The sequence below is a fragment of the Hypomesus nipponensis genome, chromosome 19, assembly GCF_054491055.1.
Source record: "Hypomesus nipponensis isolate SF chromosome 19, ASM5449105v1, whole genome shotgun sequence".
Classification (NCBI taxonomy): Eukaryota; Metazoa; Chordata; class Actinopteri; order Osmeriformes; family Osmeridae; genus Hypomesus; species Hypomesus nipponensis.
The window spans coordinates 6,837,221-6,909,309 of NC_140379.1; the positions used below are offsets into that span (position 1 = coordinate 6,837,221).

The window sequence follows — 72,089 nt, forward strand, 5'->3', positions numbered from 1 at the left end:
ATACAGAAACATCCGTTGTAAAATATCACCCAAAAAATGGACCTCCTGAGTTTGCAACTGACGCAAGCAGACCCCACAATTTCCCCAGAAATTGTACCCTTTCTAGTTCAACTTTACTAAAACTTTAAGCTTGAGTCTCCTCTACAACCGTGGCAAGTAAATACAAGGTTTCTACCATCGTACTGTAATTAAACTGTGGGAATTAAATACTACACTGAACCAAATAATCTCTACGAAGCGTCATTTTAAATTGGTTGTAACTGCAAAACGCTCTATGAAACCACAATCCACAGATAGTGTGCTGTGTACTGTCACTGTTATTTATGTTAGCATCCTGTCACTTGCGTTTGGAAGTGTTGTGTGACTGTCTCATTTATTTGGTGGCGGCGTCCTCGGATCTAAGGCCAGGGTACTGTCAGGTTGGGGCTGTGACAGGAAGTTGAGGTAAATGATAGCACGGTGGATTAGGATTGAAATTAACTACTTGCTACAAATCAAAGATGTGTCACTCAAGCGGGGACATGCTTCAGTTAATTTATCACCATGGAGATGAGGCTTTCTCTCCACCAGACTCATCTATATCAGTAAATGACACATTTATATTCAGTAGAATATGAGCTTACATTTTGTTTTACACCCGTGTTGACATTTAATTCAAAAGACAACGGCCAACAGGCCAACAGTATTCTCAAATCTGGTTTAATGTGTTTGAACATTCAGCTATTGTAAGGATGAGCCATGAGTTCATTGAGATAATGGCTGGAGGAAACACTTTTTGAATTGGTTTGTGCATAATGTTATAAACTATAAAATGAGGTTCAAAGCCGAAGGAAAAATAAAAACAGGATCCTCCTTTAAGGTGTGGGGCCATGAAGAACAAATGCAGATGTTTTTAAGAGTCGATTTTAACCGAGTTCATCACATCACATATCTTATCAATATGCACTGCCTGTGCATCTTCAATTTAATTTATGTCTGAGAAGGACAATATTTAAAAGTGGTAAGGTGTTCACATATTTTTCTCAAGCAAGCTCCATATTAGCCCATGGCATTCCTGTAAGTGTTTGTGTCCATTGGCCAGTATGCACATCTCCCAGCAGCACCACACAGCACCAGAAACAACCCTGCAGCTGTTCTTCTACGTGAGGGGTGAGTGTTAACTGCTGCGGTGGTACATAAATATTTATGAGATTCTTCCAAACTCATGATATAAACATCAGTATATGGCCAATGACAGCCATTAGAGTGGTCACATTGAATCAAACAGAATAACCTGCCTTTGATGTCATGGAGTTGTCAGCATTATCTCTGCCATTAGTGGACACATATGAGGAGCAAAGGACTTTTGAAATCAACTCTGCCTCCATCGCCCCAGCCTTAGATTTATTTTTTGAAGGGTGCAAAGCACCTTTTATGTGTGCTGTGGAGATGAGAGAAGACTGCACTGATGTGACCTGAGAAAACCTCAGGATAAAGGGAGGCCAGATTAGGAAGGACACTGAGACTTCTTTGATGGGGCAGTGCTAACCGATTTTGAAAGGAAATGGTTGGAAGATGCTTCCTACCGTAAACGTTCTGTAAACGGAAATGTCAAATCATAATGTGCTGGTATTGGGCTTAAAGAATGTTTCAGTATTACAGAACATGCAGTTCAGTAAACCCCCCACCCCCAAAAAAGTAGGTATGATAGTAGCCTGTGATGACACCTCAGTGATAATGTTAATTTTGAGTTCTTTGACAGGAGGGACAAAATTCTCATTCTGAGCACTGGTGAGTACAGGAACAAAGAAATGCGCCATGGCAGATTGTGGCGGAATAATTGATTTCATTTAGCAAATGGCAAGCTGAAACTATCCATCAAAAGATGATGTGGGAAGAAATCTCATTATACTTTAGCATTTTGGAAACCATGCTCTTTTCTGCTTTGGGAGACATTTCCTCTTCTCGTTTCCCTTTCCCTCTGCAGTAGACCCCTTACTGAATAAAAGATAATGGATGAGTTTTTACAAAAACCATAAAATATACTTTACATTAGCTTTTAGTAGACTGTTCAGTCATGGCAAAACACATCACCACAAGACGTCTAATGGATCAGCTTTGGGTCCAGACAGTCCTTTCATTTGATTAAACATGTGACCATGGCACAACAACAACATGAATGTTTCCCTTTTGAACTACGGTTTATCTATCTATCTAAGACTCTATCTAAGAGTACATTGTAGTGACTCAGGTTTAAATATAGAGATAGTTCGGAGGAGAAATCAAACAATCATTTAAACATTAATTTCCAACATAGATTTGTGAAAGCCTTGTGAAATGTAGAATCGTTCCAATAAAATAAAAAACACTAAAGCATATAATGTAATTACTTCCTGAGTTTCACAGAATGTCAATCACAGTCATATCTCGGAATTGCTTAGTAGGATATTGAAATATCCTCTTCCAGTGCGAGGAACTGAAGGCATGCACTAATTACTATGAATGATGAGCACTAAGATGACTAATGCTGCTAAGGACAGGTTTTAATTGAGAATAATGTAACAAAGTATCCTGCAGATTTATATGAGTGCAGAAGAGATTCCTCATTGGGCTGCTCAGGCCCAGAAGAGAAGATTCATTTTGACTCAATGGCACTCAAATAATTGTATTCAAGCAAAGCCAGCACTGAGTTAGACCACAAAGGGTGATTTTCTATTTTCTCAAGGACAAATGTCATTACTTTCAATGGTGTACAATCAAATCTTGAAAATGTAGATTTACTTAGGATGTAGTTTGTCGGTATATTTAACCATCTCTGTCTACTATACAAAAGTTACTTAACTAAATTATTTTAATACTAGCCAAACCAAGTAGGTTCTAAGAATAAGTACTTCCTGCATTTTCTTATTGTTTATATAGGTTGGTGCCAGCAAAATGTACAGTGTGAATATTTACATTTACTCATTTCGCACTCTTATCCAGAGCGACTTACAGTAAGTACAGGGACATTCCCCCAAGGCAAGTGTCTTGTCCAAGGACACAACGTCATATTGCGCAGCCAGGAATCGAACCAATAACCTTCTGATGAATAGCCCAACTCCCTAACCACTCGGCCATATTGCTAAAAATCTTTCTTTAAAATTTGGTTTAAGATAAATAATGGTTTTACAAATAGTTAACATGTTTACATGCACATTTTATAATGTAGATATGTTTTCAAGGACGAGGACAATGGAACACAAACATGGCTAATAATACAGCACCCAGTGATATTGAGGACTAGTGGGGGACTGCCTTTAATCTTTAATCTCCCTCATCATTACTGAACAGTATAATGGAGGAAATGGCCCTCAAAGGCACAACATAAAACGTAAACATGCACAGCACATAGAGCAAGAGAAGAGGGAGAGAGTGCTTGTGAATGAGGGATTGTGCAGGATACTAGCTGTACCAGAACATGGTCCTTGGGATCCATTTAAAGTCCATTTAAATCATCAGCTTCAGGAGGCAATGAACACTGGAGAAGAAATGTACCAGTCTGTATTAAGGAGGGAATTTGTGTCATACTGAATCACAACCTCACAACCAATCAGATAAGTGAAAAACAACCACCCCTTCTGCAGACCACTGGACGTGGCCTGGGCTTCACCTACGCCTCATCACAGCCGAGATAGCATAGAACATCTGCCCTCAGATGAAAAATAAAAGACAATTTGGTGAAAATGTACAAAAGACATCTGATTTTATTAGAAGATGTTATTATATTATTTGTATTTTCCTGTGATGGAGTCACCCAGAAGGCTAGGATAAGGATTAGTAATACATTTCCACATTAGGATGTCTCTTTAGGGTTAGGGCTGCATTATCCCCTCATGTTTACTACTCAGCGACTAGCTGCAGGCCACTCTTTATCTGTGAGTGACTGACTTGTATTTGTGTGTTAGTATTTTGTATCTATGAACTAACTGAGTGATCACCAACACTGGACAGTCAGCCTCGAATGGGCAAGGCTAGTTCAAGAGCATTTATCGCTATGCCTATTTTGCCTCCGGTGTGCAGCAAACACATTTGGGTGTAAGATGGGAACATTTATTTTTTGGTGTCTGATTGATGCCTTACTTGTCCTGGCTTTCGTGTTCCTTGTAAGATATCTTAGTGTAAAATGCATTATTAACACCAGCAAATTTTTTAGCTTATCCTATTTATTTATTTTTTACCCCGTAAAGTCAGTCTGGTGTGTGGTATGGTGCAGGCACACAAAACATTGTCTTCTTAACTACAGAGTTAATCAAACTACTGTATTTCTACTGCTACTCTTCTGTAGCAGTGAAAACATAAAGGGCAAGGACAAGTGTCTATCTCACATCAAGGTGACTTTGTAATGTTCAAGCTGTGGATTCGGAGCTACTGTTAAGAGATAATAGACTTGACACAACTTTGATACAACTGCACTATATACCAATACATGGTGTCCTTGAGTAGAGATAAAGGCTACAGTCCACCATCAAATATTTGTTTGAATTTCTCCCTGATGAAAAATAACTGACAGCATTCAAAATGCAGTGTGTTTTCTTCACAGAAAGCCACAACCAGGTTTTGATGTTGTCGAAGTCCTTTTATGTTCAAAACACATCATGTAATACATAGTTTCCTAAGTTCTCTCCAACAGATACTGCATTTCTAGCTGATGCAGCTGCATCATGCATATTTTCTTCATGAGTGAATAAGATCATAATCATAATAGGTGTGAGTGTGACAAGTACCTGAGGTTGCATCCTAATGTGTCTTAGCATGACATGGTTGAGATAAGAATAATGAACATTTGCTATCACTACTGCAGGACCGGCAGAGGGAGTTCAGATACTAATATCCGTCAGCAGTTATTTGCGAGGGCAGTGTACAATGGAGGAATCACATACTTAATATGAGGGGAGCATAAATAAAGATTATTAGGTTAATTAATTATTTTGCATTTATTACTCTTTTGTACCCCGATATAATTACTCTGCGCTGATTTAATTGAATTTGAACGAGAGCCAACAGAAGATAATTTGTTTTCAGGTTACCAAATGGTTCCAGTGTTGCCAGGCAGAGAGGAAATGACACATGGTAGCAAGGCATAATTCATCTGGCTGGGACACTGACACCCAACCAACAAAAAGGAAATTAATTCAGCTCCCCAGCTGCACAGGCAAACAACATTAAACACGGAAATAAATAACAACACTAACCCAAAGACCCAAAACAAAGCCGTGTTGTATTCAAAAACCAACACATCCAATAACCGAGCCAGTGAATTAGAAATCGAGCATGGGGTGTCTTATCTGATATATAGTGTGTGAGACTGTGTGGGTTTATATGTGTGTCTGTGCGTAAGAGAGTGAGGGAGATTAAATGTGATGTACTGCATATATGTGGGTGTATCTCTGCATGTGTAAAGCTTTGTGGGGCACGTAAGCAGCCTTATCATGCAAGGAACATAGCCTAAAAGAACAAGAATGGGTCAACAAATCTATAAATGCTAAATGTATTTCTTGGCTAACTTACATGGGGTATTCATTATGTCTACCTTCTTTAGGCAATAGTCAGGGGGGCAAAAGCTGGATAATCTCCAGGAAGGCATACCATGAGATCCTGAAGAATACCTCTTTGATTGCGTCCTTATCATATAGGCCCTAAAGTACACTATACATGCAAATCACTTACCAACTACATCACATTGAGTTGAAATCACAAAGGAGTTTGACACACTGTGTTTCATTAATGACCTGAGAGAGTGATGAATGACAGAGTCCTAGACTTGAGTGGAACATGTGAATGCATGGGGTTATGTGTGTTTGCCAGCATATCTGTAGAAGTGCATTAGTGCATTTGTGTTTTTTGGTATATAGTGTGATATTGGCTGTGAGGTATTGGAAAAGGTGTCAGGCATCTCTTTGTTGTTGCTAATGTACAATACAAGTATTATATAGTGGTCAAAGCAAGCAAAGAGCTACATGTGTAGGCAGGTGGATGAAGTAAGTCAAATAAGCCTTGGATCCACATGGTGCCAAATGGTGTAATTGACAGTCAAGGCTGTCATTATCTAGAGTATATATGTGGCCATATTCTAGTAGTCTACAACACCTTTAACTTACGCTCTGAAATGAATTATAATACCATTAGGTTTCAGGAAATATCACAGTACTGAAACTGCTCTCACCAAAATAATTAGCGACCTCAGACTCAACTCTGATGCAGATAAAGTCTCTATCCTTATCCTGCTAGATCTCAGTGCAGCATTTGATACCATTGATCACAACATCCAAATCAATAGGCTGGAAAATCTTATTGGGTTCACGGATAGTGTATTGAACTGGATAAAATCATATATCATAGAAAGGAAGTTTTATGTTAGTTTAGGAGACCATAGGTCCATGAAAAACATGAGAACGGCTACGGGGTTGCTCAAGGAAGCTGCTTAGGTCCATTACTTTTTTCTCTTTATATGTTGCCACTTGGCGACATAATCTACTACTACTATGTGGCCCCAAATCCAAAAGAGAGATGCTTACTAAGAATCTAGGAGGCTTAACCCCCTGTCTTAAACCAGAGGTGACGAGTCTCTATGTAATCCTGGACTCAGATTTGAATTTCAACTCTAACATAAATAAAGTGACCAAACAGCTTTCTTTCACCTGAGGAATATAGCAAAGGTACGACCATTCATAAACCAAAATGATGCAGAGAAGTTAATTCATGCTTTTATATCCAGCCGGCTGGACTACTGTAACGCACTTTTCACTGGTCTTCCCAAGAAAACCACTGAAAGACTACAGCTCATTCAAAATTCTGCAGCTACAATATTAACCAAAACTAAAAGGAGAGAACACATTAGTCCTGTCCTAGCTACTTTACACAGGCTCCCTGTTACCTTCAGAATTTACTTAAGGACCTTTTCCTCACATACAGAGCTCTACACGGACAAGGACCTAGCTACATTGCTAACTCCCTTATAAACTACACACCAGCTAGAACACTGCGATCATCAAATGCAGGCCTATTAGAGGTCACCAGACGCAGTCATAAGAAGATTGCTGATTCGGCCTTTGCTAATTATGCCCCAAAACTATGGAACAAATTACCCATAAATATTAGGGAAGCAAACATGCAAGACATTTTTAAAATACCTTTTTACCAAAGCATATAAGTAATTTTATCTCGGAAGGGTTTTAGTAGTTTAATTAGTTATATTATTGTTGCTATTTTAATTATTACTTTTATCACTTGTATTATTGTCTTTATTGTTTTTATTGATTTTATGCAGAGCATCTTGAGCTACAATTCTTGTATGAAATGTGCTATATAAATAAAGTGTTACTTACTTACTTACATCAATCTAGTTACAATTAAATGCATATCAATTGCTGAAACACTGTGAGGACACTTGTAATATGAAAAAATGCTCCAGATTAATTATTGGTTTTGTTTAGCACTACATGTTTTTACTTATGGCGTTGCATAACTTGCATGGTCCTATACCACTAAACTGAGGGTTATTGTGTTGGCTTAGTATTGGTAACTCAAGTTTATATTAGTAATCAAGTACACTTGATTAAAAATACAGTTAATTTCAAGTATCCACTTTTCTAAATGGTGGTTATTTATGTTTATTATCAGTTGATAGTCGGTGCATTTCATATGGTGTCATCTGTAATTTAGCTTCTAAAAATGTAACACGCATATTATGTCATAATTAAATTACCACTGTAAGTCTGACAAGTACGGAGCCTTAATGCATTTTAGAAAGTTATTAACTGTTATCACAGAAGCAGATGCTGGGCAAAGTGGGGAGTGGCGTGTGGTGTGTGGGGAGTGGCCCCAGTTTGTTCACACATTTGGCTTGTTCATCATTATAACGAATAGAGCCAAAGGCTGATGGAGGTTGTGTAGCCTAGTACAGCAAATCCACTAATTATACATCATCGATCGGATGCAACAGTATTTCCGTTTTTGTCTGAGTAACCACTACAGCAACGGGTAGAATAATGCTACTGAAACAGTTAGGCTACCAATAGAATCTTGGTTTATGCGATGAATAATAAACTTTTCCAACTAGGCTAGACTTTGAAAACTTGAAGAACAACATAACTTCTGAAAGAAACGAAAGAGCAAGAGTACGCACCGATGCTTGCATGGGCAGTGCCCTTACTGCGCGTTGGACTTGTTAAATGGCTATTAGGCATCTGCTAAATATTTTTTGTTATTTCAACACCATCTGAACGGCGAAAGGTAAATCGTGGAGTCTGTCGCTGCCGGTCGCGTGGCTTCTTTGTGTACAGCAGCTGCTTCTAAATGCATGGGCAAACACCGCGGCTTGGCGCAGATATAATACGCCTTGAGGAAACGCTTGGACACTGGCCAATCTTTATTGGAGTTTCTAAGCTCTGAAGAGGTTATTCAACAAATAGATGAGGAATACCAAAACTTCGTAGTTTACCCCCTGCCCAATCTTATGTCCACTTCTAGCTGAAGTCCCGACAGAGCTTCCCGTTTCGCCGCCTTTCTCTGTGCGCGTGGATTGTAAAAACGTAGAAACAAATTGAACCTTGTTCTCTGTACAAGTGCGCGGTTTCTCGACACATCATGGATGTAAGGTTTTATCCATCTGCCGGAGGAAATCCTATTCCAGGAGATCCACCAAACCTGGATTTTGCCCACTGTCTGGGCTACTACAACTTCAATAAGGTAAGATCATACTCGGTGTTATGTAGCATAGTTTTTGGACAGTATTGTGGCATGCCAGTTTTCATCATAACCGATGTGATTCACTGTTCCACTGCGTAGTGCCCTGGTCAGCACTTGATCCTTGATCCTCCAAAATATGAATTGTCTACGAAACTGTAAATCTACAGTGTGTATTTATACCAGTTACACGATGTTTACGCTGGTGTTAATGCTACGCTCTGCATTTTCACTCAAACTTATTGTCTCTTGGTGCATGCGAGGAGCCTAAACAGAATGGTGAAGGTTTTAGACTTAATTACGCACGTGTTTAGGGCTAAGTTTTATCTTATAAGAAAAGAGGCTCGCACACTTTTCATTTTTATGTACATTGTATTGCATATCATTACAACTTTGGTCGCTGTGGAAAGATCCATGACCAGATAAATCTAAGCAGACTCATTTCAATCATACTAGCGTATGCTATTTTGAAAAGCTTTAACCATTAATTTGTTTTAGCGTTGGTCCTTAATGGGAATGTGCCATTCTTGTGACTCAAGTTCTTGGGTAGATGTATAGACATTGTGTTCAACTGCAGTTGTTTTTTTTCCATCCAACCCATGCATCTCTATGATAGAAGCTTGAAACCGACTGAACACACTTGCATGCCCAATCTATCAGACTTCGTTTCTTAGATAGACAACAATACTAACTGTTCCTGACAAATGTATTTGGCTGTTTATCAAAAAAAAAAACTGTGTTGTTGTAACCCAACACAATAGGTTGGGCTTTATTGAGGTGGTTGTTCACACCAGCTGTGTGGTGCTAAAGCACTGTAAGTGGAGACATTTCTTTTTTTCATATAAAGAGACACACCTTGCTCATCCTTTTAAAAGAGACTTAAAGATTGCATTGGGTTGTGACATGCAGGTAGATCACCAGACAACTCTCCATATCTCATAACACCATGGATTTGATGCTACAGAACACTTATCATCTTAGTCCTTATCACCATCAGGGGACATGCAAACTCTGACTGGAACATTGTGTCAGATTCTAAATGGTTTGCATTGTTTGGACAAATGTTTGGCTATCTAATTTCCCCATTAACACAAATATTTATACAACTCCATCCAAAGTATGTATTAGTAATAGCATGGCTTCCTAGTATTGCCTGTAGCTTCATTGAGTAATGTTACAGTAATGTTAGCATGTTATTCCTATAGCAGGTACAACCTGTTATTGTGCATGCAAACTTTTAGAACCAACATTAAATTGCCAATAAGGGACATAATGGTGTAGGCCAAAACACCAATACAGTATAAATTAAACTGAAATAGATGTCTGTCCACTTGCTATGCATCTCATTAAGTAGCACATATCTCATGCCAATTTTGACTTCTGTGTGTAGAACACAAACACCGTAATTATGTGACTTAACTCATTTCAAGGTAGCACAACACAGCAGTTAATCATTCAGATGATGTGTCATGTTTGCGAGTCACAGTGAAATGAAGTATTACACATGCCATCCATTTACAAGCCTCCACATCAACTTCTTACACCACAGTGCTTCAACCATGCCTTCGACAGTCAATAGATACTCAATTTGATTCATAAACAGCTATACCCTCTCAAAATGTTGGCGAAGGACTTAATTCAATTTTAATGACAACACAGAAGAGAAGGGCCCAAAGGCATTTTCAAACATCAGAGATTCTTTTAAATCTACAGAAAACCCAAACGAGAGGCACAAACTTAATTAGGTGCTGCAGTCATGACTAATGAAGCTGCCTGTTATTTGGCAGTAGGATGAAGGAGAAACAGCAGTGGTGAGGAGGTCCACGCAATAACTTCCCACCACTGAATATGTTAATATAATGTACATTACAAGGAAAATGAGCTGCTGTAATCTAGTGGAATTGAACTCTGGGGCCTTGATGAAAAATATCATTAAGGCTGATTTAAAGCACTCTTGCTCATGCTGCCTTGGTTATTATTCCTGCATCTCAATATTTAATAGCATGGATTGTGTTCAGGTGTATGACAGGCTTGTCGCAGCAGGGTGTGTCTCTGTTAAAGTGCTTTGATTCAAGTTTGAACACAAGGTAACAGTGTTTAGGGGCAAACCCACAGGAACTATTTTTGTAATTGATTAGTTGGTCCTTCATAAATAGTGTGCAGTCGTACATTACATTACATTTTTCTGGGGTAATGGCTTGGGATTTTTACTGGGTCTTTGGTTTATACCAAAGCACATGTGGTTGTAGTCAGTGAAATTTACAAGAAAATGGTCTCACTCCAAAAGGCTTAAAATAAACACATGCCTACATATTTTTTATCTTTGGTTGCAGAAGTACATTTGTTTTTTTCTTCTATTTGAAACCTTTCAGAAGTGGGACACTTTGAATTATGTGGCCTTTAACTAGGCAAAGTCGGCATAAAACGTCACAACCAACAGATTTTTTGGCTTGTTTTGAACTGGTTTCAGCATGTCTCAAAGTCAAACTTGATTGACTGAAAGGCCTTCATGAGGCCCTTGTTACTTGCACATTTATGGCCAGGTGCTCCACTTTTCTGGAGTAGAATAATGTTTAAGTTATAATACACATTTCATCTAACGTTTCATTAGCTTTTCTGGCAGAGATAATTAGCTGCAGATGTTAACAGAACAGGCTATCACCTACTGACACCACAGTTCTGTTTGCAAAGTTATTCATAACACTGCAATACACTTAACACTACACTTACACACACACATACAATTCATAACACATAGTCACTCGTATGTTTAGTCTGTTGACTATAGAGAAAATGTCAATCAAATTTAGTTGAGAAGATTTGCTGAGGACATTTTTGTTTCTGAAAGGTTTTCTTGCAATACCTGAATGAAGGGCTGAATCTTTCTGTTTCCTTGGTGGTAGGTGTCATTGTGCCAAAATATAATTTAGTTTGGTTAAAAAAAGAAGAGAAAAACTGTGAACTGAACAGGAAGTGGGATACCTCAGAGACAGAGATTAGAGATCTACATAAAAAAAAACAAGTTCCTCTGACTTTTAAAGGGTTGGAGGACCACTTGCGATTGCACGGTGGCTTGCACTGTTGCTTCAAAAAAGTCCTGGGCTTGACTCTCGCTTGGGGCACTGTTCAGTGCCCAGGTGGGCTTTCTCCTGGGCAGTTCTGTGTGGAGTTTGCATGTTCTCCTCTTGCTCACAAGAGTTTACTCTGTAAAAGAAGGCCAATAAAAACATGCAGAACAGATCACTCTCCTATCCAGGCACGAGGTGAGCACTTGGACTTTGCTCACGGTTGCGGCTGATCACTGCTTCTGGTTACCCTCAAAGGAAGGATAAGAGGATGTGAAAATGCAGAGGAAAAAACTCGGAGGTAGACACTTCTACACCCGTTTCTGTGTGTTCCCAGTGTTGCAGCTTCCTGAAGGGAAGCTGCCCCAACTATGATACATTTGTAAGAAAGTCTGCAGCTGCACATATCAGGGCACTTTATTTTGCTCGTAAATGTGGTACAGGTGAAACAAAAGCCTGACTCGATGGCTTGGATCCAATTGTCTCATCCATCTGTATGGAAAACAAAGCAGAAAGGAAATTGGTAGGCTACAGAGATGCTAAATTACAGTGCCTTCACACCAGCAAACCCTCAGGGCAATATCTCCCTATTGTCCTCTGGTCACATTCCCCCCCCTCTTTGTTTCCTCCTCTGTTGAGTGGGAGTGAAAGGGTTAAGACACTCCTCAAACACAGGGCCGTGTGCATCTTGCCAGTGTACACAGCTGGTGCCATTTCATCAAACTGAGTCTAAACATATCCAAACACAACTTTAAAATGGGTCTACCTTGAGAAGCTGCCCACTTTGTCACGTCTAAAAGTTGATTGATGTTACTACAAGGACATGTTAGAGGCTTTTCTGTACAGGAAGTGAATGCCCGATGTGTTCCTGAGCATTTAATTGCACCTTGTCAAAGGCCCTTTTCAACAGATTTATTAAACAGCAAATTTTCCTGAATTGATTTGCTAAATTTTTTGTTTTCCTGAAGTACTACTGTATATAGAATCTCTTGCCTAATAATGACTTATCTGTCTACATTTGAATTATTCTGCTGATTCTGGTGATTCCCCATGTAGGACTACATAAAACAGATGTATTCACATACTTTGACTTCCTGCATGCTTCATAAAGCTTCCTGTGTTCCCCCAGAACTATGCATACCGAACAAGGCAAATAATTGTTGCCATGAAAGCTGTGCCAGTCTGGAATGATACCATTTCTGTAGCAGGATTTAGATAATAGTATGGGTGTACCCACCAATCATGCTTGTAGATGGCAAGTGACTGTTGCATAGAGTGCATTATATAAAAAAGAGTAAAGTATAACATTAGCTGATAATGTTCTCTTCTTTCTATAGAATATGTTGATCAAGATCATTACTTTTATCCCTGTTGGCATATACACATATGCCTAAAAGGTAGTCAGAGTCCTATTTACTTTGTGTCTATGTGCACTTGTTCATTTCATACTGAAGCAAGTCAACAACGCGAGGTCTTGTCTATTCACTAAACACACTGGGATAGTCTTCATGAGGTGGAGTTGAGAAGCTGCTGAATATGTAAATCTCAGGCTGACACAGACCATTACCCTGATCAGCGCTCATGACGACCATCTTTAATCCCAACACCAGCGCTCGTAAATCCACTCCATTACATCTCCTTAAACATCAGCTAGCATGCTTCATTTAAAACTCACGCTCAGAAAACATCCCACTTCCTCTGGACAGCTCTGAGGCCTTTGACAGCCGCAAAAGCACAACACTTAAGTAAAATGGGAAAGAGGTTTCATGTTTTTGTGTCAGATTACCTGCATTTATTGTGAGACACAAATTCCTGGTACACTGTTGTTATTTGGCACGAGGACACATGAAAAGAAGGGTGTTCCTTAAAAGGCCACATGTCACAGTCATTACCATGACTTCTACCCACATCTCAGAGTTGATTGAATGTGTATGAGTTTTAGTTTTAAGTTAGCAACTGTCCTCTGTTCCTCTAATCAATGAACAGTTTGTTTGTGTTAATGATGTGTTGAACCTCAAAGTGGCTGTGTTTTTTCCTCTCTTGATGAGTTCAATGACGTAAATACTTTTCCTAATTGCTGATCATTGCGGCCAAGATGGAGATTATGGATTTTATTCCACATTATAATCAACAGAAAATTGCCCCTTACATTTTTGTCTCTCCAATCACACATTTTAAAAATAGTAATTATTCTACTCAATTCCACACCACACTTTCTGCTATTACTCAAGTTTTAATTATTCTTGCAAGAGGAAATGTGTTTTTACAGTGTACTGTATCCTACTGATCCACATACTGTCTAATTAACTGACCAACTAAAGGCATATGTATATAGCTAAACTAATATGTCAAAGTAGCCCAATGTTTCTCAAATAAAGATTGTGCACCCATAAACCAGACTTTGGAGTATCTGCAAGATTTTTCCACCGTGATAAAACATTTCAATCTAGCTTTGTCTCTCAACATCTCTAAAAGCACCAACCTCACTGACTTATTAAAGACTTAAATTCCCTGTGGCCTAGAAACTGCTTTTACTGTGAATTTGGATGTTTGCTAAGGGACCAGTCAATCATTTGTGGTTGGTTGATTCAATACATGCGTCATATAAATGATTAGCCTAGACTTTCATTTTTGTAGACACACATTTTAAGTGTTGTTTTGTTGAGGTCATATTTTATATATCTTTTGTTGAATTCTTGTTAATGGTTTAAGAGACTGAATCGAAACTCTCAAGTGACAAAAACTTTAATCTAACCCCTATCCACACAAAAGTTGAGGAAATACATTACTATATTTTCCAGAACAAGATATGCATGGTTCTTCACTCAATACATAAATAAAGCCCTGTCAAGAAATCCATGAGGACTTAGTTGTTTTCAAAGATTATTTTCTTGTGAACCTTTTCTGTGACCCTTTTACAAAGAGTGCTTGTCTTTTAATCTCATTGAGGTATTATTCACTCACTGTAGTGACATTCATTCGCAGGGTAGTGCATTGTTGCAAGGGTGAAATCTTCCCTCATTAGTGCACTGTAGAGACCGAGAGGCATCTCTGATATTACATGTTGGGCAAAATAAATCACACAGAGGTGATTAATCTATCCATTGTTCAGCTGCCACTGGCTACACCATGCATTCCTATAATGCTATAAGCGACCAGGTTGTCCTTAAGAGAGTGACAATGGCAGCAGATATGCAATGGTATGCAAATGTTCCTCCAACACACCGAGCAAAGAGCCTATATAATAAGGGTAAGTACAACTACTATTTGAATGTTCAAATAAAAAAGGGAGAGGGTGAATATTTAAATCAACTGCTACTCTCCAACAAAGTTTTTTGCAAAAGAAGGCTTTGACTTGGGTGTTTGCAGGTTGTTTGTGTACTCGAGGCATGTTGTTTAATGTTTATGTCCAGCCATTATTTTGAGTTTCCAGACAGATGGGCTAAGTGTTGGAGATCGGGGAACCATGTGTTCCCAGTGTTGGTCTTCCAGGGTCATACACATTGATTGTAGACTGCCCCCTCCCCCAACATTATATATGTCGCAACATTGTAATGTTACCATCTCGGCTAATCCAATTTTAGTATAGCATTAATACTGTCACATTTACAGTCATCTTCAAGTCATAAATAAAACTTTAATAGTCCCCTCAAAAGCTCATATAAATTGGAAAAGTGCCATCACACTTCGCCAGATTTTAATTGGATCTTTTATAGACATGCATTAGACTGATAAGAATATTCTATTGCACCAAGTCCTTTGTTTTTCCTGGAAATGTAATTTGCCATAATTCATGTTCAAATTAAATGGTTTCAAGATTTACATAGGCACTGTTATGTCCTTTGTAAACTGAAAAACTCATAGAAATTGTCATCTTATTATATTCATCTGTAATACCCACTTTTGGGAAATATTCCATATTTTCATGCTCCCCATTTTTTAGAGCTACTATCTTATGTTAAATGCATAGTTTCATATGAAGGATACATTTTGTACCACTTTCTGCATAGGAGAATCACAATTATCGTCATGTACTTATGTCTTTGCTAGTCGCAAGGGGGCTGGTATCAAAACCAGGCAGTTTATGGCGATGCAAATTAGTATATGTATTTTTGATTATTATAATAGTGTTTGACTGTTTAACCCAGAGCAATTAATCATTAGAATGTCATGTGAATTAAGACTCAGTGCACAGAGAAAGAATAAGAGAGAGAGAGATACTTTTGTTCTTTAGTACATTGATCTCTGTCTTACAGATACAGTAATTGTTGCTACAAGACTCTATGACTAGAATATGTATTTTTACATGTAGTAAGATACATACAAAGTCAGACAACTTGTGTTTGACTTTTGTGTCAGACATAGTTGCCTGTATTCTATCCATTTGCTAAATGAGGAAGCATGCTGTCAAAGATTTGTAAAAATACTGTAAAGTTGGAGCAAGAGATTTTTCAAAGCTAACAAACATGTGGTTCCTCTCATGGCTGGTCCAGCTCTATTATTTATTTCACGTGCATGTTAAAAGTGAAAAGTTGTTTCTTTGTACAGTCTTTCCAAAAAATGTACATAGGTTGCCTCATTGCTGATGCGATTTTTAGTGGCCACAGAAGTATCCTAAACAAATGAATTCCTCCCTTTTCCTCCGGCCATAATTGAAAGGTGCATGTACAATGTTCTAATAAAGACCCAATTAGGGACACAGTGCAGCTGGCCTCCATCTGGGCCCTGAAAGCAGTATTGATGTGGAGGGTGGAAACTTTGTGAACTAGCTGTTATTGTACTCCTTAGTCTCTCTCTTCATCGGTAAACCATTCAGGTGGGGCTTAGAGGTTGAATTCCGCCTACAATTGTTCTTCAGATGATTTGCCTTGGTTTAAGTCTAGTGATAGAAAGATAGTCTTTTTTTTATAAGGGCGGGTTGTTCATGAACCTCAGGCTATCTATTGGTAGACAAACCCTGTGGTATGACCTCATGTTCTCATGTGCCGCCATTGCTGTGCCCTGTGAACTCTCACAAGTGGCCGCAGTGTGGGATGGCAGAGGTGGCAGAGACGAGGCAGAGGAGAGAGAACCCACTGCATTTACAGACCATCCTTCCTGAGACGGCTATTCACAAGTCTTTAATACACACATTCCTAAGAAGAAAAACAATCTTGTTTATCTGACAATAGACAATAACGCTCGAGTCTGCTCCTCTGAGGCCTTTACTCAACGGTGTATCTCTTCAGACACCTGCTGCACCGGTGTGAGGAGCTCTCTTTCCTTGACAATGCACAGGACCCTTTTTACCTTTCAAACTGATAAAACAGAAGAGAAGCAGAGTGATTACACTGTATCAGAGATATTACAGGCAGTTGATTAAAGCGTTAGCAAGGAGTTAGCCAAGGTTAACCGTCCATAATGAAACACTGTGAAAATAATGATACGCTGCATGGTTTTATGAAGGCTGGTAGCTGCTCGGCAGAGCTGTTGTGACCTTCAGTAGTTACGCAAGCTAATCGTAGTGAACCCCCTTGCACCCCTGTAGATACATGACTCCATTACATGTGATGAGCATCTAAGAGAACCGTAGTCTACCAGCTCTCCCTCTGAAACTGTTTCAGGGACATCCTACCATGGGGTTTGACATACAAACCTACTGTGTACTCACCTATATTCAAAGACCTTATTCAACAGGGTATTTTAAGAAATGTATTTATCTTGTTATGGTGGCTCTCATCTTTTCCTCTGTTGAAGGTTAAATACTTTAAAGGTAGTTGCTTAGTGTTTCCACGGGTCATTGCTTGTTATCATAAGCAGCAGCATATCTGTTAGCTTTAGTAGCTTGGATCATGTTCTTGCTGTTGCTATATCCAGACGGGAATCTCTGGACCTTGACATTTCACACATGGACTGGGGGCTATCCATGGTCACTTTATGATAACTTAGTAAGCAATACTTACTTCACTGACCATGGAAATCCTAATATTAGTTTATCACCCCATGAAGTATTTGCAACAGTTTCTATGTGGCTGTGATATCTTAGGAATAGAAATAGATCAAGATAAGCACAAATTAGCTAATAAGCTAACACTAGAGGCACATCAACTGATTAATCTCTTTCTATTAGAGATTGTCTACTTCTTGTAAACATGAAACACTTATATTTGTGTAATTATCTGCCTGTTTATGATGGAACAGTGAACACGTCAAAAAATGGTGTTCTATTGTCAAAACCTTTTAGTTCTGTAACCAATATACATGGATGTCCATGTTGCAATGGTGCACAAATTGTAAATTCCCTTATATCTTTGGCTCTAGCATTTTTAACAACAAATAGCCACTCATATTTTCCACATGCTGTTTTAATTTGTTTACTCAAACCGATAAATAGGTCTATGACTCTCCATCGTAAGAGTGGGCTGTGCTAATGTCTCTCCGGGCTAAACAGAGGTCTGAGAGAAGCATGATATTTAGGCTAATTCACAAGTGTGAATGCCTCACATTAGAGGGATCCAGTTGGACAGCCACGAGGTTGAGTGCTAATTAGTGTTTTAAAAGCCAATCGGTTCCGTACAATTACTGCTACTGCATTCGGAAATGGCATTTATTTAATCTGGTATCAAAGTTTACCACGCGATGAAGTGTCATAACTGGCAAATTGTTTTTACTGTTTAATTGTAAGAGGGTGGAGACTTTGGAATTATAGGATGGCCCTACATTCCACCACTGTGGTAGGGTATTGACATTTTCCCTGGAATATATTGGCAACAGGAACTAATTAACAAATAAGAATAATTGCTCCATTTGTGTATTTATCACTGGAGTCCTCACAACAGGCAAGCCTCAAGCAGGAACAACAAAGTAGTACATAAATCAAAGTGGTTTTCTTTGCCAAGGCAGACCCCCTGGGAGGTACCTTGGTGCTTAATTAAAATCCAGAAGGATCATGTTTTAAGTGTAGGTGAGAAAGTCCTGAATAACAATGACAAATCATGAGCATTAGTTGTGTATTTTGGAACACAGAAACCATATTCTTTCTCTTAAAATGATTAAAAAATATTCTGAAATAATTGTTTGTCAATGCAGTACAGCGTAACACTATAGTTCAGCCTTCTTCTTTTACTATTTGGCTCAGTTTTCACAAATAAAAGATTGAGTAGATTTATCTCATAATTACCCATATGGATTGCAGTGAACACTGCCTTTGTTAGACTTTCTATCATTACTTATATCATTACTCGGTTCAACGTTTGTTGTTATCCTTTTATTGTATTATAATCTCTCAACATTATTTACCAAGTGTGTGTGTGTGTGGGGGGGGGTCTTATATTGTCTTATAAATATTTGAACCATTGTATTGCACTGTAGATAGAGGGTTTTAGAGGGACAGACAGGCAGTCAGATCAACATGCTGTACAGTTTGTATGATAGGATGTCAGAGCTCACTGGCTGCCCCTCAGGCTATTGTTGTTCCTGATCTTTTGAGTTCCTGGATCTGACAACTCTGCGCAGACCAGACCAACCAGCACTTATGGGTCTGTGGGCAATAGGAGTAACAAATTATGAGAGACAAACCATATGGATTTTCCAAATGGATAGCAAAGATTTAATCAGGTGGTTTTATTCTGATGTGCATTACCTCTTTCTCATGACTCATAAAAGGATGAATTTAGTTCATGGTAAACCTGTCCCAAATGAAATCCTCTCATTTACATACTTTAGCTCTGCAGAGATGTCCTCAAGCTATCGTCCCATTGGCTAATAAGTCACAGTGAATCATGATGGAGAATATGCAGACTGTGCAGATTGGAATAAAGACATCATGATTGTTTCACAGTGTAATAGTAATCTTCACCAATTCATGAGCCTTTATTTGGGGCAAGAGTGAGTGGCACTGACTCCTGATTAGAAGAAGCCAAATATAATGGCTGCCACTCAATGTGCCCAGCTAATTGGGTCGATGTCTTTAACTGAGATGAATAGAGAGATTCATTATTCCTACGCGTCTGTTAAATTTGCCTCTCTGTGCGCAGGTAAAGTGCCTGATGACACGATGACAGACATTGTCTATCACTGTCTTCTCCCAACTAAAAGACAGTGGCATTCTTATTTTACTCACCTGTCCCGCACAATTGTGTTACATTTACATTTAGTCATTTAGGCTAAATGTATCCAGACTCTCATCCAGAGCGACTTACATTAAGTACAGGGACATTCCCCTGAGGCAAGTCGGGTGAAGTGCCTTGCCCAAGGACCCAACGTAATTGGCACGGCTGGGAATCGAACCGGAAACCTTCTGATTACTAGCCCGACTTCCTAACCACTCAGCCATCTGACTCCCCTTTTGAATGGCACTTTGCGGCGGTGTGTTGGCATGAGCCTCCGCCACCTCCAAACGAAGGCTGCTATGAGGATGGCGTAGATGAGATCTAGACTGCCGCGTGAAATAGCGGCAGCCGCTCCCAGCAGACTGTGTACTTACAGAGATGAGAAGAAGCGGGTCAAACACCAGCCTAATGAAGACGAATGGAGACCAATGATGGTCTGTGTGGAAGAGAAGGCGCCTGGGTTGGAGAACCTGCGGCACACACATTTATTTTGGGGCAGAAACTCACATTGTGCCTCCTATTTGCCCTAAAATAGAGGTCAAGGCACAAACACACCATGTCACTGACCCCCTTTTTTAGCCTCCTGGACTAGAAATGGTAGAAAAGTGGTCTCTGTGAGTGGTGGTCAATGGAGGAAATCGACGGAATCCTTACTTATAGACACTTAGCAGCAAAGAATGTTACCCTAGAAGTGGTGTTGGACAAATAAAATCTGCAGCTGTATCGCTTAAAAGTGTTCTTTTAAATTGTGTGTAACCTTTTCTGAAGTCGTTTTCATAGCCTACTGTACACCCTTGGTGGATTAACTGTAGCTAATGCCAAAATAGCACTATACATTAATAAGCTATTCATCACTGAAATGTATATCCACATGGTCTCACACACCTAACAAATCATCAGTTGGATCATGATTTTGCAATGGTATATGACATTTAACTTCAGCCCAGTTGAAAGAGGGGGAAAAAACTAGATGACATTACCATAACTCTGCAGTCCCCCATTCCAGATGCTGGTTTGTGGTAGTAAAGTACGTACATGACTGACTTTATTACTTATATGATTGGCTTGTACATTACTCGTAAAAGCAAACGCTTAGCTTGATATTGTCCTTGGGGAAATTCATACTTTTTAGGGGACATGGCTGCATTTGATTGGTCACACACTGTTTAAATGTCAGCTTCACAAAAGCTTATTTCTGGAGAGAGTTTCTTTTCTCCTCTTTTGAATGCTTTGCTAGCTAAGCTTAGCTTTTACCCTCCTGTTAAAATGAAATCCTTGAAAAACATGGCGTGTTTCAGTGACTCTGTGGACTGTCATTCCAGGTGCCTTTGATCACTGTGCTGTCTTTTTACTCTGAGGAATAGAATACTTTTACTTTGTGTCGAAACAGATCTGTAGTTTCTCTTTGTTACTAGCCTGTCAAAAATGTCACTGCTATGATATAAAATGAATGGTGAAGATTCATATTTGTAATAATGCCACACTGGTATCATAATCGTACCCTTCTTTTCAAATCGTAAACGTTAAAATGAAATTTTGGGTGTAAATACTGTTAAAAACACGAGCAAAGCATTTCGCTTTGACAGACCCTTTCACTTAAAAAAAAAAAAAAAAAACACAAGAAAACAATATCTTCAATAGAACAGACATCAGGTTAGTTATTAAGATTTAACTTGTCCTGTTGCCAAGAGATGTCCTGTCTGTCAAATGGATGAATGTTATATGCCAGACCGTGTATGCTTGGAACAGTTAATTTGTCTTTAATTTGTTGGTAATAGATCAACAGCTGTCTTTTGTATCTGCAGTTGTCTTTTTTTGCTGCTGCCCTGTCATTATAAAATATTAAAAAAGAAAAAAGGCTTCAGTGACAGACATGTGCTGTTGAGCACCAGCCCTCAATTAACAGACACACACTGTATCAAGTATTGGAAATTAGACAGGTGTGTTGAAAACACAAAAGAAAACATCCTTACGCTGTACAATTTTGGTCATTTCAGCTCATTTGCTTCAATCTTAATCTCCGCTGACCTGTTGATCGTCAGTTTCCAGACACATTTCTGGAGAGGAGCCCAACAGTATTTGCAGCAGGACCTCTGTCAGTAGCGCCAAGCAACACAGCCACAAATTGGAATGTGGTACAGCTCTGGGAAGGGAGCCAAGATTTAAATTAGACAATAACCTCTGCTCTCCTATACTGCCTCTCGTCTCCTGCTGCAGGCATGGCCATTTGTTTAATACAGTCAGCCCTGTAGTGTATAATAGACTGATGTATGAGTCACCGCTCAGCAGTTTGTGTTTCTCAGATTTATAGAGATTGAACAACTGGTCGGTTTGTACTTACTGTAGGCTTATCGAAAGAATAAATGGAAACGACAGAACCAGAATGGGCTAGATACACCCACGCCAGTTTACAGCTGTATCCTTACCAAAACATGCATAGAAAAGAAAGTCTTAGGTATTAGAACCCATTCCTCGCCTAAAGCAGTTTGATTTGTGTGTAAGGAGAGAAGCATAAAGACCAGTTGTAGACTCCAAAAGTACAGAAACATTGTTTTTCTATTACTAAGTCTACCAAAATTTCACGTTAGAACTATTGTCCCCATACTGCAATCCAGAAGACTTGTTAAGATTGCATGGGGAGCCTAATTCATTCATGTTGTTGAACTTAAATTCAATGTTTTTTTTCTTAATGTCATTAAAACATTACAGTATAACACGGAGCCCCTTAAACATTACATTTACATTCATTCATTTAGCAGACACTTTTATCCAAAGCGACTTCCAAGAGAGAGCTTTACAAAGTGCATAGGTCACTGATAATAACAACAAGATATCCCCAAAGCATTGCGGGTAGCCAAAACAAAAGCACACATTGTGAACAACCAAAAAATAAGTGCCAAAGGGAAGAACCATAAGAGCATGTAGTTAAGCAAGTTACAATTAAACAACATGAATCTCTAAGTGCAAGTGTACCTGTAGAAAAGCAAGTAACAGTAAAATAAAAATAAAACTAACTAAAAAGGAATATGTCGCAGCGAATACAACAGTTTAAATCAGTTACCACTAACCAACAAGAGCAACAAGTCTCTAAGCAAGAGTCATTGTGATCCTTGAGGAAACTAGCATTGGGTTCAGCAAACCATTCCTAAGTACCGTTGTACTCCCGGAACAAGTGCGTCTTGTGCCTTCTCTTGAAGGTGACGAGACAGTCTGTGTCTCTGATGGAAGTGGGGAGTTGATTCCACCACTGGGGGGGCCAGACAGGAGAAGAGCTTGTTTTGGGACCGGGCGGTTGTCTGAAGAAGACTGTAGGTGGCGGGTGGAGGTGTAGGGCTGCAGGAGAGACTTGATGTCGTCGGGTGCAGTCCCGTTCACTGCTCGGAAGGTCAGTACCAGGGTATTGAATCTGATGGTGCTGATTTGCTGATTAGTTACATTAGTTTACCCCCCAGGACCTTGTTTTAGCTGTTTACACTACCAATGCCAGTTCTAATGAGTGCAGTAGCCAGTAATGGTGTCCAGGGAATGGAGATGCGTGTATACTGCCAGAACAATAACAAACTTCATTCTGACTAAATAATTCTCAGTAACTCACAAAAGAGTTCCAGGTCCCTGAGCTCATAGCCACCTGTTAAACCAAGTACAGTGGCTGTGCCATCCGGATTACCACTATCAAAACAAAAGGCCTTTTAAGAGGTAAAAAGCTTTCCTGAATTGTCCTTAAACACAGCACAGGTAATGAGCCTTTAAACTCACAGAAGGCTACAGCTCTTGTAGAGCATGTAGAGTAGAGCAAAGTAGCCTGAGTTTTAAATCTATACCTCTGATAGCATCTTCAGCTGGAGTTACTTCAAAGCCGGACAGAGTAAACAGCCTCAAGACATGGCTTAAAGGCAAATGCAAGACAACACCACCAAACTAGTCCTTTTTTCACGCCGTTTCTCAAAAAGTGCAAATTTATAGGCAGCAGCCGTTGTGGGAAAGCAGCACCATGTTTCTGGGGCCCTCTCCATTGCCTAAGCCCTTTTGTGGGCTATGGGCCAATGGCTCTGCACCCCGCTAGATCAAAGATGAAACTCACATTTAGCTTGTGCTTTCTTTTAAGATTTGCTCAGGAGAGTGCAGACCAGACTGAGCTAGAGAGAGGGGGGAAAGGTTGGAAGGTTATCTTCTTAGTATTTAAATGAGCTAGATGTGAATTTATTACTAATCTCATGCACTACTAGCACTGCCCCACTACTATTTCTTTGGTTGTAGTTTTGCCACTAAAAAACAGGTTTGAGGCTGTGGACTGATTCCAGTGCTGTCAGGTGAAAGTCTGAACATTGCAAACATGTCAACATTGAACAAGCGGGACCCACAAAAGAAATGTGAAAAGAAGGAATACATATTTTCTGAACTGTAAAAATGAAAAGAAACTTGTTTTTTTTATTGCAGTCTATGTTAAGCTTTCTGTAAAGCAAAAATAAGCAATGTTCCCTAACATGCACATACATGCTGAATCTGAGTCCCTATTGAGCGTCAATTTCCAAGTAGGAGCATCTCTAATTTCCTGATCTCCCATTTCAGAGAGAGAGGGGGAGGGTGGGGTGGGGGGGAGAGAGAGTCTTATTTTTTTCATGGTATGAGTCAATATTCACCAAATTGTGTACCCTGCCTTTCAGTGGGCACCAGCACCTGGGATCCCACATTTAATTCACCCAGATCAGACACCAAACACTGGTTGTGAACCAGAGGAAACAGGTGGTCTTTTATGGTGGTGTTTGATATCCCTGCAAGGAGTTAAACTTGTCCTCCGGGTCCAGATTTATTAAAGCAAACAGGCCTGAGGAGACAAAGACCAGGGCTGGGCACAGTGCTGTAAAAGAGGAGACAATCAGGACACAGACTGAATGAAACTGTCATCAGCCAGATCCAGGCATCTGATAAGACCCAGCCCTGCTCTCAGGCCTGTCCCACCATACAGTTCTAATCTGCCCAGGCCTTTCCTCAATTCTCGCTCTGAGAGACAGAGCCGGAAGGACAGAGAGACACTGGGAGAGAACTACCCTTTAAATGATACCATTGGTGTTTTTTCCAAGAGCGGTCCTTATGTGCCAAACAGCCTGTGCTGTGCGAGCAGAGTAATGGTTTTATCTTTAAACTGAATTACCAATCGATTGGGCCTGCAGATCAGAAACCAGCATGGGAGCTGACTGCGTGAACCCAGTGTGCTGTGGAGTCGCTTTACAAATTGACTACAGAACACACAGGGGGAATATATAGACATACTGCATATCTGTCAGGTGTGTATATGTCAGGATGCACTGCATGCGTGGAGACGTGCTGCGAGCGTGAATGGCTCCTGCGATCACACCAGTGGCAGCTGCAGTGTTTACGCTGAATTGGGTTGTAAATGAGTATGCATTTAGTGAGGAGGACCAGGGGAATCAGAAGATAACCTTCCCAGAGGTTTCTGTTTACCCTGCACTACGACTGGCCCAGAAGGGTGGGAGCAGGGCGGGGAGGAAAGGGTGCCACTTGTGCTGGGTCTCCTCCCCTTTTTGTAAAATGAAAGGGTCTTAAACGGGCATTCTTCCAAACCCAAGACCAAGAAAAATTTATCAAAAGATATAATACCAAAGCAAATTACCTTTTGGTATCTCTGGGCAACCACCGTTTTTCTTCTTCTTTTAATTTTTTAAATTTTGTTCATAAATAACAGTAGTGTTCATGCTCTCTTTTCTAGATATGAGAACATATTAGCACAAGCATCATGTTCCAGAGAACAGAGACAAGGCTGTGATTACTGAGCTCAAGCTGAACTGTTAAATCGCTTGTCAGCAGCTGATATGTTTCTGGCAAGCGTCTGCTCATGATTGAATTAGTTGCTGGGTTTCTGCAGGGAGGAGGAACATGGCCAAGTTGCTTACCTGCTGTCAGGCAAGCAGACTGATAATGTGGTTCTGACCGTTATTGTAAATCTAAGTGCCTTTTTCTCTGTAATAAAAAAAAAAAAAACATATGCCCAAACGTACTGTATTTTCATTCCACTCCATTAGAGCATTTCGCTAGATTTATTAATAATACTTGATCCAATTTTATTCCAATGTGGAAAACTTCAATGATTTCCTCAAAATGATGTAGAGTGCACATAGGTTTTGCTCTCCAGTTGGTGGACCCACACAGAGCATTCAATCTCCAAATGGACACTATATCTTACTGGCAGTTTGCTACACTATCAGATGCTCTTCAGGCGTGTACTTTGTGGATCAAACTTGTCCAGTCCATGTTTACTTATAGGATATGTGTGGTTTCCCCATCTTATTTGGGTTAGATAGGGTCATGTTGGTGTAATATTGCATGTGCCCCGGGGTTGGAATAATTTTGTTTGGTGTAATAGCTGCCAAACAGCTTATTTCCCACTGGACACAGTTTCATAAGAATATTCTTGGTCTAAGGTTATACATATTGTGTTGAAATATTTCCCTTTCAAATGACATTGCCTACATTCGTGCCAAATATATTGAAGAGGTTGCAGAGCTCATTGCTGTTTAGTTTCAGTGTTGAGATTCTCCAAATGTGTCTATGAATGGTGGAAGCTAAGATGCATTTAGTAAATTAGGTTGTAATATGTCCCCAGGCAAATCCTGGAAGTACTGAATTATCAAATATATCAGAAAACGAGAGACAGAAAAAGAGACAGTTATAGGAAAAAAATCTGAAACAGAGGAGAGTTACTAAAATGAATTGATTGCACTCCACTATCTCCAAGAGAAGAGGGAATTCATATTTGTCTCAGCATGAGTCAACTACAGGAAGCATACTTTTCAATCTCCCTGTGATCGTTGAAATAGTACAGTCTTTTCACTGTGGGATCAGGCGCTATGTAAGCTCTTAATTCTCCGTTCTGAAACATTTATTGAAGAAATGTGCTGGTAGTGCACAAGTGGGAATGAAAACACTGCCTGGCCAGTGTTTCCTCTGTCGTTTAGCCGTGTCTGGCTCTCACCACAGCTCGTATTACACAGCTTCTTTGGCCATGGGTTCACCCTGTTAATAAAAGCCTCCTATCCCACGGCTGTTTTAAAAGAGCTCTGCTCTCGATGCTCGTTCCCCTCTGCCAGAGCCCTCCAGGAGAAAGAGAGAGAGGGGAGAAAGAGAGCGGAGAAGAGAGATATCACTTGTTTTCGGGAACATGCTGGGCTTCAGTGTGCTGGGCCGTCTAAAGGCTTTGTCACAGCCGGGCTGCTGCTGCTGTGTTCCTATAGATTTTTTCCAGTCAGTTCCTTGGTTAAGTAAAGAACACCCTCTGATAACATTTCAGTAACATCCTACCCTGTCATGATCAAGTGATACGACTCCGCTGATTGGCCCATCTCCCACCACCAGTGGCAAAAGACTACGCTGCCAAAAAGCTTTCCGTGAGCGTAGCATTGTTTGCCCTAACAAGCCTGTTACTGCACTCATCCAGCTCCTCTCATCATTTTAATTACAGAGCGTTCATTGTCTGCTCTGACCCATTTCAGTGCCTTCCCAGCCGTCAGCTGCACGGTCCCTCCAATCACATCTAATTTCATCTGGCATTTGACTCAATCGGCCAGGCCCGTGAACATGAACATTAAAACGCGTTTGGCCAAAATGAATCGAGAATAACAATAACAAGATCCTCTGTCTGTTCTGCCTGGCTTCTCCGCCGAGGCCTGGGCCAATGCCCTGCCGCTACAGAGCTCTTAATGGTCAAGATTGATACCGGTGGCTGGGGACATTTCCTGGGTTGTTAGTTAGGGGGTTCTCCGAGGAGAATTGGACCTGTTCTCAGAGGAGCCTGGAAACCAACCTCGAGGAAACGGAGCCCAGAGAATTTCACTGCGCTAATTAATGCTTGGCCTTTCCTGATTGCACCATCGCTGGTGAGGGGGTTTGATTTTAACATTAAATTATCCCCCTGGGTCTTTATTTGTATCACATTTTGATCATTCTTTGGTTCATTCTTTGATATGTGCATTATTAAAGGTAAAGGTGTGTGATGGATAGAGAGGTGGTGCAAGGCAGGTTATTGCTTCGGAAATGAATGACACCAATGAAAAACACCAAACATTAGAAATAGATGCCTTCACTCCTCCAGCTTGACATATGCACACTCTTTGTTGTTTCCATACAATGACAATGTGCAAATCAGTCAGTAACTTCATGAACCAATGTTTGTTCACATTCTGGAACATGTTACTCACATCTAGGATAACACAAGGGGTGGGGTGGGACAAAGACAAGACTGCAAGAAACCCTATCTCTCTCCACAACGGCACAATGTTCCCTGTGTTTGAATAGGAGAAGGATATCTCAGAGACTTCAATTTGTAATCTAAAGAAGAAGAAGAAGAAGGGGGGGGCAGGGTAACACTCCACAGATAAGCCTTCTGTGAGGTTAATTACTAGCCGAGTGTTTCTGAGAATATCTGACGTACCCTGGCTATGTCAGGTCTCCAAGTTACTGGGGCTGGGAAGGGAGGACCTTTAATTGTCAGATGTTTTTCAGTAAACTTTATCTATTCGTCTGTGCATGTGCAAGAGTGTGTTTGTTCTGCAGTGCCCAGCTAAGATGCAGTTTAGAAGGGCAGCACCAGGTGAGAGGTCTGGCAATGGACTAGAGTGCTGCTCAAACCACCTGCTTTGCCAACTGCTAGCGGGCCTTGTGGCTTCCTTTCTCGTTGGTGCGTTACGCTGTTAACATAGCCGCTGATTCTCCCTTCTCTCTCCAGGGCACAGACTAATTAATGGATACCATTCGCAGTTGATTAGACGCAGTTCTTGCGGTAATTACATTCGCATACTAACCACTCAGAAGAAAAGGAGGGACAGAGAAGAAAAAAAAACAAAGGAGCAGAAAATAAATGAACGCACTTCTCATTTCGCTCTGATCTTAATTTGTTTCCACTATTGCTTGGCATTCACTAAGATAAGAACCACCCCCCCCCCCCTTCTACTTCTGTTTGAGTTCTGAATTCATCATGTTTTGAAATAATGACTTTGTAATAAATACACAAAAGGAGATTACTCCACTGCTTTGTTGAACCAGGAAAATGTCTTGGGGGTTTTCGTATGAAGACTCAAAACACGGTGCTTTGCTCTTTCTGCCTCCCTGTGTAGGCTGGGCTGCTCTCTCACAGAGAGGTGCATTGTGCTCCAGGGCCCAGCTGCTAGGCCATCATTCTTCATCCTCTGTCCCATTGTTCCTATCTGTCAGCACGCTTGTGTCTCAGAATAAAGGAAGTGGCAGCCATTTTGCCAGGGAGGAGGCTGTGTGTGGGTTTAGAGGAGTCGGTTGTGAAAGCACCATGCTATTTCTTACCCAATGCGCCACTGTATTTAATAGCTCATCTACACTTAACCCCCACTTATGAGCCCGACCAAACCCAAACCTACAATAATCTAGTCCTACTCGCCACCGTCTTGTGATTGTTCCTGAGCAGCTTCAGCCCCCACTACCACCACCAACACCGTCATGGGTTACTTCAAGTTAATAACCTGCCACTGCATCTCGATACTTTGCTTTGTGATGCAAACCCATCCTTAATTGCCATCTCATAAGGTCTGAATAGCCAGGCCGCGCAATCTAATTATCCTGTACTGAATTGGCCAGGCCTCTCCCGGGATGGGCGTTGTTCCAACAAATAATAAAGCAATAGTTGTCAGGATGCAAGGAGAGTGAGGGGTTAACTCACAATGTAAACACGTGACACCAAGTGATACACCCACAAATGGATGGACACCCATTCTGAAAGGGAGATGTCTCATGTTTCATCAGTTGATGTAATGTTGATATAAGGTCAGGTTGATAATGATCAGCTCTCTTCTTCTCTTGCAGTTCCAGAACAACAACAACTACATGAATATGGCGGAGGCGAACGGTGCCCTGCTTGCAGCTGGTGATGTAAGTATGCCATATCACTGTTACTTAATACAAGCTCAGTATTTAAGAGAAAATCAGGGGTGGCAGATTTTCAGATGATATTATGGTAGTCTGAAATCTGTTTGGTTCTATACATTGTTAATAAAATGTTAATCTGTCTCCGACTGCATACTTGATAGGCTACTGTGCACGCATGATACAATGTTGGAAACACCCATCGAGGCCTGAACGTAATATACATCTATACAAACATAATTTTGCAGAGATGCAAAAGATCAGCCAAGTTCAACATAAAAACTTCATTTAGAGCCACAGTGTGGATTGCGAAACCTCTGTGATGTGACTGCCCTCACAGCACTCAGCCAAGGTGTCTTTCCAAAAAGACACCTGTTTTCATTCTCTTTCAAAGAGGCCATGAAGGAGCCAGATGAGATGCTAGCGCTGTCACCCACCTTACCATTCTTTTACCTGACAGTTGACGACGTTACAACATGCCATCTGGCATCATTTTACAATAGAAGTGTCTGCGTTATATGTATAAAGTGTATATTTCATGATAGGCACGTGCAGGTGGGGAACAGTTAGGCTTTGTGACTTTCCCAGAGCTTTCACTCAGAGCTTTGGCTGGATTAAGACTCAACACTGTGCTAAATATATCAGTGTACTTCACTTCAACCCTGTCATTAGACACAAACCTCCAAAAATACTTGTTAGCCTTTGTAGTTTAACCAAGCCATTCCTAATCAAACTAAAACAGTAATCTCCCTTGAGATTTTTAACCCTATCAAATAATCATCTTACAGCAGGGAAAATTAGGGCCTTTTTTGAAATGGTATAAAAGCATCTTAACTTGAGTAGTTAGCAGGAAACAGCAGTTCCCTGTATCGTTAGCTCCATAGCAATCCTCCTGCTCCATTCAGGTGCAGGGCTGTTACGAGCATGGTCCTTTGACCTCAAATCCACTGAATGACCAGAGTACAAAGCAAGAGACTTAAAGGGAGAAGTTTAATTTCCCCCCACATTTGCTCCGACTGGGTGCATCCTGCACATCTACAGAGTGGTGAGGCTCAGCGTGGCGAGGCCACGCCAGCACAATCTGTTCACAGAGCATTTACAGAGTGTTCAGAAAGCGTTCATCTCCAGCTGTGAGGGCCCGCTGGGTCAGGATGGGGGCTGGTCTGGTCTGGTAAGGACTTGATACAACAGCCCGACTCATTTGCATTTTATCAAATGGAACAACTGTTTCCAGTGTTATAGCGCAGATGGCATTGTACTTTAGCCTACATTTTGTCTTCACTCTTCCATTTTCAGAGAGAGAGAGAAAGGGTGTGTAACCGCAGAGCACAGATTCTTTTATTTTCCAATGAAAACATGATTGGAGTGGATGCCGTATCGTTTTTTTGTAACCTAAGCTGAAGTAAAATTAAAGTGACTCTCCACTTTCTGTTGTGTAATTTCACACTGAACTGAGTTTTCTCTCCACTGTTGCACCATATTAATCTACTTAATGTGTCAGCATTGGGCTTTGGGTGCAGTGGAAGAGAAGGCTTCTGCACCAATGCCAACCAAAATGGATCTTGCTTTGTGATGAACAACTAACTTTGAAAGCAGCTACATTAATGCAGCGTCATTTAAACAGACATTGTTTTCAACTGGAACCAAAGGGCAACTAAAAAAAACTGCCAGATCTTCCTAAACTCGGTACTATTTGGCTCAGTAGGATTAGGACTCAGCATATGCTTCAATTCAGAATACAACATGCTAGAAAGGGAAAAGAAACCAGGAAATATCTAATGCACTAGATAAAGTAATATTGGCTGGCTTTGGATTGAGGTTGGTGTATTATTACCACTTACATGAAGAGATAAGATGACCTTGGTGTTCTTGTTAAAGCATACAGTACCTCCAGACTGAGAGCTAGACTACTCGCCTAAGGGAACATGATACTATGCATAGGGGGTTTAGTTTCACACAGAGGGATCCATTCTCCCTTTCAATCAAATTAGAGAGGTGTAATGAACTATAAATATGTAGAAATAGATTTAAGATGGTCCAAATTTGAAACACGTTGATTGTGGGCCTCAGTGATGTCATTTGAGTAGCTGGGCTTTTCTGGCCCATCAGATATTGGAAACAGGAGCCGTTGTTCTGGTGTATCGATCCTGGTGCCTATTATATGCAGTAATTCTATGGTGCTGCCTTTAACAAGTCTTGGTTATTGCATCAGCGAATTGGATTACAACATGTATTGAAAGGCTGAAGATATTGCCTCAAAGCTTTACTATGACCCTGTTTGGTGTTAGGAGAGACTCTCCAGTACTGGCACCAAGAAAAGTGGGATGGGGTCCCTGAATCTGGAAATCTCTCATTATTCATGTGGATTTTCACATTTCACAATTGTCTTTGGGAGTTAATGGTACTTGCCACCATGCTTGCACTGTAATGCAGGAGTAGGGTACATGGCACATGGTGTCGGGGAGATTCCCTGCACATCTGCTGGGGCATGAGATCTGGACTCTCTCTTACAAGGCCTGTTCTGCCCCCCCACCACTGTACCATTGGACCCTGAGCTTGCCAACAGAGCGTCCCGTCACATACACACTTACACATACATGCTCTGACACCCAGAGCCAGCATCTGGCTTGGCACCAGCCTCTGCTGAGCTTTCAGAACAATTTAAATGGATAATCAGGCGCTGATGTGAAGAAAGTGGATTGTGCATCTCTTAATCTGAGATCAGAGCCCCCCTAAGCTGCTCCCAGTGCAGAATTAGGCAGGCTTTATGTGAAGTGACACCAGGCAGTGTGCGAGGCTGTAACACACTCTCTCTCTCTGGGTTCCACCAGGCTCTCCTTAGTCTGGCACCTCCTCCCAGAGGAGCTGGCCATCAGTGACAGCTGACACCTTCCATACTCCGGGACGAGACATGTCTCCACGTCTCCATTTGCAACTGTTCTTGTGCAGATGTTAATTTGGATCATCATTAACTGCAGCAGATGAGGCACGGGCATGGTGTTTGGGAGTGATCCCGCTCCATTTGTTCTCTCCCTCTCTTCCCCTCTCTCTGTCTTTCTTTCTTTATCTCTCTCTTTCTCCCCCCTTCCTTTTCTCTCCTTCACTTTTGTGCTGTTTAGCAGAAACCAAATCCTTCCATTGCTGCCCTTGAAGGGCATGTCTGTGTTTATCTTAAAGGTCGCAGTCACATTTGCTCTGTTTTACTATAAAAATGGAATTCACCTCAGCTCACCTTCAACCATGGTTGTCTCAGAGCTCTCGGTTGGCACTGTAATTCAGGCCACAGTACACTAGCCCATAGGGCAAGACTGTCCATATATAGTCCTGTACGCTGCCCTGATTTCACTTACACATTTTAATGCCTGAGGGAATTTGCTTGCATTGCTAATTGTATCCATATGAGAGACACCAATGGAAACCATGGATTGCCTCTTTCCTTGACCATAATGGAGAGGACTGTAAAAGTAGCCAAACAAACACATTTTTACTGCACGTCAATCTTCCCTAATGACTGGTTCAGGTTTTGATTGTCTGAGATGATCTTCTTCCCCTGATCACTTCCATATGTCAGCCTGGACACTCCAGCGTTGAGTCATGACTGTCCATTTTATTTATGTTAAACAATTTTTTGTTTTGATTAGTTTGGACTCTCCACTGTTATTAGGCATGGAAGTGAAGAATGTTCCAGAAAGGGGTTTGGTTCCTTTGGGCTCAGGGACGAGATGGAAGCAGGGTACAATGGTTGTTTCTAGTTAGTTTGTCTGCCTCTCACAGATAGAGTTGAAGCAAAAGCTGAGGTTTAGATGATTTGGCTCCTTCAGAGAAACATACCGATTCAACAGTTGTGAAACATGCAAATTAAAACCAAAACACGAATATATGGACAAAAAATTAAGGGAACTAACTAAAAAAATAGAAAGATAACTCTATTAACCATCTCTTCCACTGGAATTCTCCAACGCTTGTTAAGACAGCTGCCCTGAGTAGGCAATGATTTAGTTTCAAGTGTCTGTGTGCTAAGGCAAGCGAGGGGAACATTAATATACTCTAATCAAGGGCTATGTTGGCATATTCCCCCCACTGCTTTCCTTTTGTATTATTCCACTGCCAGGCTGGAGAGAGGGAGAATGAGATTGACATATGTGCTCTCCCCAAACCTATCCTGGCAACATGTGAATCAGCAATGATAAAACACTGACCCAAGGCATAGAGAGACGGGTTTGAACTCAACTTAAAGCTTTGATATGGAAGAGAGGGAGCAGTTGAATCCCAACATGCCTGTGACCAAACTTATCTGGATGTTGCTGAAATTTGGTCATTGTTGGTGCGTGAATACATTGGCCTTTCGAAGACTGATGGCTTATAGAATGTGCAGATGAAGACAAGCCCGGAGTAGGTGAGCAGTCCCATCTCCAAGAAGCCAAATAAGCAAATTAAGTGTGACCAAAAGCTTGAATTCAGAAGGGAGAAGGATTAGGCTGTTTGATGAGCAGATTTAAGGGTGCAAGCACGGGGAACAAAGAGAAACACTTCTGGCAAAGTGCAATAATCTCTGAAAATGTTCTTTAAACCCATCTCTGTGTGACGTGTGTTTTCTCCGCACTTTCTCCGCCCAACATCTTCCAACACTACCCCCCCCCCCCCCCCCCCCTAAGATTAAGAGCTTTTTTCATGTTGCTCCTCTCTCATGATTGCTGCTTGATATTTTCGGATTTGACATTGTCTCCATTCTGCACGTTCCCCCCCCCCTCCCTCAGCTCAGAGTGGACTTGAATAGCTTTTAGGAAATGTTATATCTCAGTCTGTTAATAGGCAAGTGTATCACCACTCCAATTTAACGCAAATTTCTTTCCTTTAATCGTTGGAACACAAGTTTTTGTGTGCAATGGAGAGTACCACCACACCTTGATGGATAGTTTAAACCATCGCTTTGATCCTAAGAGTCTATGTAGTATGTATTGTCATTAACAACATGGAACTCCTCTTTTTTCTCCAGACATTTCACACCCCCAGCCTGGGCGATGAGGAGTTTGAAATCCCTCCCATCACCCCCCCTCCAGAGACGGAGTCTGGCTTGGGCTTATCAGAAGTGGACACACCCTTCCCAGGAGTCCCAAACCCTCCACCCCACCACAGGGGTCCCTTCACCCCCCAGTTCCCCCCTCAGAGTCTGGAGCTGCCCTCCATCACCATCTCACGGAACATGATGGATCAAGAGGGTCTGGCTGGCAACAATGGCCTTCCAGTGGTGAGTACGAGAAACTATCCCTATGCTGGAACTTCGACTCCATGACACTTATGAAAGTATGAGTAGGCAAACCTACATGAGCCATCTCACTGAGCCTTAACCTTCACTGTGTAAATCACTCACCTCCTGCAGTTGCTGCACCTGCCACAGCATCTGGTCTTGTTTACAAAGTAAGAAAGAAAGTACAACATTGCAGTAACGAGGGTCAAACATTGTGTGTTCAACATGACTAGTCTTTTTACTGTGGTATATTGGTGCGCCCTAATACTACACTTTTTTTTATGATGTAAGTTCCAGAAAGACCGACAGCAAATTCTGATGCATTGTGCTGTCAACTAGCTGTCACATAGGAATTCCATGCCTTTAGTTCTCTGCGCCTGAATGAACCCAACTACAATGCCTTGTTGCAGTTTAGATTCAGGTTTTTTACTCTATGTGTTGTGTTGAATAACCAAGGGCTTCTAGAATTAACCTTCCAGAGCTAGTAATTAGCCAAGAAGTCAATGAATGGATTTCAAGCTTAACCCTCCTGCCCATTGATGTGAACGCAAAAATGTTGAATAGTGGTCCCAAGCAATCACATATTTTATACTGATAATGTTATGTGGTAAAGATTGCAAGATTCTTGATAGAAAAAGGCGTTTTCAAATGCCACAGAGGCACTGAGGAGGAAAAATGGAAATGTCACTGCCTGACTAGTTGTCTTAGAGCCCTATTACAGAAAATTGAGGATTCATTTAGGGGAAAAGAAATGGAAGCCAGAGTGTCACTGGCAAAGATGATGATAATGATAGCGGGTTTGTTTTGTGAAACACCATTGAGGGAAAATATCATTATCTTTTTACTGTCTGTTTATATCAAATAGGTTTTAGACCCCCCCACCTTTTTGTTACACACTGCTGTCATATTAAATATATTTATTTACATTGCTATATGACCAGGCACTACACATTTTATAACATTTTTCCCTTCAATGCTGTTGGCATGTAAAATAATTGCAGCTTTTAAAATAAAGTCCCAGAAGGCTTTTGCCTAAAGAATTTTCATTTCATGGTCAGTTAAGCTTTCTACATCTGGAAGAAACGAAACCTTGACACAATTACTGTCCCGACTGTTCTCACGACTTGGTGGAGGATTAGATTTGATTCTCAAACATTATTCCTCTTTAACACCATTTGCATGGCTCATGTCTCCGATTGTGAGGAGACTCTATTAAAAGTGAGTGGAGAATGTAGGTTTCTGCTCCTTGCCTTGTGGCATTGTAACTGGCACACTGCTCTCTCTTTATCACTCACCGCACATTGTAGCACAGAAAGGCTTACGGTTGCCTCTTATTTTGTGTGCAAATGGGATTGATCCCCAAAAGTCCTGAACAGTGAGACAAGGCATTGAAAATTCCATTGATTTACGTCATTGTCTTGGCTTTGAAAGGGGAAAATCAAAGTTTGATTAAATAAGTAACCTTATCTTTTGCAATTCATTATATAGAACGACACTACACAAGCAAAAGGCTTTCAATGTGTTTCAAAGTGATATCAACATTCAGCATCACAATATTTAGCATGAGTTATTTGACACACAAATAAACCATGCAGTGTTACAATTACTTTTTCTATGAACCACATATTCCCCAAACATAATTTTTAGTTTTCTTCTCATAACTGTTTGACGGTAAATACATCCTCTCTGTGATAGCCTGTCCCAACGTTATTAGAAACAAACCAATGTCTGTACCTGTACTCTTTGAGAATTGCCTCTATTCCTTTCCCCTAATGCCTTGCGTATGTCTTGCAAATTGGCCACAGATGCTGTGGTTCTACAAAGAGAAATACATTTCTCGGCTGCAAAACGCCTGGCAAGCCCTGAATGTGAAGTCATTATTTATTTAATCTGCTCTCCTAACAAGCTCCTGACTCTCATTTTTTGTCTCCCAGCATGTGTCCTCCTGATTTGTGATTGGGTCTCAATGGTGCCAAATAGTATTGGAGGTAGAGCTGCCAGTATTGCTTTGCTCACAGCTCGACCTATTTCACTGCCTGCTGCACAGGTCTTCTATTCTTGTTCAGAAAAAACAGGCTATCTCTTCCATCTTTTTAGCTTGCTTCCCTTCACAGGTAAACACAAGCAGAGCAGTACATGAAACATTCTCTACAGAATATCATTTATAATTGGGTTCGAAATGTACAGTAGCCACCAAGAGTGGAGATCAGAACAGAGATCCATTTTGTTTATACGTTTGCTGTGTTTTCTAACATAAATAGATACAGAGATGTAGTGCACATGATTACATTTGTTGTGAGAGCTGACCTAGGTTGTGTTTGTAGATATGCATCTTTAGCTACATTTTGTGATTATCAATTGGACCATGACAATTTTGCTTGAATAGTTGAGCTTTGGACAATGCTCAACAACGCAATCGGAAATAAGTAAGTAATTTGCAGATGGTGGTTTCTATGATGAAATTGAACCAATTCATACTAGTGTGTCCTAAATGTACTGGAACATGTGACCCTTGTTGCAGGGAGCATGTCTTTTTTTTCTTCTTTTTTTTTTCTCGCTCTTATCTCCCTTCCAAGCCTAGTCCGACTGACATCAGTTGTACATCAATTTCAGAGAGTGGATTTTCCCTCCCGTCCTGTTTTTTTCTCTTTCTTTTTTCTTACTGCAGACAGCTATTGTGACATATTGGGTCAGACAGAAATGAAAGATATTCATGCAGGCATGCAATACTTGTAATGAAGTCTCAACCTGACCTTCTATGTGATTGATTCTTTAATTTGGTTTTCTCAGGCAGTGCTTGAAATAAAATGATATCATGTTGAACAAGTTTTAAATACCCACAGTGCATGAGGAGAAGCGGGGGAGGGGTGTGAGGTACTGTGGCAAGGGGAGGGAGTCATGGTCAGGGGAAAAAAGAAAGGGGTGTGGAGAATTAGAATACATTTCAGGCTGGGTGTGAGGGTGGAGAGAGTTTTGGGGGGCTGTGTAGGTTAAGAAAGGTTGGCTGAACTATGTATGCAGAGGAGGAAAAAAATAAGGTGTGTTGCCTGAGACAGGGGGTAAAGAGAGAAAAACAATTTATCTTCATGCTATTATAGCTTTTAACAGCATTCCAAATTCCATTTTTCTCATTTGGCTTAAGCACTGAGTTCTGCAGGTAGCCGAAAATGGGAATGAAAATAAAATGATGTTCCCGTTTAGAAGCCCAGTAAAGGAATATGTGCAGAGGACTGATAAACTATCTTTAATAGGACTGACCTTTCATGCTGGCGAAAGTTACTGGGGGATTCATCCTATAATTACCATATAGATGATTTTACCCTTCGCCTGCAATGGAACATTTCCAAGAGCTCTGTCGTTGATTGAATGGAAATTGAACTTGTTAACATTCTTTTCAGCCTGTTACAGCTCACACAGTGCCACTGTTAATAAATTCCCCACCTCCCAAAATTCTGATTCCAATATCTTCAAGAACAGACTCTATGCTCTTTTCATTGACATCCCTATTGAGATTGTTATCCTCTGCACTTGCGCGTGTGAATAAGTAATATGGCATTTTTCAAACCCAGCTGCTGTGTGTATTGCCCTGTGTGTGACAGAAGGATGTTGGTCATTGTTGTTGTGTTTTATTGCGTCTGATAGTTGTTGGAACGCTTTGATGTTGAGGAGAGGATAGAGTGATTTTTTCAGAAATCAGTCTTCCATCAAACAAGTCAATGGACTTGTGGTGGCTGGACCGGTACATGGGTCAAGCTGGGTCCTTTTACTGGAGTTCTCCTGAGCTCAGGGTTTTAAGGAGTTGAGTATTTTCCTCTCAATGTTTCCATCAGACAGATTTATTGATTGGAGGATAGATTGCTTTGACTCTTGATAGCTTACTAGTGTTTAATCTACAAACATGCACAGACTCATTCACAAAGACAAGCTCTCACACACACACACATACACACATATACAAGAGGATGTGGATGGAGACTGGCAAAGGAGGGGTTTAGGAGGGGGTTGGAGTGGGTCTCGGGCTGGGCACATCTGGCCACTGTGCACTCAAGATAAGGACTTATTTGCAGATTTATGATGACTATCAAAATAACTAGTTAGATGTCTGCTCTGTGACTGCAGACAATATTGCAATCAAAATGCAAATGAGAAAACAGAAGGATTGGAATAAACTTTTAGACTTTTTGCAGATTCACACACAGCTTCTTACAGTAATCAAGGTAATTGTAAAAAAAAAAAAATGTTTTTAATCTCACTTGAACTAGAATTGGTTCATGTCTTTTTATGTTGGATAACATGGTTCTGTTATTAGGAGTTCATGTGTTTTTTGTAGAATTATAAACTGAACAAGTTGTAAAAAAACACACAAATAAACACTCCATCCATTCATCTATCCTGTGAAAGTTGAGTAATAGTTGAAAGAGATCGACAAGATGTGACCATATTTTACACAAACCAATAAGAACTATCAGTGGCCTTCTCTTTTTAAAGTAAAAGCATTTTATAAGTGCCCTTTGAACAAGTAAAGGCCATTTGGAGAGAAAATTATGTGTGGGGAAAAAACTGCAGAATGAGTCATTGCAGTAAGTGAAATTGCATCACTGGGATTGGACCAAAGTGTTATTATACAGATGGTCACGGCTAATGAGCTCAGTGTGCATCTTTGATGTTCTCAAGGAGTAGAGGGCACTGTTAGAGCCCTTGTGTGCTCACTAATGGAGATGACAATGAGACTTCAACATCAACTAGAACATTCTAGACTGCAGATATGTAAATCATAGTCGCTCACACAGGCTCACTTATAGCGGCATTTATTCAGGGAGGGAATTGAATGGCACCATATTTGCAATATCAGGATGAAAACAACTCTGAATAATGCTCCCGCTTTTACAGAAGCTTCTATGCAGATGTAAATATGGAATACATTTCGCCTGGTAGATTGTGTTTATGATAAGCAGTAGCCATGGCATATGAGAAAGAAATGGATTGTAAATCCAATATGTTTTTTGTCTGAGAAGGTGTAAGAATATTGTTTTGAAGACCGGGAGTTCATGAGTTTTTTTCAATAAATCCAGGTGCGTGGTGTTATGATGTGTTGATGTTGGTAGAGATTGAGTTTGTGCTGCTGAATACCAGATGGATGTGCCCATGGAGAACAAATCACCTTTCTGTGTTCACTTCTTTTTTCTTCTTCTTCTCCTCCTCCTCCTTCTTCTTCATCCATTCTCTGTGTTCCTTGTCAGCAGTACTAGCTCTCTGATCCATCTTCCCTCTTGGCAGACTGGGAATCCTTGTCATTTCATCCTCACTGCAATCAATGCAAACACTTCACCTCCCCCCTCTCCAAAAATACATTTCGAAGACCTAAACGTTTTATCAAGAACATTTATAAAAACCACTGAATGTGTTATTTGATTGGACACAGGATAGTAAAAGAGAGCAAAATGTCCAAGACACTCAAATCTGATTCCCCTCAGCAAGTTGATTTATTGAGTTGATTATACAGAACTACATTATTTCACTCTTTTGCAGTCAAAGTGTGATCTATGAAAGCTGCCAGCAGATAGAATTTCATCTCTTAAATGTACTGGAGGTATTGTTTTATGCTTCAATCACCGAAGCAGTGAAAGTTATTACCTTTGAAATGTCACACTTTACAAAAATGTTAAATGACTTCTGAGTTGTTGGGGAGCAGATATCCAAAGTTAGTTATGGCCCATACAAGATATGACTGTTCCTTTTCAATGGATTTTGAGTTTATGTACCCATCTGAAGGATACAAAATCTGCTATTATCCATTCCATTCATACGGACTAGGGATATGACATTCAAAAGCCTAAGCACACAATGGGGTTTTCAACCAAGTCAGTGCAAGTTATGCAACTGTGTATTTCTGGCAGTCCAAGTTGGGTATGCATGCATCTAGATAGTTTTTCATTTTCAGTAACTGAAATGACAGTTTGTTTGTTTGGTTCATTCTTGAATCGTATAAGGTGTGTGTACAAGGGTTTCGTATCATGTGATAACTGACACACTGGACAATGATGGCCTGATTCTGTGGAATGTAGGAATGCAATGGACTGATTACATTTTTTTTGTCCTCTTGTTCAGAACATTGGCCAGGGCCACCTTCGCCAGTATCCCCCCAACCCTGCCATGGTGATGAGGTCCATCATCAGTATGAACAACCCCAATGCTATGATGTCACGGAACCAGCTCACTACCATCAACCAGTCCCAGCTCAACGCCCAACTAGGCCTCAACATGATGGGACCGAACATTGCCCACACCTCACCCTCTCCGCCCGCTAGCAAGTCTGCTACGCCTTCACCTTCCAGCTCCATCAATGAGGACGACCAAGATGATGGCAACAGGGTGAGTTGGGACCAAATACTTTTTGGAAACCATCAGAACAAAATATTACCAAAGAAATGCTTTGCATTGAGGTTCAACAGGAGCTTGATGTCAATTGGCATTACAAACCTTGTATGTGCTACAAAAGCTCTGTCTAAGGAAGACTATTTTGATTGTGGCAGGTGATTGGAGAGAAGCGCCCAGCTCCAGATGCTGGGAAGAAGCCCAAGACCCCCAAGAAGAAGAAGAAGAAGGATCCCAATGAGCCCCAGAAGCCTGTGTCGGCCTACGCCCTGTTCTTCAGAGACACACAGGCAGCCATTAAAGGCCAGAACCCCAACGCCACTTTTGGAGAAGTCTCCAAGATTGTAGCATCAATGTGGGATGGCTTGGGAGAGGAACAGAAGCAGGTGAAACTAACTTTCTGTCTGGTTGAAGACGTACCACTTGATTGTTAGCAAATACAAATAATTGCTCCAATAGTGTGAATTAAGTTACTTTGCAATTTTATCTCTCTGTTTGTCAATCAATACCTTGCTGTTTTGTTGCTTAGCAGTATGGAGTGTGATACTAAATTCCAGGTTTATTGAGTTCTGACTTCATGGATAAAAGAGAAAGGAAATTGATAGACCCAAACCTACAAAGCAGACAGTTTTGACACTTTATGAAATTGCCTCAGGTGAAAAGAAGCATTCAGAGACCCTTTGTTTCTCACTTGTCGTTCACACCTGTCCTTCTTGTCATTGCAGGTGTACAAAAGCAAAACAGAGGCTGCCAAAAAGGAGTATTTGAAAGCTCTTGCTGCCTACCGTGCCAGCCTGGTTTCCAAGGTGAGACTCTTCTTTCACTTTTCACCTGACAGAAACAGGAATTTGATACTGACATGCAGTAAATTGAATATTCACATTTTCACACGGAGCTTGTCACCCTTCTGCTGTTGTTGTTTTACCTGTACGAGAGAGTCCTCTTTTAAACGGGTTCAAACAGGTTCTGTATTTCTGTATAATCATTCTTTACATATGACTAACACATTATTGTTTCTTCCAGGCTGCAGCAGAGTCAGCAGAAGCTCAGACCATCCGCTCTGTGCAACAGACCCTGGCCTCCACCAGCCTATCCCCAGGCCTGGTGCTGCCCTCACCCCTCTCCCAGCATGCCTCTATGTCCGCGGCTGCCCAGGCCCTCCAGAACGCCATGCCCCGGGCCATCGCCCCCAAGCCACTGCAGATGAGGCTGGGGGGCAGCCAGATTGTTACCTCTGTGGCGGTGGCCCACCAGAACATGCCATCTGGCGGCGGAGTGCCATCACAGCTGCTGGGCCAGATGGGCGCTGGAGGTGCCATGGTGGCCGGAGCCCAGTCCACGGCCGTGTCCCAGATGAGCCCCCCCATGCAGCCAGTGCAGCAGCATGCCATGCAGCATATCCAGCAGCAGCAGCAACAGCAGCAGCAGATGCAGCAGCACCTGCAGCACCACCAGCTACAGCAGCAGCAGATGCACCACCAGCAGATCCAGCAGCAGATGCAGCATCAGCATTTCCAACACCACCTCCAGCAGCAACTGCAGCAGCACCACATGCAGCAGCAGCAGCAACAACAGCAACAGCAGCAGCAGCAGCAGCAGCAGCAACAACAGCAGCAGCAACAGCAGCACATGCAGCAACAGCAACTGCAGATCCAACACATGCAGATGCAGCAGATGCACCAGCAGCAGATGCAGCAGCATATCCAGCAGCAGCAGCAGCAGCAGCAGCAGCATCAGTCCCAGTGTTCCCCACCACATCACTCACCCGGTACGCCACACTCAGTGGGCGGCTCCGCCTCCTTGGGCAGCCCTCAGCCCGCCACCCAACAGCCTCACCCCTCTCAAATCCAGGCCCACGCCCAAGTCCTGTCCCAGGTCAGCATCTACTGAGCCAAATGGAATTCTTATCTCAAAGAAGAATAGAATAAAAGCATCATTTCATGTTGCTTTTTTAAGTTGCACTTAAGAAGTGTGTAAGAATTAGAATGTTTTACAAAGAACTGTCCATTGTTATAGACGGATATGCATACACATGTAAAGGGGCAAATACCTTAGCTGGATTTTTGTCTATAAAATAGGCCGTGCTACAAGGAAAAGTCTATAGGCGTGTGCCCATTGATTGTTCGTTTGTTGTTGTCTTACTCTCAATTGTCAATTTGAAAAATGACTTGGGGGGGGGCGGTGGGGCACATTTCTGAAAAGACTGGCATACCCTTCACAGGGAAAAGGCCTGTTTTTATTTAATGACAAAGCTTTATTTATGGGGTCAAAGCAGTCAATTCAGCCTAACTACTGGACAGATGAATGGATTTCAACCGAGCTTTTGGCAGCTCTGGCCTCTGGAAAAGAGCACCTGAACTGAGAGACTTATAGGTACAAACCCACACAGTAACCCACACATCGAAAATGTCTGTTTCCTCGCTGGCCAGTATATTCTACCTTGTCCCTCTCTTTCTCTACCCCCACATTCCTGCAGATGTAACTGTTTAACAATGGCCTAAGGGGACTTTTCGAACAAATCATCATGCATTTCAGACCATTTCTGAGCACATTCATCTAATGTCATGAAGGCAGACAATGTCTAGAGGAAGGAAAGTGAACTGAAAAATGTCCAGGGGATGGGAATTGCTGGATGGAGGAATGAAGACATTAACTGCCATAGATGATTCATGTCATCATATGTCATCAAACTGTAACTGTAATCTGCTGTATGTGTTTTGTAGAGTTGGGAAAAATCAGACGTCCTCTTTCCAGTAAAATACCCTCAAGCTTGTTGACTCTAAAGTGTTTAACTGGCACTCCAAAAAAATCCTCCTTTTATGTATTTGTTTTTACCTCAGATGTTTCACAACTAAATTATGTTTTATTTTGTGTAATAAAGGGGATATTTTATGGTAAAGTCCAGGATCAAGGTTGATGGTTTCACGATTGATGTATTTTTACACTTCTCCTTGATACAGTAATCTTATTGAAAGTAAAAGAAAAAAAAACTAGCAGAGCCATTTGTTGCAATCAAAAGGTAACTGAAAAGGTAAAGGAGGTATTTTTTGCCAGATGTAATTACATCCATTAGGAGAACAGTTGTACATTTTTCATATCACATGTTGTAAAGTTTTAATATGTGAGGCTTTAATTAAAACATTGGTAAATGACCTGTGGATTGCTATACCACATAGTGCATTTCTGCTCTTTTATACTTTTTTATGAGTTACAATAGCAGCTTTTCATTTGTTTGTATTTTGCTTACAGATAAAATCAACTGCTTTTGAAAATTGTCCATAGAATAAATGCATTTCAGTATGAACTTGCTTTGAGCTCTTAAATGGAACATTAGTTTGAGTTTTTCTTAGCCATGAAACAAAAACAAACAGAGACATTCCATCACTAATATGATAGTAGCCATAATTTTGTATGAAGTATTATATATTTCATTGTGTCTCCTTGTTTGAAATTAAAATAACAATCACAAATATTTATTTCAAGGAATTGGTTCATTTAAAAAATGATAATAACTATGATTTTGTATGAAGTATTTCTTCATGTCTTGTTAGTTATTGAAAATAAAAAAGAGAATTAATTAATTATTATTCAAATAATCATTTGAAGATTAAAAAAGAGATTTGTATGTTTTCTAAAAAGTCATATATACGGATGTACAGTATGTAAAAAAACAAAACCTTTGCAGGGATATGTCCATTCATGTTTTCCATGATTATAGTGTGTACGGTTTCAAAGTGATTACAAATGTCATTGTGTGCAAAAAGTGTGTGTGTATATATATATATATATATATATACATGTATATATGTATATGCATATGCACATGTATATATAGTGTTGAGTCCTGACAAGATCACCATGTAACTGGTACTTGTCTTAATAACAGTCCCATTCTCACTGACCAGTGGTTTGGATTCTGACTCTTTCTTGCTACATATGAACCGCTTCATTTCCAAGCTGTTTCCATGGGGTCTGAGCTGCCTTGAATACGGTGTGTGGGGGGAGGGAAGGCTAGCAAACAATGATTATCATATTTCCACACTAGGGAGCAGAAGCCTCTGGACTACGAAAGCTTTTTTTCTGCGAAGCAATTGTGAAATCTAGACCAGCGTTAGATACAAATTAAGGGGAGAATCTGTTCTCATGCATATTTTATACCACCTTGATAGAATTTTCAAATTGTGCTTTCTATTCAATTTCTTAGTTTGAGAAGGCATTTGTAATTTGGGTTGAGCTTGAGCTGCTGCTGTAGTGATTGGGTCCTCAGCTCTGTGTGGAAACGATGCCCATTTCTCGGCTGTGATTAATTGCAGCATCTGTCCTGTCAGAAGCCGTGGTGAAGAGACCCGCTTGAAAAACTGCAAATAAGCACTGGCAGTGGTCATAAAACGCTTATGATGGAGTGAAAATTAAAAGCTGCAAGATTGCGCATGACCTGAATCATAACAGAGGGAGGGAATGTAAAAGTGTAGTGTCCATGGCGACCAAACACATACTTTAAAAACACACAGTAATGAGGCTATGGGAAATGGTTGTCATTATTCTGAACAGATTCACGGCGGAGGGCATTAATAATGCATGGGCCTCCTTGTTATTCCATAACCCCATAGCACTGCGGTCACTGTGTGTACAAATATCTCACAGCCAGGGATGGAGTTATGGAACTCCCCAATAAAAAGGTTATAGTTGTTTTCCAAACACTGCTGCATCCACAACACATTTCAGATGATTATATCCATTTAGGGGATGTAAAATTACAACTTGAATACATTCTAAATGCAGAAACAGGCATTGTACTGTGTTAATTGAAGTCAAACAATTTTTTTTAAATTGTTGTCTGTGGGATCAATGAATCACTGTTTGAGCACTCAAATCCACTCAAAATATTAATGGAATGCCATTCTGCACTATCTTCACCTTCTGCCATTAAGCACATATGATCAAATTTATGACGCACACAAAGACAGGAACATGTCTTGTGACTCATGTCATCACAAACTGACCCAATTGTCTCCCCTCTGCAGTGGGGGGCTTGGCACTATGCTGTTTTCACTAAGGAGCCAGATGTGGATGCTAAGCAATCTAATGTTTTAATGATTTATTTGGGTCCTTTGTTGTTTTCCTGTTCAATGCACAGATACAATGTGGGGATAACAATAGGCGGCTGCTACTGACCGGGTTGACTGGTCGACTCACGCAGCAGCCAGTCCTTGTGTGTGGACCCAGCTCTCAGATACCGACCTGTCGATTCCACCAATCAAAAAAGTATCTTAACAAGACCAAAAAAATACTTAACTCTCACACCTGGTCTTGGAGAAAGGACAGTTGACCCTCAAGTCCGATGGTAAGCTTTGTTCAGAGAACCATTAAGCGCTGAGCCCAGTGACAAGCTATGTTTAAGGAATTCTTGACCTTGCAGTCCAATTGTGGAGGCTTTGCTTAGAGCACTATTGACCTCATGGTTCAATGGTGAACTTTTCTGAGGTGCCTGTTGGCTGCCCTGGCTTGGGGAAATGCACTGTTGACTTTTCTGACCACTGGTAACCTTTGGTTAGAGTACTTGAAACCTTTTACATGGTGGACTGACAAGGTTGAGGTGAAAAGCACCTTCAGAGAATAATTTCTAGAGTGGTTTGTTGGGTCTTAAAAAGGTTATGATGACTCATGCAGGCAGTGAAAAATGTATCATGAATCCATATCTAACAATATTTTATCATAATGATTAAAGCATGAGTCTTTAGAACATGTCTCAAAATATCATTTATTCCACAGCAATTTCCAAGTTGTGAAATGTAAAAAGTTTTTCTTTGTGATTACCTGCTAGGGTATTTTACAAAAAAAGCACTTGCACAACTGAGCCTATAAATGAGCCTAGAAATAGCTAGAAACACACACACACGCACATGCACGCACACACATGGATTTCTTCACAACGATGTTGCCTTGGTGACATAGTGATTCGGTCTTTAGGCTTATCCCTCTCACTTTTGTTGAGTTGTGTGAAGGTAAGCCTGATCTGCCACTCTCCTGACCCTGGTCTGCCAGGAACTTGCTCGCACACTATCACAGGCACTCTGTTTATCCTTCAAATATATTTGCGTTATCTCTGTTATATTGGATTGGAATCACAAAATGCAATACCGTAAACCAAGAACGTGATGTATTTACACTGAGACACCTGCAAGAGTCAGTAATCTAGATTCTATTGTACATTAAACCCAAGATCTTTAGGTCTTTGAGTATGCAGTGGATGTTTATCTACAAAAAGGTAAATCTCATTTGTCATTGATTTTCAGTCTTTTGTCTTATGTAGAGGTCTATGCAGTGCTTCAAAAGGTTTAGTAGTTTGACCATGAACAACCAACTCAAATACATTTCTCAAACACAACAGAGAGAATTCCATATACCTTATTGGCCACTACAGAAAGGTTAATGATAATACAACACTGAAAATACCAAGATTCGGGCTTGATACACATTTGCATCCATGTGAATAGCAAGCAATTGGCCTAATCTCAATTAGGATTTTAAGCAGTTTGCACACCCAATGTCTTTGCAGGTGTTTATGTTATATTGAGTTGTAGACCATTTGAAAACTACAAAAAACTATCACTGAGTTGAGCAAGCTCATTTGTATTGTTCTCAAAGTCCCCAGAAGTCAGACAGATGTCCCCAGAGGAAGGAAGGGAAGGCACTTTCATTAAATTCAGACTCGTTTGGATCCAGATTACACCATCCTGCTTTTTCTTCTGGCCTATTGTAACTTTCCAAATTCTTTTCATCAGTACTTTATAGTCTTTGTGTTCAGCAGAGGATCCAGCTCTGAAATAGCTTTTTATTGCAACTAATTTATCCTGTTAATGCAGGCTACTATTGAGCTCACGTGTTTCTATGGCAACAAAACTGATAAAGTGTACCGAGAGACCATGGTGATAGATTACACGTGCATGCTGTGTCATATCCAATTAAGTCAAACCCACTGTATACTATATTATTCCATGGCTCTGAAGAAAATCAATAAAAATGGACGGTGCACGACAAGGTTCCCCCTCTGTTCCCTTTCTTATTCCCCTTTTGAAGGCAGAGAAGCCAAGACAGATCATGCCACTAGGATGTCTCTTCTGCTACAAGAGGCAGGTGCTGTGTAGACACCATTCAAAACTTGGCCTATTCAATCTAAACTCCTCCAACGCTCCATTCATGCATAGCAAAACACCATCTGCTCCTGTTTTGCCTGGAGCAATCACAGCTGACCAAAAAAACCATGATAACAGCTGTTGCCAAACAAAAGCCAAACAAAGGGAGCAGGAAAAGGTTAGACGCAAGTTCAATGCTGAAAATTACTCAGTGAAGGAGGCAATGGAAAACATTGGCTCTCTCAAATAAAATGGTAAAAAAAAAAATAGATCATTTCAGTACAGCAATCGGAAAAGGTCAGACTTTTAATCCCCATGTCTGGTGGAGCCCTGAAACTACAGTTGTCAGGTGATAATAGATGGACACTGAAAAAGATAGTCTCACACAGTTGCCCTGGGTTCTGTAGGGTAGGGGTAAACCAAATGAGGTATGTGGTAGCCTATAATGCAGAACATTAGTTATAAAAGCATGCTACACACAAATGGGTTGAGAAGGATACTGCATTAAACAGTTTCCCTGGATGAAGATTTTAGTGATTATAGAGACAAAATACTTTACATGATATTAATTATTTTCAAATTATGCCATTAAAATTTTTATTTTCCAATGTTGTTCTTACTTTACAAAAATCCAAACCATAAAATAAATAAAAAAGGACTGATGATTGTGAAATTATGACATTGGGGGCTCAGTCATTAATAAATGTCCCACTGCATTTGTAAGGGCTCACTTCCTCTCCACCTCTGCAATACACCGCATTGTAGTATGACTGGCATGGGGTTCCTAAACTCTGGGAGGCCTTCCCTTTACCAGTGTATGGCTGTTGACCTCGGGGAGGAGCAGCCAGGAGACGTGAAAGGCCAAACAGCTTGCATGCCTTCAGACCTCAGCTGCTCCTGCAGCCTGTGCTGTAAAACCACTATTAGAGGCCCACTGACCTCCTACCAGAGCACTAGGAAAACCACAGACAGACACAACTGACAAGGACTCAACAGATATGGCATCTGAAGACACACATCCTGGTTGTAGTCCACAGGCCATATGTGAGCCACAATAGGCTGAGTGTGCCTGGGTGCAACTATATTCTATTATTTATGTTGACTATTTGATAGTGACCTCCCTGTGGATCCACCTGCTGCTGTAAGAAGGCTGACAGTGTACCTGTTTGAGGTGACCGGTGAACATAACAAATACAGTAGTATTTGTATACATTAGTGATAATCTGCCACAGACTCTCGATGCCCATGCGATGCATTTAATCTTATACAGTATCAAGTCTTTAACATAACATTTGCTCCAACTTTGGAGCCACAATACACAATAAAAAACATGGCCAGATCCATTCTAACTATAGGAAAAGACTGGAATGCCTAGGGGTCTGGAGAGTGTATATCTGGAGTGAGGGGAAGAAGTAGTGAAGAGGACAGGCTCCAGTCTGTTTCCATTAGAGGTGATTTGTCTGCAGCACCGATTCCAGTCCCAGCAGTTTTATCAGTTTAATGCACAGGCAGCGTTCATTATTTTTTTGCAGAGAGGGTCGGCCTCTCTTCAGCAGAACAAGTGTGGGCTGTGTTTCTGTCAAAAGGGGGTTTTAGTGCTTGACCCGCAAAGCCATTCAGCTCTCAAAGTGATCCATTGTTTGTATCCTCTTTTTGTTTGCACTTTACAGAGAGAGAAGGGGCCACTGCAAGGGAAGGGAGAGGAGGGCTGCTGTGGTCTCAGTGCCAGAGGTTTACAGTCATCCCACTCTTAAAAACATTTGGGCCAGTTTCCCAAGCTTCTGGCCAGTAACAGTACACACATTTAGTCACTGGCCAAAATATCAGCTTTGTAGAGGGGTACAAGGTACCAAAAACAGTATATTATGTAGAATTTGACCCATTCATATTTCTGAAGCATCGACTGAGAGAGATTGTTGTAAACCACTACGGTCAAGCCCCCGTCACACCATAACGTTCTGGCCGATGTTGTATGACGTTAGAGGAAACGTTGCTAATCATCCATGATCGCTGGTATAGCTGGTATAGCGCTGGTATAGCGCTGGTATAGCGCCAGAAGAGCGTTGTGTGGACGCTTGTAATCGCCGGTAATCGGGTGGTGGAGAATGCTGGTCCCCCCCAAAAGTTTTGAACATGCACAAAAGTTCTCATGTAGACCAGCGTTCTTCAAGGTTTAATTTTAAACGCTTGACACGCTGAAGAACGTCTGTGGAATGTTTGACTAACGTTGCACGCGTTTGGCTATTGTTAGTCAGTTGTTACTAGTCGTTACCCTAGCGTTACTCGTTATTCATCGTTTGCTTCGTTTTCATTGTTTGCTTTCGTCACAAGTTGTTGTGACACGTCATCACACGATAATAGTTTTCAGGGGTGTCGTACTTGGTGGCTGTTACATGCTGCTCATCCGTCAGTCCCATGCTAGTCATGCGTTATGGTCACACGTCATACGCCAGATGTGTCCACCTCGCCCTAGAACGCTCAAAATTGAACGATTAGAACTTTCAGAGAACGTTGACCAGAACGTTAAGGTGTGACGGGGGCCTTTAATAACAATTCAGAGAAGTTTTGACATTGTGTGGAAAAACAGATCAGCAGCTTTGCTGTAAGATGATTTGTACTTGCAGCCATTCTAAAACCTTTCGTGCTGGAGAACCACTCAAGAGTGTTGAAAATGATAACCATAGCTTCACTGTAGCTTAAGATGTTCTGTTTGAATCTATGGAGTATATAGTCAGTTTGCCTTTGCCCTACCAGTAGATCAGTTGGTCAACCACCCCAGGAATCCATATAGTCCCAAGCCTATTCCCCTCCTGTAGCACTATGATCAGGGTGAATCCTCACTGTTTCCCATGTCTGCTCTTAAAGGACCAATCCAGCCTAATTTGGACAGACTTGAGGCCTGGTAATATGGGTGACGGGTTCCATGCAAACACTGGTGACTGGAACCAGTTTCATCAGTAGGCACAGTCAATTTGTCTTGCACTTTTGAAGTGATGGGGGGGGGGGGGCTGAGAGGTGGTCGGTCTATTTATCATAAGTCCTAATGCGCTAATTCTGTGTTCATGATCGCCAGCAGCATCATCGATCACTGTCAGGTTGACAGACCCCTCCCCCGCCTCCCCCTCTGAAGCTGTCTACACGCATAAGGGGGTCATTTTTTCACAATGTCCTAAATTTCTGAATTTCTCTTCATCTTACAAATGAGCTTGCCCTGCCACTGTTGATTAATGAAATATAACTTCCCCCCACCAACCCTTTTTTCCCTCATGCTTTTTAAATGAACGTCTGTATATGGGATGAGTGGAGTTTGTGCAAGAGCTGTAAAGCCTTTTCATAGTGTTCAGTCTGTTTTGCTGCTGCCTTTGCCATTAGAGGAAATTGAGAGTGGCAAAGAAAAATTATCTGAGTATCACTGCACACTTTCTGAAAGCTTTGTGTGTGTCTGGCTCCAACTGGAATAATATTTGTAAGATTGAGACAAAGTGGGATGAGAGCTCTGCAACCAAAAGTCAATTTTTATTTAATTTAAAGCTAACTACAGATTTTTCTCATACATATTGTTGATGTCAAACATCTTGAGCAAAACATGATGGCTGCAATCTCATATTCTGGTCATTTACAACAGACAGTCATGTCTAGGTAACTTCATATTTTGATGCATCAAGGTTATCATAAGTATTACATGGTAAAGTGCAGTGCAGGCAAACAACACTTTCAATATTGAAAAAGAAAAGTGTGAAAAGGTCTTATTCTATAAAAGATTAAAGGTGACGCTGCTAATTCAGTGAGCGGACGTCAAACATGAGTGCTTGCTTTGACCTTTTCTGTGACCATGAGAGCAGGGCACCTCACAAGGGGAAGTGTATTAAAAAATAAATGGAGGGGCTTGCTGGAAAGGTCAGGACACATGTTTCCAAGATGTCTGGTATGCGTCTGAAGCTTGGACCTCTGGACGTGTGAGATGAAGAAGGAGAATTCAAAATGGTCTTAGACAAATGTAATGACGCCTTGAAAATGACTGGCCTTTAGCTTGGACTGTTGCCTGACAGATGTTGCAAGACTCTCAACACTCTCAGTGACATATTTATTCATATTTATTCGATAAATATTTGTATTTGTCATGATATATTTGGTGAGCACCCTAAAAAAAACTATACTTTAACACCAGAATATTTTGCAAGCAGGTCGTTAGGACCACAGTAAGGGATGAGACACGAGTTGGCAAGAACAGTTTCAGTAGGTTTGACCCATCAGTGTCTTGTCTTCTCAAACATGAGAGTTGTGTGAGCTGTATTTCTTTCCTGTGAAGGGGGTAAAGGGGGAGGGGGGGTGGTGTCACTGGGTGCATTCAAGGGTCACTGGACCAGAAGAGGTGAGGGAGGGCTATTGTGGAAACTCCACAGACTGATAAAAAAGGTTCCAACAGACCAGCTGCAATGTTGGGATTATGTCAAATTAACCAACCACACCCTGATTAACTTTGTCACTCTTCTGTTCCTTTCGATCCAAGGTTTTTCACGTCTTATTTAGATCATCTACAATCACAGGCTCATATTAGTTTGGGAGTTTTATGGATCAATGGCTAAAACCTTTAGTTTACATGTATGCTTTCACAGATTTGGTGAGATTATAATAATGAATGTATTCATCTTTTGCAATGTTCATTGAGCCAGAGGTTACAATATTTATGGAACAGAAATCCCTATTTGAGCAGATGTTTACTTATTTTGGATTGTGTATGAGTCTGCATCCTAATGCAAGTTAGGCTAATGTTTTCCCAGATTTCCTCCCATCCACCCCTCAATATATCTAATAGATTTAAGATACCTGATGGAAATAACACGCTTGAGTAAAAAAACTATATATATATCATTTGGTAACTAAAGTATATATTACTGTAACTACTATTCATTGGCTTGTACTGTGATAGAGTTGCCCTTTGTTGTCTTTACAGATGGCAGATTGTGTTAATGGCTTAGTCTCTTGATATATTGCTTAAATATTCATGTTTTTTGAAATCCATTGATAATTTCTGCCATGTGAGAGACACATTCTGACGACACTGTTCCTATTGTATTGCATGGGTTATCTTTATGCCAAAATAAACCGAACTAAACAAGGTAGAAGGTATAGGATATTGTGAAAATGAGGGACAATCATGTCATGGCAGTATATCATACATTGTGGGAAATTAACTGTCCTTGACAGGACACGACATTGACTTGGAAAAGAATGGGTCAAAATGGTCAAATTGTTGTTTGCGTCAGATGAGGTTGGCAGGCATTCTGAAAAGCTTTGGAGGAGTCATAAATAATATCTGTCCCTTTGACTTTAAGACCTCTTATTACAAGTCAACTGTAAATATCCAGTGGATATCCCTAGAGAGATTTTAAATAGTTTGATTTATAAAAGGAGGGTAGTAATTTGATAGAACATGAGTCCTACTCCAAACAATTTGTCAACTAAAAATATTCCCCATTACAGCAACAAATTGAAATAACCAGTATACTCTTCAAATATTGCATGGTGGCAGTTCTTCACAGGTAAAAAGGTCAAACTTTAAATGCAATCCCTCGGTCGCAATAAGTACAATTTTTATGGGTTAGGGTTAGGGTATTACAAATATCATAATATTTTTTGTACTCCTCTCTCTTTCTCCCTCTTTTGTTATTTTCTCCTTCTTTTTCTCTCATTGGTAAATGTGATGATTCACAGCTTTGGTTCTGAACAAGCCAATGACTTTAATTTTCTGTTTTTACTGTAATAAACATTGACATGAGAATGTGCCTAGGGCACAAAGCTCTAATGAGAAAATGGAATTAGTTTTTCAGCTGACTGATCAAAAACATTGTATACATTATAATCAAGCATTTATTTGACATGAATAGTGTTTGTGTGTAAGTGTGTATGTGTGTGTGTGTGTGGGTGGGTGTGTGTGTGTGTCTGTGTAAGAGTGTGTGTAAGAGTGTGTGATTGAGTTTGTGTTTACGGTTGTCTGTGTTGTTTGTATGTACAGTGTCTGAGGGCATGTGATTGTTTATCACAGAGGCTGTGAATCTGCTTTTGCAAAATAAACAATGCTTTTGAAAGCTAAATGTTGATACTGATACTTAACATAGTAGAGACCCTGTGTACTTTGTGATATTGGTCCAGGACGCTAATACAATATATGTAAGTTGTGGTATAACCTTTACATTTTGTGTCATTTTCTCACTGCAATGTCCAAGGGAAAGGTTACACACCAATTAACTGCCCTGACAGTGTCATTTATTTCATCTTGCTTGTATATAAATTGGCCCTCTTGGGTTTGACCGCTCTGACACAAATGAATGACTGAACATACATGGGTTTCACAAGCCGAAGGTGATGGCAAAGCCCATGAACCATGAGCTGGCCAACAGTTGCACTTGGATGACTCACTGGAATCAAATCAATTGTATTTGACATCAGCTTCTCCAGTGAAGAAGGATAACTGCATGCAGCCTTTCAGCTTGTTTGTACAGTGTGGAATTCTATATTTAGACACTTTTCCTTTATTACCTGATCAAAAGAGATGGTACATACTCACTCAAATCTGGTCCAGTCTATTAAATGATCACTGGTTCTTGGTAGACCATCTCCCTTTGAGTTTTTAATTTGGTTTGTTTTACCTCCTCTGTTCATTAGTGTCAGTCTGGTGTTTCTGCAGTTTTTAAAGTGCTTTTCAGCTTGAGAAATATAGAGACTAAAGGGGACTACACTGTCTCCCATGATGCCATTCAACTCGACTCGCCAACCAAAACAAAGGATAAAATACTTGTTTATTGCTGTTTTGTACAATCCGTTTGCTCATGTCTTTCTATGAGGAGGACCTGCTGTGATCATTTTAGTTTGATAAAAGCTAACCAGGACTCTGTGGGCATGCATGGAGAGAGGCGTTTAATTAACACAAGCACACCAACACACACAAAGCCCAAATATACACCCACTCAGGCAACCAGAGCGAACAGCACATCCCAGTGGGATGTCTTGTGATTGTGAAAGGATTTTTTCGTGCACGTTTTAAATGCTTTTACGTTGAACATGATCTGTAATGATTTATGGATGTTCTAAATGAAATGTTTGTGAGTCTTTACTTTGATCAGCACTGAACATCTGGTGAATGCGTGGCGCGTAGTCACCAAAAGGACACATTTTGAACGATGTATACCTGAGTTTAGACATGAAAACATACAAGTGCACAAGTGACAGTTGATATAGTTACTGTCCTGTAAGTTTGGTCATTCTGCTTCATAAATAGTAAATAGATTTAGTGTTGCTTTGTGAGCTACAGTGATAAACAGCAGTGGTTTTGTGGAGAGTGTTCTACGTGCCCCATTGTTCTCCTCAATGGAGGCTGTGAGGAAACTGCTGAAAGGCCAAACAGCACATCTGGAATGTAGAAAAGCAGCAGACCTGCTGAATCACAGCTCTCATTGCCCTCTCTCCTTACCACAGTGAGGCTCCCATACCAGCTGACAAGGTACAGTACAAAGTGGATTGCATGCCTCACTGGCTGTGTGTGTGAGCCCAGTGTCCATCTGCTGGGACAAGAAAGAGGGGCGGGGGGGTCAGGAGGGCTGGGGGGTCCAGAGGGCGGGTAGCCACAACAAGGGTAAGTGACAGACATACAGTGATCTGGGATCAATCCTCATTGCATACCACATCTAACATCTTTTAGACCTCACACACTCGTTCACACACTAAAAACCACATACACTCAACTTTTCATACTGTGATATTGTGACAAAATGTGAATCCGGGTCATGTTTCTTTGTGCTTTATCTGCACCACAGCCAGTGTGAAACCTACATCAGTACTGAGTGATTAGCGCATAGGCCTACTGTGTTTATTGCCCCCCGCCTCCCAGCCCCCTTTCACTATTCCAAGACATAAATACAATACCCCACACTGTTTAATGTACTCTACATTGATATGAAGTTGCTTTTGCTTTGTTGTTGGCCCATGCTTGGTTGGATTTAATTATTCACATACAGTATTATCGTTCTGCAGTCCTAGTCCTAGTTACACAAAGGATGACATCGGCTTTCGCTGTGCTCATATAACTGTGAAAACTGAATTAAATTTAAAAACTCTTACATCGCTCTCAAAAGGTGACACTACCATAATCCTGTCACAGCTAATTAAAAGTACTAGACTAAAGCCTCCAGAAGGTTCTGTGGAAAGTTCTATTGTGGAATACATCATAGAGAGCACAACCATGCTACTGTCAAGTTAATGTACTATATTATATCATTATATTTCTCCATCCTTTCCCATGTTACTGTTTTATACACACAATTTTTTAAATTAACAGCTTTGTAGAAACTGTATCATGTAGTTCTGTCCTTGCTAGATATACATTATAGGTTTACACCATTCCAGATTATTACGTTCCATTATTTGTTTTTCTTTCAAATTTACATTTTCATCTGGCTTGTGCCATAAAACCTGCTTTAGTTTGTGGTGGATCATTAATCATTATTTTACCTTGTTTTGCTCCTATGGGGATGTTTCTGTTGTTTTCATCCCACAGTATAAAATACACAGTGAAACATTGCGTTTTCCACGGTTACAGTTATTTTGCCCAGCCGTTGCTATGCAACAATGTGAAATGTTGTTACACTATGATTTAGATTGCTTTCAACTATAACGTACTACACATAGCAGCATATATGTTACTAGATGTGTGCTTTTAATGTTGCCAGGAACAGTGTGATGTAACATTAAACAGATCTGTGTTTGATCCCGATCTGTGTCCTGCTAGTTATTCATGTGCTGTTGGGTCCTTTCTTTTTCAAACCATCACAGACATTTATGAGATTGAAATAGAAGCATTGTTGATGCCCTTTTTGATACCGTAATACTTTATTTTGGTCACCTATTTATCTTGCGCTGCATAAACACATGTACATTTTTATTTCTCTATTATTCTGGTGTGTCAGTGCAAAATTGATTGATGGATTGGTTGTCAAGATGACCTTCATACAAAGAAAAAATGTATATGTCAATGTGGAGCTCCTGAAAATGAAAATGTAACATAATCTTCTTAGTATTTGAACACAATTGATTTCAAAACGTTGTTTAGTTGATTAATCAAGTGTTGCTTCCATCCCAAAACATGGGTTATTGGGCTATCTGTGGTTAACCCAAAGTGGCACTTAAAAAAGAAACATATCAGTAATCATCACTTTCTTTATTTTGACACATTCGACAGGAATCTGAGCTCAGAGAATAAATATGGACGCTTCATAGATAAGTCCCCTAAGAACAGAGAAGCCTCATGTTTTTTAGAGTACACTTACCAGTCATCACTCAACGGACGGAAATGAGCCAATTATTTCTTATACAACAGCATGCCAATTAGCTGGAGAGATCTCGTCTCTGTTTATGGTATTTCTGGGTGCTTTGTGGAAGATGCTGTCAGACAGTTTCTCTTCCAGTCCAAAGCAATTTATATGAGCATCAGTGAAAAGAAGAACAACTGGGTATTCTGTCATTGTTTGACACTGATGGCTAGTAGGAGAGGATTTCAGATCATTTTAGACTGTCGGTTGTACTTGACCTCTGATGCACTGTTTGGAAAGTGTAGCTTAGAGATGCGGTAAGTGTGGAATAGAAACAGTTTGTAAAATGTTCCTAAAACCATTGTGGAGAGAAGGTTTGGACAAACTGTATGAAACAATTCTGCAAAGGCTTCTTTTTACCCTTGCCTTTATTCGTTGTGGCAAGAAATATCACTCTGCACGGACTATTTGCCAATATCTTGATTATAGCAATGTTCCTTCAGGTATTTTCATAATATGGCTTTCAAATATGCCTTTTGAAACATTGGGTGAGTTTTTTTTTTTCTTCTTTTTTTTCTCCTCAATAACATTTCTGTGGCTGTCTACTCAGTCAGTGTAAAGTGATCCAGCTGTACCATGCTTCTCTATATAGCTCTCTAAATGTTTTCGGCTGGCAATGCGACTCCAGGTTATTCATGAAGGGAGCAGCTGCTGAATTTTCTCTTTTCATACCGACTCAGCATGGGCGTAATTATCAAGCTCATTTTCTTATCTGATTCACACACGTAACCAAGACACCGTTTGCCCTCCTCTAAAGCCCACTTGTTACTGTGTCTATTCTAAAGCACCAAAAAAAAGAAGAGAAAAAGCAAAAAGGAATCTCAGCTGGCTTGGTTACATTTAGTTATAAAGGCTTCATTGTTGTTTTTTATGGAGCGCAGCTTAGCAAATTTCTCACCAACTCTAGTGTTTTGTCCTCTCCTAAAGTTCTCTATGTGCTGTCTTTTGAAAGGTGTTTACAGAAGGTCTGCAAAAAGACATGATATAAAATGGATTTAATTGTAAATACATTTTTAAAAACAAATGGGGTACTGTAAATGACTGTATGAAGTCTGTTAATTTGCTCTCAATGAACAGCATACGATCAAACAGTTGTTGCTGCATGGTCTTTATTTCACCATATGGTGTTTGAGATTCCCATTGGCCACTATTAATCCAGATATGTGATAACAGCTTGCCCCTGTTTTAAACACACACTACCATGCTTGGTAGCCTCTCATGAAATGTAACTGCTCTGTGTCTGTAAAGTTATGGAATAAAATCCATCAACAAAGAAATCATACCACTTGATCATTTAGAGAGCAGGAGCGAAGGAAATGGCAATGCATAATTCCCTTATATAGAGCCAATGGCCCCAGATAATGATTTTCAATTTTAAACCTTTTTAAATTTTGACCTCTAAGTAAGTCTGACCAAGAATATAATAATATGGCTGAGGTAATGAATTCATATAGTTACTCAGGTCAAAGCTTTCTCTATCAATGTGCTTATGGATTCATAGTTTCATAATCTCTAAAGCATGTCACTTTGGTTAATGGATTGTAAGATATCTTACCTCTTTTGCCATCCTTCCAATAACTAGCATTAAGAGTCAATCTAGTTTTTCAAGCTCCACTAAGAATGTATTCATTCACCAAGGACAAACTAATTCTTTTAACAGAAAACATTGTTCCTACAATGAAATGAAACACATGTGTAATTATGCTTCTTGTGTGATTTGAAAGGTATTGGTTGTCCCGCTACATCTTTATAAAATCAGTTTATCTTGATGCAGAGGTTCAAGATATCAAAATCAGAATAAGAATTTGGTTTATTCATCAAGTAGGTTTACACAAACACTTTACTGTGGCAGGAAGGTGCAAACAATAAACATATACGGATCTTAAATTAAGTTTAAAAAAGTACAATAGTCTAACTAAATCTAAGAACTAAACAATCTAAAATGCAAGCGGCTGCTGAGTGTGTCAGGTCTCCCAGGCTCTGTTTAGGCAGCTGTTTATGGTCTTGCTGCTTGGTGCAGTGTAACAAGTAGGCTTCCCTCAATTGTGTCTTTCCTTTTCCAAACAAACTATGTGAGAGGAGATTTCAAAAGACCAAACATCATGTATGCATGTTCTTTTATAAAATTGGGTCCTTTTTGGCACGAGAAAAGGGTGTATCATTGGGTTGCTAGTATTCACCACTTGACCTTGAAATATTTCTAAGTGTGGATCAGCCTAGTTCAAGAGTAAAGAAAAACAAGCCTGGGCCCACACCCCATCTGACATCTGCCTTGCAGTTTGCAGTTAGGGTCACTGTAAAATAAGATAATAATGTGATCTCACATGTGAAATAGGCAAAGGGCAAACAAAGGATGAAATACTCTCCTTGTAAGACCTGTAACTGATGCCATGTTAAGAGCCATCTGCCTCAAACTTGTCTTGGCTGTCATCAGTGATTCTAATTCAGCACAACAAAACACAACTGGAGCAAGCTCTGGGAGTTTGCTCCAGGCTGCCCACTGATGAATAACAAACACTTTCATATTGAGAGGAAACATAGATGGACATTGGCTGCATCATCACAATTCAAGGGAAGGAAAGCTATTGTCATATGAAGTGTACTTTGGAGGAATTCCAACTGTCTCCAATATTTTATTATAATATTTACTATAATATTTTATGGCAAACAACAATTTTTCTTCATACTAAATCAAAAACAGAAAAGTACTCAGCCTACCAGGGCTTCCTTTTTATATATACAGTGGTAGCCTCAGTAATGCTTCATAATCAATACATATGACGCCGGTTCATAAAGGCTAGGACATCAGGACCTATTCAAATTCCATTAGATGTAGATCTGAGAAAGCATTTAATATGGATGGGTATCAAAGTGATGCTGCTACTTAGTTTTCTCATATTAACATTTGGCTTGACTCAAATTCATAAAAGCATGAGCAGTTCAGCTACTGCAGTACAACGGCATCCTAATACAGGGAAGGTAAGCTGGGCCCTGTAATTAGGTTAGAATTAGTTCTCTCATACTCTAATTAGTTCACGTTCTGAGCATCCCTCTTCCTTTTAGCATTATATACCGGGAATTATTCCATGTAAATTAGAAAATTAAAGTTTTTTCTAGAGACAATATAAGCTTTGCAATGCTTACCGAACAAAACACAGCTGTTTATTAATATATTTAAAATATTAAACTTCTGCACAAAAAAATGGTATTCCTAAATTTGTTGTAGTGGTGGTTGTAGTTTTTGTTTGTTTCAGTTGTTGTGATGCTGACTGTTCCTGACGAAGCAGAACAAGAGAAGGTCAGTATATAAAGGTGCGCTGTAGCCTGGAGACAAAGTATCATTGATCATTCACAATCTCTTAACCTCCCTTATGTTCTCATTGTGACTCCAGAACCTCCACTTGAAAACATTGTCAAACTTTGTCCAAAGAAATTGTAAATTTGGGCTGCAAAGCATTGTAGAATCAAACAACTATGTCATTTTGGTGGCAACAATTAGTGTGGTGGTCTATTCAGTACTTTCACAACTCACATTATAAAAGCTTTATTCAATATAAATAGTGCAACCTTTTCTATGTCTTAAAACTATTTTCATTGTGCTATTGTATTGGTCTCTAACAGCCTCTACCAACTGACCCCTAAAAACATCCTCAGCTGATAATTAAATTGTGAGATGCAGGCAGAGCTTTAGTTTGTGTTGACAACCTAACCATCTCCAACATGTTCACTGCAGCTCTGTTTTGTTCTGCCCCTGTTGGGCCACATTCTCTAAGGGCTGCCACTAACAAAGCTGTACTGTTCTCTTGCCAAATTGTTCATTAGCTGTAAAATGTACATGACTGCATTATAGAAACAAAGCACGTTTCAGACTGTTGTAGTGGAAGTTATTTTCCCAAGCCTGAAAATGTATGTGCTTGGATTCTGAATCTCAAGAGACACTTAGTCAGACATTTATAGAAAGGTAAAACACATTAGCCTAATTAGTGCCCTGGAAGAAAATACAACGTACGGTCAACATCACAATGGCTGCACTGTAACAGGAGTTATTCTGTGAGATAGTAGTTAATTGGAACAAGAAAGTAAATCCTGCTCGCATAACACACAGCTTAGATTTTTTGAGGTTAAACACTTTGTTTTGCCTCTATACTCATAGTTGCAGAAACAGGTGTAAAGGATAACCAAGGAGGCACACGGACAACTCAAGCAGGGTGCAATGTGTGTCTGTGTGTGTATACATATATACCGTAGATATATACATAAATATAGATAATAATAACAAAATAAGAAAGCTATTACAGAGGTATCTCTTACACTTCACACAGAGGTGGGGGGTTCCAAATGACAGTGGAAGCCTTCCAATAGACCAAGCTTTCAGCAAGACCTCTTTTATGGAGACTGTGCTTTTTCGTCGAGGGTGGAAGAAAAGGTAAGTGAACCTTGAATTTGAATCTGACATAGTCCGTGCTGACTTACTCAGCATGTACGTAGCTTGAATAGACAGGCGTCAGCTCCTAATCTTATCTCATCGTATATATTATAAAACGTTTTCACAGCCCCACATTCCACACAGGCCACTCACAAGAACCCACCTAGAGCTTCATGTCCCACTCATGTCAATGCACAATAATACTGTACAGACTATACATATACAGTACATATGCATTCAATTTGTCTAGCCCACACCAGTAATACTTGGATGACATTGTAAATGCCACAAAGCATATTTTCCAGATCATGCGATGCCTATGATTGAGATGACAAAAGTGTGGTGTAAATCGTCTAAGCAGTTCTCCATTCAAAGCTAATGCATTCAATCATCTGGGGCAGCTGAAAGCAATCCCCTCTGTGAAGAGTTCTGGGTAAGTAGATGCATTGTTGATTACCTGTAGCCACTCTAAACACAAAGACACAGCTGTTCACTCATGCCTCACCAAGACACAAAGTTGTCCTCCAAAAAAAAAACAATGCATAACAAAATGATATGGAGGAAGGGCTGAATGTATGTCTTGAAAACAAACTCTTAGACCATGGCTTAAGCTACTACGACCAACTGCAAAGGAAAAGGAAAATGTCTCATTAATTTGAAATGATACTGGCAGCGTACAAGGCTGAGAGAATGGCTTCCACATGAATATTACAATTCAGAGATTGAGATCTATCAATCTGTCAATTTTCAACAGCATCTCATATTTAACTCCAAGTGAGCTTCATGCAAAAAAAGTTTGTTGTTCTTTAATTAAAACATTCTGGATGTTTTCTTGTGCATGAAAATGTTGAAAGGAGACCAGTTTTATTATTGTGTTGCCTTCAGAAAAGAGGTTAAGAATGAACACTTACAAATGAGCCACAGAAAGTGTTCTTCACAGCTATTGTTTTTTGAAGGGATTCATTTTCCCTCAGCAGTATTCTAACATGACTAACAGGCCTGTCTGGAGGACTGATGTTTATCCTTGGATCTCAAATTCCTGCCTTTCCCAAACAGGGCATGACTGACCTGGAACAGAACAGATGCCTTCTTTATTCTGCTGCCCCAATCTCTCAGGACGAGCAAAGCAGCTAGAGATGAGGAGAGGTTTTCACCAGAGTGGTCTGGGATGCAGCTTGCATTTTAACAACCTGGGATGGGAGGGGCAGTGATTATGTGGTGCAAAGACTAAACATATACGTCCACCCTTGAGTGCTCCAGGACAAAAACAGATCTCCCTAGTTGTACACAACAAAAATGCGGGTGCAATTTCCCGGTCACTCCTTTGTAAAACTGACACCTTTACCAACTTTATTTCATCACTAATACTCACAATGTGAAGTGGGTTCCTCGGCTTGCGAACGCTGTATCATAAAAACACTGATCCACAATCACTGGTTTAGATTCAGTTCCATTTGATGCACAATCAGAGTAGCATGATGTTAGGTGCAAGGGTAAGGCCTGCATCCATTAAGGCTGCTGACCAGTGTTTGTCGAACCATTCACTTAACACGTTTTTTTTCTTTACTCGGAAAGTTGATGTCTGAAATTTTATCGCAGATTATTTTAGCCAGGCACATGGCGATGCACATTCTGAGCCTCTGCAGCACCATTAATCTGCACTGTGGGCAGCTGAGGAATGTGCATTGAATGGGACATTGATATTTGGTATCATATCTCCTGTCACCAGAGCCTGAAATAGCAGTCATTATGTGAAGCTCTCTATGTCAGCGGTAAAGAGCAGAGCAGACATGGATGGAAACATGGATGGCTCACCACCCAAATACAGTTGCCGTGAAGACCTCTGCATGGACGACAAAATAAACAATGCTAAAACAGGCTAAACTGTTTGGTATATTAATCATTGTCTGCAGTTTTAGAGGCCATCAGATGTCATGCTGACCGCTTCCTCAACTTCCGAAGCCAAAGAGCTAACCAGTAAAAGCAAATGATATAGTACATATCACTGAATGACACCAAGCATTGTGTGTTTGAAGAGATGTGTAGTCATCAGTAACAATGGTGTGAACATTTCTTGGACAAGCAGCAATTTATCTCTCCCTTTGTCTTTTCATTCCACTTTCATCTAGGTAATAATAGTCTTGACCACAGAGAGAGAAACTATCAACTGTAAACACATCTCCTCCTTCTTTCCCCAGTGACACCACTGGGGACTCATAGTTGCAGAAACGGCCAATAGCAACCAGAATGGAGGCATTTACAGTATGTCAATGTAAATGACAGGCATATGGCTGGCCATTTCATAAAGCCACGCTGTTATGATTATTAATTATGGATGATGTTCTGGACCTCTCTTTGTCAGATTAACTTTCTGTGGACAGCCAGCAGTGCATCTGAGTGCTGGCTCTGTGACCTGTAGCCGTTGCTTGTTGCATTGTTCGCCCAGCAGCAGGTGGCTTGCGTGCTCTGCCTTTGTTGCTGGTGAACTTGAGCCATATTGGCACATCAGCAATTTCCCAAGAGACCAGAGTGATCAGGTTCAGCTTGCTGTGTTTAGATCTGGTTGCGTCTTACATTTTACTGCATCGTCTTTGCAATTATAAGTGGCATCACTCAATATATTAACACTGTGTCTCTGATTTGATCAATAGTTTAAACCACTTGTTTTGGAATTGAATAGTTTAATAGTCTTTCTACTGACCTTTTTTTGTACTTTTTTTCCAGTGCAGTGAGTGGCTGTGGTCAGAGCCCCACTAACAATTGTGCAGCCTACATCCCAGGCATGACAGAAGAATTCAGATATGCTCTGATGAAGGATGGCTATTTAAAGACTTTCTGATAGCACAGAAGAGCTCAAGGCTCCATGACAAAGTTCAAATTATTTCAAGGATGCCGCAAAATCCTACAACCCCTTATCAATAAATACTCGCAGAGACAGGCACGGTTTGTTATGACAGATGTATTTTTTCACTTGACAAGCAGAACTACCTCTCAATTACAACCAGTATGAGTATTACAAGCCTCGCCAGTGCCAGGCCATGACAGCAGCTGTTAAAATGCAAACATCTGCTCATTCAGAAGAGTTATTTTTGAACTCTTGAATCTAGGACAGAGGTATAATTATAGGTTTGGTACAAACTAAAGACCTGTATGTGACTAATCTGCTAATGTTGTTATGTTAAGTGTTCTTATTTTGTTTTTTTGTGCACAGAATGTTTATCTGCTCTCCTATTAATGTAAAAATAACAAATGGATTAGGGCAAGCATGTATGTCTGCAAGGACCCACACTGTACAGTATGGAAAAAAAATACGGAAACCATTCTTTCATAACCGTTTAACCCTTTAATGTTATGACACTCATTTGCAGTGGCTGGAAATGATTGGCCTGAAGCATTTTAGCAAATCAGATCTTTTGCGTAACAGACATGGCCGCAAACCCATCGGAGGTACACTTGGCAGACGTACGCCCTATACCCCCGGATCAAACCCTCGACCTACGAGATCTCAGACGCGACCGTTACCAGCTACAGCAACAAAAAGCTAGGGATTTGCTAGCGCGGGTGGCCGATATAAAGTTAGGTTTAGTTTAATCGCTCTACACCGGCTACACATGCAAACTACTGCAGAGATTGACATTTTGTCTAAATCAACCTGCCTCTCTACTTACAGTATAACAGAAGCAGTCGTAGGTTATTCGTTCTGTAGGCCTACTTTATATGACAGAAAGCCACCAGGAACCAGATGGATTAATATGGATGTTTTTTTTCAATGGGATAGGCGTAGGCTTATACTATTTGGTCTATTCGTTCTCTTCTTTCCACATTTCCTGTTCATGAAGGTCTGAGATTGCTTGCACTGATACATTTCTCACTCTGAAATTGTGTAGAGTAAAGTAGGTCACAACAAGGGCTGTCTCTGTTAACCAAGCATGTAAATAAATAGACACATTCCCACTTTGAACTAATCAGAAAACAATTATACTTCATTAAAATGTTTCAGTGCACTGCTGTGAGGATGACAAGTCATTTCTAACTCTGTTTCATTGCAAGTCCCTGGGCATCCAGATGAGAAGATTAATGGAGGCTCTCAAAGGGATTTGCAAATGTTACCTATCAAATATGTTGCCTGAACCTCTACTCATTGCAAACAGCAGGGCTTCTTGCTTGGCAGCATCGTATTCATTCAGTTCAATTCCCAGTGCCAAATCATCACATTACACTCATTCATTATACTCGTATCCTCTGTTTGCATTTTCAACATGATGTTGCCGGGCATGTTTGAAGAAAAACTGAATTTAATATCATTAGTTCTTCTTGTTTTTGTTAAATTGTGCGCTATTCCTTGAGATCTTGACTTGCTCCTTGTGTGTTATAACACTTTAGGATTTAAGGGTTAGAAAGGTTTACTGTCTTGCTGGGATTTATAGTTCTCTGTTTAGCCATTGTACCGTGGGCTACCATCGTGCCTGGTGTGATTTAAAGTGTAATTGAACGGTGCAAAAATTCTGCACATATTTTTTGCTGCCATCCAAATAAAAAAATCAGAATGCTCTTCGAGATGAAAGAAAATCACAGCATGCTAAATCAATTTCTACATTGTGACGAGGTCATGAATTCTCCGATATATGAAATTGTCAGGCAGAAAGAGCGTGTACAGTAGAAGGTAATAAAGGATAGGGAATGATGATCATGTCTTCTGACTTTAGGCTGTGGAGACAAGAGAGACAAGAGAGAAGGCCCGGCAAAAGCATGCTGAATGTTACTGTTTTTCCCTCCTCCAAGCAGGGAGATGAGAAATTCCATCTGCATTGCAGCACATCACAATTCATTCGCGCTGGAGCTATGCTGCTTTTCCAGAAGGGATGAGCATGAGAGACCGTAACCACTACACCGAGACTGATGAAAGTGTTAAAAAGTAAAATGCTGCTGCTAGGAAAGGGGGCATTTATTACATACCAGTCAATGACAAGTCCTGAAGTGTTTGTGTGTGTGTTTGGTTTGAGTTGATTTTTGTACATGTAAGTGTGTGTAGCCTACATGTAAGTGAGTGTGTGTTTGCCTTCTGTGTGTATACTACGACCAAGCTAGATTTCATCATACCATAGACAGAGTAGTTTTCAGTCTTGTATAGGCTACTTACCTATACGCTTGAGTAAGACAGGGCTCTCAAGTCTCACGCATTCGCCCCGAGACTCACGCATTTCAGACATTTCTCACACTCTCACGCAACACCTTGTATTTCTTCGCATTTGAAACATTTCTCAAGCTGAGAAATGCTATATACAATTAAAGGATGAGGCCTAGTATTAGGGGCCGTTTAGGAAGTAATTCTGACTGTCCTGACACATACACATATGAAACACATACACATTCACATTTGAAACATTCACACACATCCATACTACTGAAAACTCACATCCACACACGTATGAAACACTTTTACATGTGAAATGTTCACATGCATTCATACTACTGAAAACGTACATATACAAGCCTACATATGAAATTCTGGCACAGACGCATGTGAAACTTTAAGAATGTAAGAGTGTGAGAACATTTTCACTATATCCGCAAAGCATTTCAGTATATCCGGAAGTCAGCTCAGTAGGTTAGCAATTTTACAGAAACAGGAGCAAAATAGCCTCTGACAACTTTTTACTTTCTCTACTAAATTTTTTACACAAATATCTGTACTTTCTACTTTTCACATTTTAAAGCCAGGCTTGTAACTTTAGTTTTAATCTGTATTTGGTGGCATGAACAATATCATTTATTTGTGCAATTTTTTAACATTTTCTGGCTATCACGTACAACAAAGTTAACTAGTCTATGAAGCTACCATGGAGGAAGGCAGAAGTTGAAATGTTTCAAAATAATTTTCTAAATAAAGGTATTTTCCATAAAAGTTTACAAAAAAAGTTTTGAAAGGTTGAAAAAATACTTTTTTATAAAGGTTTGGTAAAAAAAAGTTTTGAGAGATTGGAAACAATGTTTTCGAAAAAAGGTTTTGAAAAAGTTGAGAAAACGTTTTGAAAGTTTGGAACAATACCAGACAATCAGAAACATCACTACTCGAAAAGCGCACCTCATTTACATAAAGTTTAGAATATATCAACTCGAATTGCTTGGATCGCGTCTATGGAGGACAAAACCTGCCATATTTAAAAATGAATGAATGAATAAATAAATGTCCACATCCATGCATTTAGACATAAATAAATGAATACATGTACTAATTAATGCACAATTGTCAATCAATATTACCTTATAATTTACATGTATTTATGTATGTATTTGTGTATTCATTTATCTATTCATTTATTTATTCATTCATGTGTTCATTTATTCATTCATTCATTCATTCCTGTATTTCTTCTTCTCAATATGTTAATGAGATGTGTCAATCAAAATAGGTAGGCGGTATTTGACACACCATTGGCTAATCGTTTTCCACGCTTTGTATTCGATTATGTAGCCTTACATCCATCCTTGCTGTCATGGACAACATAGCCTACATGGACAGGCTGGCCGACCTTGTTGAAAACAAAGATTTAATTCACCATATATGATATTTGGATAAACAAACATGTTATAAAGATTTTAATACGTTAGTTGTGGGCTATCACTTAACACCCAACTTCACTACGCTGACCGGCCAACCATGTGTTTACCCCGATAAAAACGTAAACATTTTAAAATAAAAAATCCTGATTGTTGATTGTCAAACCAACATATTTGTCCTGTGTGTAAGAGCGAGATAGACAATCTGGCATATAGCCCCCAATCAAGCAGAAGAGAAATTTGTGAAGATTGACGACACAAAGTTAATCATCAAAGATGAAAAGTAGCTTAGTCCTAAATGGAGTTGTATGCCCCATAGCACATATTTTACAAAGACTACGGCAACAAAAGCCAAACGTTGCCACGTTATATTGGGAATGGGATGCCGTTGCGACGGTTATTGTTGGAGCAACAAGTTGCCTAAATAGCTTGTAGCCTATGCCATGTTTATGTACATGTCAGCTTTACATGTAGAAAAGAAAATCTCAGAGAAGGTGAAAGGCTTGGTGACCGGCGTGGAGAAATGCGCGTCTAGTGTGAACAGCATCGCGCCATTCGTAGTATATTGTGGCGCTCCAGGGCGCTTCGCAGCCAGTGTGTCCCAGGCGTTAGCTAGATTGAATCTATGGCTCTGGATTGATTGCAATGTCTGAACATCAGTTTCCACGCCTACTGGCCTCCTCTCATTATCATATTGGGAACAATGAATGAATGAATGAATGAATGAATGAATGAATAAATGAATAAATGAATAAATGAATAAATGAATAAATAAATGAATTAATAAATGAATATATAAATGAATGAATGAATAAATCAATCAATCAATAAATCAATACATAAACATAAAATACATAAATGTAAAATATATGTAACTATTGATTGACAATTGTGCATTAATTAATATATATATTCGTTTATTTCTGTCTAAATGCATGGATGTGGACATTTATTTATTCATTCATTCATTTGTAAATATGGCAGGTTTGGTCCTCCATACGCGTCGTTCCCCTTCCCACAATGCACAATGAATGGAAAGCATCGCGTTGCTCAAATTGCTTCGCTGTTGGACACGTACAGTTTTGGTTCTGTTTCATCGCCAATAGGGTTATAACAGAGAATGTCTAATATAGAGAGAACTGCCACTCTCGGGAAACTTCCGGGTTCTGAACTGGTTAAAGTTCCATGTGAGGGCGCTAACGAGCGAGTGCAGAATGAATGGAGGTCTATCGGAGCTATACCCCCCAAAAATCCACTTTTCTCAGGATATAATTTTTTGTCTAGTAATTTGAATTCTGAATTCGAAAAGGGAGGCAAAAAAAATACACACTGCTGGCTGTTAGATTTTTTAAAAGTCGCCTTTCTGTTCTAAAAAGCTTTTGAAAATGTAATTGATTTCATACACATCGTAAGACCAGAGCTACTGCTTTACGGCAAGCTCTGGTCACTTACTTTTTTCTCTCAGGGCATCGACAACACAGCTGACAGGTTAGGCTCTTCCTGTCAATACACATGCTAGAAAGTAATAATCGGAGATTTCTCAACGACAATCAGGCAAAAGAGACAAATTTAGCCGTTTAGCTCCATAGACTCCCATTCAACATGCACTCGCTCGCGATCACTCCCAGTGGAACTCTGGTGGAACTGCAACCAAATTCGGTACAATGGGGCTTAATAGGGACTGGCAAGGCTCTCCTTAAACAGGCTCTGGTTATAATGTTTTAAGGCACGCAGAGATTTTCAAGCAAGGAAGGTGGCAGGAGGGGGGCGGAGTTCGTTGACTTGAATTCTCTCAACTGATTGGCTAGCGTAACCAACCACTTGCTTCAGTAGGACCCAGTCTGTCCCTGGAATACTAATGTCAAACCTGCTAAGGTAAGTTTGTGTTCAACATTGTTTTTGTAAATACAGCACAGTAAAATTACTCCATGTGCTGCTAAACTGCACAGAAGATTGCTTACACAGGTTATTCATACAATATCAATACTAGTGATAATGAGACAAGTTGTATCCCAGCAGCAGCTAGCCTGGCTTCAGCCTGCTGCTATGCTCGTGAGCGGACACTGTTAGCTATTTTGCCATCTAAGAAATCACAATTGTTTTTGTATGGACTTTTGCAAAGTCGCTCGGACCCAGATTTTCAGCTTAGTTGCTATAGTTCTGTTGTATTATCAGGTAAAAGTATCACTACCATCACCATTAAGCAGCAGCAGTCATTTATACCTTTCCCAAAAGTCTTCACCGATGTTCTAAACGTTGACATACCATCTAATGATTTATTTTGAAAATGTATTGTGATCTCAACCTATATAGCCAACTTACACGCACTCTGCTTAATGGTGTACCATATCATTCACAATATGTCTAATGTCTGTCAAGATTCATTTGGCAGCATGTTTTCCATGCAGGGGGAAATGGCATCTGGTCGAGCAGCTGTGTGATTATAATTGCTACACAACTTAGGCTAATAAATAGCAACATATTAGAAATGCAATTTTAGTGAGTGTAAACTTTTAAAGAAGTTTTAGTGTGCATAATGTTCCATGCAATGTGCCATTTGAACAGGCTCACAAGCTCAAGATTTCAGGACTAAACCCCTGTACACACTTAATACACAATACCTTGGGTAAGCTATTTATAATCACTTTGCGTATTCAAGTCATGTACAGTACTTTTTTACCATATAACCATTTATCCAAGGTATCATGTATAATGTTTTTCATATTTAGTTTGATGTGCACAAATTACACAACCTATATTGTGCAAGGCATCTAGTCCATTAAAATGGTACACATAGTTTAATTAACCGTTTTTGCATGCTTGCATTGTGTAACTTTTGATAGAATGCAGAACATTACCCTGTTTAATGAGTATTAGGTTTTTTCATGGTGATGTCATTTCTGGAATTTTTGGACAATTCATTTACCCCTTCAGCGTTTAGGGTCTTCTCTACTGTAAGCATTTAGTTTGGAAGCGAATCCTTAAATGAACCATTAAGTAGATTTTCCTATGAAATGACATATCAGTGAACAAGATGCCACGGGATAAACAGACATGTTATTGCACCATATTACTTTGAGTAACAGGGGTGATTATTTCATTATCAACCACACTTCGATACATTTGTGGATATCATTTCGGGAACTGTTTGTTATACAAGGTTGCTCACATGCTTTACAGCAGTCTGGATTAGCCTCGAGACACTCTCACCTTG

At 40.2% G+C, this 72,089-nt stretch overlaps 1 protein-coding gene and 1 long non-coding RNA gene across 2 annotated transcripts in view; both read left to right on the forward strand.

Annotated features, from left to right (window-relative positions):
* Positions 1–7,904: 7,904 nt before the first annotated feature.
* tox3 (TOX high mobility group box family member 3) lies at positions 7,905–45,239 on the forward strand. Its single transcript, XM_084681514.1, has 7 exons — positions 7,905–8,706; positions 29,705–29,770; positions 34,761–35,012; positions 41,121–41,384; positions 41,546–41,773; positions 42,113–42,193; positions 42,411–45,239. Exons 1-7 carry the CDS (start codon positions 8,605–8,607, stop codon positions 43,275–43,277), a joined length of 1,860 nt encoding a protein of 619 aa, XP_084537640.1. The 5' UTR covers positions 7,905–8,604; the 3' UTR covers positions 43,278–45,239.
* Positions 45,240–70,704: 25,465 nt separating this feature from the next.
* The window catches only part of LOC146246725 (uncharacterized), a 6,648-nt gene continuing 5,263 nt past the window's right edge, over positions 70,705–72,089 (forward strand). Inside the window, exons 1-2 of the long non-coding RNA XR_014732288.1 lie at positions 70,705–70,750; positions 71,441–71,501. This is a non-coding gene — a long non-coding RNA (uncharacterized LOC146246725). The remainder of the gene's footprint in view (positions 70,751–71,440; positions 71,502–72,089) is intronic.

Bases quoted from the DNA above. Each gene is read 5' to 3' on its own strand.
- tox3 (XM_084681514.1), top strand. From the start codon at position 8,605: ATGGATGTAAGGTTTTATCCATCTGCCGGAGGAAATCCTATTCCAGGA. The intron at 8,707-29,704 runs GTAAGATCATAC...CTTCTCTTGCAG, and splicing joins GCTACTACAACTTCAATAAG to TTCCAGAACAACAACAACTA. The intron at 35,013-41,120 runs GTGAGTACGAGA...CCTCTTGTTCAG, and splicing joins GCAACAATGGCCTTCCAGTG to AACATTGGCCAGGGCCACCT.